Source organism: Electrophorus electricus, chromosome 14, assembly GCF_041902795.1.
Source record: "Electrophorus electricus isolate QZ-2024a chromosome 14, ASM4190279v1, whole genome shotgun sequence".
Lineage (NCBI taxonomy): Eukaryota > Metazoa > Chordata > Actinopteri > Gymnotiformes > Gymnotidae > Electrophorus > Electrophorus electricus.
Genome location: NC_137510.1, coordinates 19,106,126 through 19,168,277, shown reverse-complemented (window position 1 = coordinate 19,168,277; position 62,152 = coordinate 19,106,126). Strand labels below are relative to the sequence as shown.

At 40.1% G+C, this 62,152-nt stretch overlaps 2 protein-coding genes and 1 long non-coding RNA gene across 10 annotated transcripts; 2 read left to right on the top strand and 1 right to left on the bottom strand.

Moving 5' to 3' along the window:
• Positions 1-1,756: 1,756 nt before the first annotated feature.
• Positions 1,757-38,336, top strand: trak1a (trafficking protein, kinesin binding 1a). 7 transcript variants are annotated; one of them, XM_081695967.1, is made up of 19 exons: positions 10,727-10,891; positions 11,480-11,592; positions 12,710-12,760; positions 14,173-14,367; positions 22,692-22,768; positions 23,448-23,564; positions 24,073-24,173; positions 24,819-24,927; positions 25,682-25,760; positions 25,960-26,090; positions 26,198-26,272; positions 28,484-28,621; positions 28,971-29,047; positions 29,268-29,501; positions 29,997-30,292; positions 31,970-32,317; positions 34,650-34,752; positions 35,082-35,212; positions 35,741-35,880. In XM_081695967.1, the coding sequence occupies exons 2-18, from the start codon at positions 11,556-11,558 to the stop codon at positions 35,194-35,196; spliced, it is 2,283 nt and encodes a 760-aa protein (XP_081552093.1). In that variant the 5' UTR covers positions 10,727-10,891; positions 11,480-11,555; the 3' UTR covers positions 35,197-35,212; positions 35,741-35,880. The 7 variants fall into 7 exon arrangements, with proteins under 7 accessions (XP_081552092.1, XP_081552093.1, XP_081552089.1 ...); XM_081695963.1 differs by lacking the exon at positions 35,082-35,212 and having other exon boundaries at positions 10,729-10,891; positions 35,741-38,336; XM_027023215.3 differs by lacking the exons at positions 12,710-12,760; positions 35,082-35,212 and having other exon boundaries at positions 10,729-10,891; positions 35,741-38,336.
• A 747-nt stretch (positions 38,337-39,083) lies between these two features.
• Positions 39,084-51,183, top strand: LOC145651232 (uncharacterized). Its single transcript, XR_014117053.1, has 4 exons — positions 39,084-39,329; positions 48,564-48,677; positions 49,057-49,100; positions 50,251-51,183. It is a non-coding gene; the product is annotated as an uncharacterized LOC145651232 (long non-coding RNA).
• Positions 40,009-45,361, bottom strand: ccka (cholecystokinin a). 2 transcript variants are annotated; one of them, XR_014117052.1, is made up of 4 exons: positions 45,047-45,361; positions 44,064-44,315; positions 43,683-43,863; positions 40,009-43,574 (listed from the first exon to the last, which is right to left on the bottom strand). XR_014117052.1 is itself a non-coding variant. In XM_027023238.2 (3 exons), the coding sequence occupies exons 2-3, from the start codon at positions 44,311-44,313 to the stop codon at positions 43,736-43,738; spliced, it is 378 nt and encodes a 125-aa protein (XP_026879039.1). In that variant the 5' UTR covers positions 44,314-44,315; positions 45,047-45,358; the 3' UTR covers positions 43,580-43,735. The 2 variants fall into 2 exon arrangements, 1 of the variants encoding a protein (XP_026879039.1); XM_027023238.2 differs by lacking the exon at positions 40,009-43,574 and having other exon boundaries at positions 43,580-43,863; positions 45,047-45,358.
• Positions 51,184-62,152: the final 10,969 nt, after the last annotated feature.

Below are 62,152 nucleotides of genomic sequence, written 5' to 3'. Positions count from 1 at the left end.
GAGCCTAAGCTTTGAGTTTCACCTGCACTCACATGTTCTAAGTGCTTGTGGATTTCACAATAAAAAGTCTTTCAAGATTCCTCTTTGATTATTATTTTTTTGTTGCAAGTAGAACATAAACATACACAATGCATGAATATACAATGACTGTTTTGCTCTAATGTGTTTTTTATGATGACACAAATGTATAAAAATCTACTTTTTTTTTAATATGCATGCATTCATTCATTCATTTATTGTGACCAAACTAGCAAACAAATGCACAGACAGAATTGGGTAATAGCATCAGGCAGACAGGTATGCCTCACTGGGAGAGGCTACTTGTGGTTCAGGATTGAGAAAGTCTAAACGCCCATGGCCAGGGTCACAGCCCATGTAAGTTCAGATTACACGTTAACGTGTTACTGACAAGAAAGAATAGGAGTGTGAATCCGCCGCTATCCTCTCTCTCGTCTCCCCATGACAGCGGGAGGAGGAGCGCCTGCTAGGAAAGGAGGGGGTTTGAGGGAGCAATGTGGTATGAGTCATGTGAAGTGTCTGTCCATGTCTGTGAAACTGTTCCAAAAAACAGACTGGGAAGAAATACACTGCACTGCACCACAGTGCACACATGTACACTTGATAATGGTTTAAAATTGGACTACAAAAACTGTGATTAGTTTGAGTGATTACTTACATATCATGTTTTTATCATTACATTTTTAGCATTTTATCATTACTGTGATCATTATTAAACCATTTCTCTTTGTTGGATTTCAGGAGCCAAAGAAAAGGTGCTCCTGAATTCTCCAATCTACTTAATAAATTCTCATACAGCTTTAGTATACATGACACAGGGCATGTTGTTTTTGAATATGACTAGCATTCCAGCATTGCTTCAGCTACCCATTGTAAAGAGACATGTTTATCCAGTTGTCTACACATCAAAAACCCTCCTTTCTCCATTGTCTATAGCTTCCACCATTTAATAGCTGTTTTTAGTTACATTAAATTTCATTTTTTGGATACCCCTGTAAACATTCAGTGCTGGTGTATCAAACGGGGTTACATGCTTTGACTGTAGCTGGATGTAACAGCAGCAGCTTCAGTGGCCTAGTGTGACCAAGGTAGTATCCAGCACGCGATCAGAAGACTGTGATAGCAGTGAATGCAGCTTTAATGGGTGCTGCCTGGCACGCCAACAGACAGGTGAAACGCTTGTAGTCCCAACTGTAGATCATCAATGTCCATGCCTGGTTTCAGCGCCTGAGTTTAGTCTTGAATTGATTAGGTGTTAAATGATTCTACAGGGCCAGTCTTGTCCTAAGATGGTCCTAATTTGCCCATGGGGCTTTTTTACTTTTCCTTATTTGGGCTTAAAGGGTAATGCAATTAACTACAAATGGAATTTAGTGTAACTGAAAGAGGGTGGGCAGGACTATGCCCTGTTTGTTGATGGGTGAGTTAATAGTGAAAACATCTGAGATGGCACCCAGCTTCATATGTTCTTTAGCCACTCTATTCTGTTTAATGAAAATGCTGTGTGCGTTTGTTTGCCTTAAAATGGCCTTAGTGTCTCACCCTCCTGACTAACTGTCCTCACCAACTCTTTCTCTTTCCTGTGCATGTCCACCCTTCCAGACATGCCCAATGCTGACTGAATGACTGGCTGACCAGCTGAGTGGTGTGGTTCATTCCGGGACTCTTGGTGCCTGCCTGTTTTGGTCGGCTGTGTCTGGACACTGTCCTATGGCTTGTGCAGCAGCTGTGTAAAAATCAGCCAAGCTGGACCCTGCAGCTTTGCTCCCCACCACTGCCTCTGCCTCAGCCCTGCCCCGCTCAGCCAGCCCCTCCAGCCTGCAAACTCAGAGACAGCAACCCCCGGCAACCATCACCCCTGGCGACCACGAGGAACAGTATGTAAGCGAAGAAGTACCCAACCAGGTCAATGATTTCTACAAAGATGCAGGAACCCTCACAGGTAAGGTTCAAAGGTCAATGTCATCCACAGAGTTCACCTACATGAGTGTCTTGCTGATGGTTGTTATTGCCATTTGTGTGATTCAGAGATGTTTCTGTTCCTGCTGTTAGTGGAACCATATCTCGTGTATATTCTAGTGTGACAAACAGATTTTTGCTTGTCTCTTCATTTTCCCCATTTCTTGCATATATCTGGAATTTTGTTTTGTAGACACAAAGTTTCAGTTACCTGTACCCTAACAAAAAAACAAAAGGTTTCTTACAGCTTCTAACTATAGAAACTCATCATTTAGTCTCAAAACAACCAATCACAAGCCACCCATTTTGCCATGACATACAGAAGAAGGCAATCTTGAAAACGGTCACAACAAAACCAGACCCTTGGGAAACACAGATTGCCAGTCCAATAAGGCCTTCACAGTAAACAGCAGCCTATAGCACTTTTCTCCACTGTTTAGTGCCCACAAGTAATTCAGTAGTTCCAAATACAATGTTAAAGTGCCCAGATGAAAAACTTCAGTCTCTTCATTTTCCCCATGTAAGGCTCAGGTATGACTTTGTCTGTTATGTATTTAACTTGATCTTCCATAATTGACAGACAGGAGTCACAAAAATTCCAAAATTGGATGACTCTGAAATCCTGGTCACTGTTCACAGGGAGTTGGCCACTCTTATGTCATTCTTCTTACTAACTGCTTTAAGCAAAACTCTTGAATTACTTTTACGCATGTGATACTATGGACTTCTCTCTCGCTCTCTCTCTCATATTTATATATATAAATATATATATATTTATTTTTTATATATTTTATTTAACCTCACTAGGTGCAGCTGTTCTCTAAGGCTGAAATTAGTTGGAACAACAAAACTCTGAAGTTGGACCACTGCAAAATGATGCATGGAAATATATATATATGGTATATGTGGAATTGTGGAGAGCCAGTTTAGCATGCCACTGGTAGAATCCTGACTGTCTGTCCAGGTTAACACTATACATATCAGACTTTCCATCTACATATGGCAGAGCATCTGTGGCTGAGACAGCCCATTATTTACCCTTACGTGTGGGCAAATTCAATTAATTCTCTTAACATGTGTTTAGAAAATGTTACACTTGTGTTCAAAATAATAGCAGTCCATCATGACTAACCAGATCAATCCGTTTTTGGTAGAAATTGTTACTACATGGCAAATAACTTGCCAGTAGGTGTAGTAGAATCATAGAAAACCATCAAACCCAACATTCATGATATGCATGCTCCTGAGTTTGTGTAATTAATTAAAACAGGTGTGTTCAAAATAATAGCAGTTTGGAGTTCAATTAGTGAGGTCATTCATTTTGTGAAAAAACAGATGTCAATCAGGTAGCCCTTATTTAAGGATGAAGCCAGCACATGTTGTACATGCATTTCTCTCTGAAAACCTGAGAAAAATGGGTCGTTCCCGACATTGTTCAGAAGAACAGCGTACTTTGATTAAAACGTTGATTTGAGAGGGGAAAACGTATAAAGAAGTGCAAAAAAATGATAGGCTGCTTGGCTAAAATGATCTCCAATGCTTTAAAATGGAACACGAAACCAGAGAAACATGGAGGAAAGCAGAAGACTACAGAAGACATTCAAATGGATCGAAGAATAGCCAGAATGGCAAAGACTCAGCCAATGATCAGCTCCAGGGTGATCAAAGACAGTTTGAAGTTACCTGTGAGTACTGTGACAATTAGAAGGCACCTATGTGAAGCTAATCTATCGGCAAGAAGCCCCTGCAAACTCCATTGTTTAAAAAAAAAAACCGTGCTGAAGAGGTTACAGTTTCCCAAAGAACACATGGACTGGCCTAAAGAGAAATGAAGAAACATTTTGTGGACTGATGAAAGTAACATTGTTCTTTTTGGATCCAAGGGCCGCAGACAGTTTGTCAGACAACCCCCAAACACTGAATTCAAGCCACAGTACACTCTGAAGACAGGGATTATGGATCAATTTGCATATATCAAACTACTTGAAGAGGTCATGTTGCCTTAAGCTGAAGAGGAAATACCCTTGAAATGGGTGTTTCAACAAGACAACGACCCCAAACACACCAGTAAGCGAGCAGCATTTTGGTTCCATACCAACAAAATTAAAGTTATGGAGTGGCCAGCCCAATCCCCAGACTTTAATCAGATAGAAAACCTGTGGGGGGACATCAAAAATGCTGTTTCTGAGGCAAAAACCAAGAAATGCAGAGGAATTGTGGAAAATTGTAAAATCATCCTGGGCTGGAATACCTGTTCACAGGTGCCAGAAGTTGGTTGACTGCATGCGACACAGATGTAAAGCGGTTCTCAGAAACATTGGTTATACAAATAAATATTAGTTTAGTGATTCACAGCAATGCTAAATCCTAAAGATTTTTCAGGTATACAGTAAATATTTGAGTTTGTGAAGAAAAATGCAGACACTGCTATTTTTTTAACAGCCAAATATTCACTTGTCTTCATTTTCTGTAAAGTAATTTTAAAAATGTATACATTTTTCTTCATGTTTTTATTTGAAATATAATGTGCAGTGTACGCAATGCATGGAAATAAAAACTATTATAAGGATTCTGAGCTCTACTCACATTTTTAAACACACTGCTATTATTTTGAACACAACTGTATATGCAATTAGAGCCCCAACAGTAAGCAGGTAATCTTTTTGTAGGACCATCTGTGCAGCAAATAAAATTACCACAAGCAAGAGATAAACATGGCATGTCAAACCAGTTTAGACTCCAGTTTGCATTTTTCTTTATTAATGTGGTCACATTCTATAGGCCTCTTATTTTTACTTTATTTAGTTACAGCGAACAGGGACTCTACTAATGAACTTTGACATTGTATTATTTTACCTTATTGTCATTTACTTGGGTTTAGATTAATAATTATATCTTCAATGTATTAAAAAAGGGAATAGTGCATAGTGATCTATGATATGATATTTATTTTCAAACATGTGTTGAGGATATACTGTAACACTGCATGTGCAGTACTGGAATTCTCACCTCTGGGGTAAGAATGAAACACTGCTTTAACATTGTACTCAGTGGCTCAGCCAGGGGAGTGCTGGGAGATCTGCACTACTGCATGCACACATGGCAAAGTGGGCTCCTTTTGCACTTGCATAAGGTCAGCACTTGATTTCCTGCACTGTACCAGCCATAAACTGAACATGAGCTCAGGGTCTTGCAGGACATTGTTTTTTGCTGGCACTGTTCTGAAGAGCTGTGCTCATTATCTTGATCTTCGCTTGCATGATCAGTTGTTTCCAGTTAGCTGGTTAGTAGTGTGTGAAGTTTTTTAACTGATGAGATTTATATGTAGTGAGTCTTTTTGTATGTGAAGTGGCATACAGTATATTGCAAAATGTAAGGTTTTGTTGTTAATATCTTGTCCAGGTAAGCATGTTGGACAACATGAATGCCAAACAGATAAGAAAAAAATAACTCTCTCCAATGTAATCTAAATACCCAGTGTCACTACAGTGACGTCTTGAAATACCTTCTACAGTGATGTCTTGAAATGCAGTCTACAGTGATGTCTTGCAATATTACAGCATCAGTTTAACATTTGTCTGAGCTGAGTTGTTGTGCATCTGAATCTTAATAGACTAAACAATGTTGCTTATCTTACTGTTATAACCACTAGTGGACATTTAGAGAGCATTTACTTTGAGATGGTATGACCAAAATAAAGGCTGTAATGTGATTCATCGAACCCTCATCACTTTCACAAATGCCTGTATTGTAGCTTTTGTAATTCTGACGTGTGCAAAAGATTTGTGCTTTTAATCTGAGCACATGGACCTTTTAGTGTTTCTTATAAGCATTCTCATGATGCCACAAGCTTTTAGGATAATGGCTTTACATCTACATTAAAGTAATACTGATTGTTTGACACTGGCTATGCTGCAAGTTTATGGCATTACAGTAGGGATTTCTCTTACTGCTGAAGAGTGTGCTGATCTGGTTGGATTGTCTCTGCTTGTCTTCTGGGGTGCCTGGACTATGCAATGCTGTTGTGGAACTTTGCGTGTGCAAGATGTGCAGCATACAAACACAGGGCTCTGTGATGTTCTGGGTCACTTCCGTTCTATCAGAGATTCCTTGAAAAAGAGAGAAATTAAGAGAATAAGAACATTTTTCATTAGTAACTCACTCGGCTGTTAAGACCTAGAACTCAGTCCTTTGTTCTGCTTATGCCCAGTACAAACGGTCATTCTCACCACCCGGCTTTCGTTGTAGCATCATTGCTCACCTCCAGACCCATGGGCAGCCCTATAGTCCTTGTGCTCCTCCTTTGGAGAAAGCGTCACCGAGGCATGAGGAGGAAGCTCCGTCGTGTCAGTGTTGACTCACTGGCACAACTAGAGCCGCAGAATGGCTCTGGGGATTAAACTTTTTTTTTTTTTACCTGGAAATTGTTTTAATGACTTGTCTTATCTTGCATAATCAGCAATATTGTGTTGTAGTTGACCACAATAGTTTGTCTGCCAATCAAGTGTCAATGGAAAGCGCATCTACAAAATAACAACGCTTTAGATGTCCTCCAAATAAGGCTTTATAGAGCAAAGCTTCTGTTTTTCAGAGTTAACATATGCCTGTCATGAATCATCCAGGTTGTCTTGCCATTAGATTTGGAAGTATCTCAGCTCTAGACCTTCTGTGAGCTCTACTGTGCATGAGCTAGTGATGCAACAACAAACAGCGGGCCATGAAATAACTCAGCAGCTATCTATTCTGCAGTCACCTCAAGCCTGTTTCAGGTGGGATTAACCTCAACTTGCTTTATTGTTTTCTAATGCAACTAGTTGATGTAAGGAATTAATTTAGCAATTTCTTGACCCTAATGAAACAGGCTCAGTAGGTAGCACACACAGATTAAAAAAACACAAAAAAAAAACCTTGGTCAACATAGTACAAATATCTATTAAATAAAACCATTAAAAATATAAAAAAAATGTAATAATTTTTCAAAGGTTTGTACATAAAGTGGTGTAGTGTGTAAAGCCCACATGGACCTGTTGTGACTGAGCACACATTAGGGTTGCCAGTATGGCTAGGAACAGCCTTATTCACCAGGGATGCCAGTGTAGGTCTATGTTTACAGAGATTTGATAAGTGATGGGTTTGTGAACTTGGTGGTGGGTCTGGGATGTGACACTTGTGATTTTCTAGAGGTGTTTTGGACTTAATTAGCTGAAACACTGACAAAGAGGGATACCTCCTTGATGGCCCATGTGAAGAGCTTATGATGTAGGGTTCTTAGAGGTTTACTATGAGTGACATGAGGGGGCTGGGCCTTATGTGAAACCCTCTTGGTTCAGCACAGGATATTTGACATCTCATCCTGTGTATAATTACATTGGTGGGTCTTTAGTCTTGACAGGACCCATCTTTCAGCAACGACATCTAGAAACAGTACCGTTTTACTGTGGAGAGCCAAATGGTGATTAATCCTTTTGTGAAGGAAGCAGGCAGTAGATGCCACCCCATTGTGTCTCTGTGGTTTGATTCATTGCAGTTTCACACAGTGGAGTTTGACTAAATCTTTGTGACTTGCTTTTACTTTCTGGACAGACACCACACAGTCCACCAGGTTTAGTTTGTGCCCATATGAATCTGACAATATATTACTGTTATTGATCATTGAATTGCATGTGAATACACTGAAGTTATGCAACATAGATTAGATTCCTTACATGGATTACTTGTGAATTCTGCCATCTTGTGGATATTTAGGGAAATGTGTGGTGCTTCAGAAAGACATTAATGTTGTAATATGTAACTGATCATAGTTGTTACATACCTTCAGTAAAATACAGTTTGGTCTGAAAGATTTCGAAAATACCGTTTCTCGTAATACTGCTATAGTTAATATTCTGCCACTGATGCTTCTTTAAGTTTGTCTCAGACACAAGGCTCTCGCTACATTCTCTGAAAGTGTATCCTTGTTTGCTGCCTGCCCATTATGTGATACAACTTTGCATGAGTGCAGCTTATTGTTAACTTTGGCTTTTTCTCTCTCTGTGTGTGTGTGTGTGTGTGTGTGTGTGTGTGTGTGTGTGTGTGTGTGTGTGTGTGTGTGTGTGTGTGTGTGTGTGTGTGTGTGCACGCGCATGTAAAGCTGAATTACTGCCTTGGCACTGCTCTTGTTCAAAAGAATCTGAAGCCATTAACAGCAGCAGTGCTTAGCTCTACATTCAGCTTGTTCTGACTCGCTTGGAGGAAATAGCTTGTGCTGTGTTTCCAGGGCAGAGCTCCTATTTAGCCATCATTACCATAGTGATGGAAAACTGTTATTTGGCCTGAAGAGTAACAATGAGTAAAAACCACAGTTCTAACATTTCACCAATTCTGAACACAACAACCAGAGTCCTATGAGTTTTATACTGACCACCACTGCTGGTTCTACATAAGCCTTTAGCTAGCACAGTTGTAGCTCTTTTAATGTACTTTATTATGGTCTGGATTCTAACTATCCTGAGGTCCTGGATACAGTATCTGGATCCATTGCAATTTTTGTGTGGAGATGAATGAAATGGTGCTGTGTTCTGTGCTTGTTAATCAAGCTAGAGAGACTCTTGTATTTGAAAAATGCTTCCCCCACAGAAAATAGAGGACTGCTCTAATGCTAGTAAATTGGCTGCTTTAATTCTACTAGTGTTTGTAATATTGCTGCTTTAATGCTACTATTAGTAGTACTGCTGTTTTAATACTACTACTATTAGTAATACTGCTGTTTTATTAACACTACTGTTAGTAATACTGCTGCTTTAATACTACTGCTCATATCACTCATATGCCCTGGTTTATCAGTCTATAGGTGGTATTGGGACACATGGTGTCACAAGTGCTCCCAGTGGTCATTTTGTATGTTCTCCATATGATCAGCTCATTACCCCGGTTGTTTGTGTGTCTGCATATGCTCTCTGATAGGTGGAAATACATATTTACACATGCTATTATGTGAACCATAGACACATCTGTCAGTCCTTTTCAGGGTAACTACTGGGACTGCCAATTTGCTGGGTGATCTTGGGGTGGGTATGTATGTGGAATGCATGTGATACAGTGCCCAATTATTAGACAAGAGAGTATTTTGACCATATCATAATTTTTATGCATATTTTCCAACTCCAAGCTTTATAAACTTGAATAGATATTGGATTCGACACATAAGGTGAAACGTTAAAACTGGGCCAAGTAATATCTGAATGCAGATTTTTTCAAAGGTTTTATTCACTGATGAGACGAGAGTGACTCTTAATGGATCAGATGGACGGGCCCGTGTCTGGATCAGTCACGGGCACAGAGCTCCACTTTAACTCAGGCGCCAGCAAGGTGGAGGTGGGGTACTGCTATGGGCTGGTATTATTGAAGATGAGCTAGTTGGACCTTTTCAGGTTGAAGATGGACTCAATCAACTCCCAAACCTACTGTCTAGTTTTTCTTCAAGCAGTGGTACAGGAAAAAGTCTGCATCTTTCAAGAAGACCATGATTTTTATGCAGGACAATGCTCCATCGCATTCATCAAAGCACTCAACTGCGTGGCTTGCCAGCAAAGGCCAAAAAGACGGAAGAATAATGACACAGTCCCCTTCCTCACCTGAGCAAAATGCTATTGAGAATGTGTGGGCCCTTCTTAAATGGGAGATTGATGGTGAAGGAAAATAGTGCAGCTCTCTGAGCAGTGTATGGGAGGCTGTATTTGCTGCTGCACAAAAGGTTGATCTTCAACAGGTGAAGAAACTGTCAGACCCCATGAATGAAAGGCTTACGACTAATATTGTTATTGAGTTGTTTATTTATTATTCTCACGTTAACAGATGAAAATAATCAAGTGAAAAGGGAAATTTTCCCTTTCCCATTTTTCATTTAGTTGCATAATAATTCTGCACACTAATAGTTGCCCAATAATTATGCACATATAGAATGCACACACACATTATGCACTCCTAAGAAAGCCAAAACCTCACTTTTTCTTTCTTAAATATTCAGGTTTGAGGTTCATTAACATTTTGGATTTCCCGGTAAGCACTGTAGTTGTTCAATAATTAAATGAATCCTCAAAAATACAACTTGCCTAATAATTGTGCACACAGTGTAATTGTGATGTTCCCTTGGCTTTCCCATAGATGTTCATACAAAGCAAAATTTAATCCCTCATGTCAGATTATAGTAGGTAATTTAGTAGCTATTTAGCTGCTTTCTAGTTCTGTTCTAAATGAGCTGTGTGGACAGAATGGGATGGGGTAGGGTGAAGGTATGTTTACCTGTTCTGGTGTTTGCTCACCAGGATATGGGGCTATATCACAATTATATGGTAGGCTATTAGGTGTATGTATATTCACAAATTTCTAACTCATTCTCTAAAAGTGCCTCACATGTATAATGATCTATGAATAAGAACTGGAATGAGTGTTTTCAACAAACTCTGGTGAACTACTTTTTATTTTTTACACTCCGTTTTTCTCTCAGCAGCTGCTGTCGGACTCCACTGGCTTTTGTCTTGACTGATCCTCTAGGCTTTAGCAACTTCCCGCCTTTAATATGTTTGGACACTTCACAGTGATCCAAACCCCCACCCCTGGCTCACACCATTGCCACCAGTGACAGGGAAGGGACAAGGAGTACAGCAGGACCCTGCTCATGGAGCAATCCAGTCTATGTTTAGTGAGGTGCATGTGACTGGTGTCATCAGAATACCAGACATGGCTGAGCACTCCGTCTTCCTCTCGCTCCCTCCCTCTCTCCCTCCCTTCCGCATTCCCTCTCCCTCCCTCCCTGATCTCACCCATTCCCTCGCTCCCTCCCGGACTTGTTCTCTCCATGTCCTGCTCTATCCTTAAGGACTGGAAAATGTAAGCTGGGCAAGAGGAGTCTGAGCTTGGGGCTGCAGAACCATGAGTAAGTACTGAGAGCAGACACTTCAACTTTGAGGTTTAACACCGCACCCTTTGGCTTTGAGCCCGAATGAGGGTTTCAGGGGACATGGCCCCGGGCTACGTGGGACCACAGACTTCGCTTTTAGCCGCTTTTTAGCCGATCTATGGCCATGTGACTCTTGAGGTTAAGGTCAAACTGTAATGGCATGTGACCCTCTTCACTCTGACAAGCAGTGAAAATTGTAACAAGTAGAGTATAGTTTTCACTCTAAGTTGTACAGAGTGTGACATTTTTCTTTGTAGCTAAACTTGATACAAACTTTCTGCAACTTTCTGTAAAAATCTAACTTGTTTGAAATTGATTGCTGTCTGGCTAGAGAAATATTAACTTTTTCTTCTATAGCATAGAGAACAGAGAAACACATGAATAAACAAATAAACATAGACTTGTATGTTTGGCAAATGGCTCTAATGCATTTACTTATTAAATAGGCTGGCTAGATTTTGCTGGACCATTTCACATATGAACTGAGGTTTACTAGGCAGGCTTTGTTTTAAAACAAAGTGTGTCCATGCTACCTGATGGTGAGCAGCTGTTTTTTTTTATCAGAGCTCCCTCCCCACTTCTGTTCATCTACTTGGAGCCATGTGGACCGCTGGGCTTTAAGGGAGATGTCTGATCTGGGATGCCATGTAGTACAGGTCGAGGGGACTCGAAGGACAGTAAGCTTTGCCAGTTGACCAGTTCCACTTACACATGAAGTACAGCCCTAAAATAATCACAGGTCGGACGGCACATTTGCACTTTCTAACTCTCACTCTCTCCGGGTCTCTCCATAACCTTTGGTCAACATGGATCCGGTCAGCTGACAAAAGGAGACACTAATTTTGGAAATACTTCTCAGAACTGTAGTTATAGATTATGGTGTTGTAGATCAGTATGTTTGACGGGATAAGAACCCACGCTTTCCATGTGCAAAATTGCTTCAGTGTATTTTGTTGTTATATATTTTAGTTTTGCTATTGGAACAAACCTGGCTATATTGATTTAAATGATTATTTGAGTAGGTGCTAACAAACGTGTTACCTGTCCTGTTCTGTCTAGAAATTGGTCCTGCAGGTTGACTCCCAACAAATCAAATGACTAGTCTGTTTTCTTCTTGAGGAACACACTCCTGCCCTATGTAACCTACTGCTTCTAAACCTACATTCACTTGGGCATAATCTAATCAAGTTCCAGTCTGTCCGTGTCACGCTGTTGGTTAACTCTGAATAGCATTTGCGTCTTTGCAAGTTTTTGTTTTGACAGTTTTTGTTGATTAAAGCTGTTCCAGCTAGATTAGAGGCAGTAGGAGTTCCATGAGACAGTAACACTTGCATCTAGATGTCTTTGCACAGTGTGACGTTTATATATTGTATTTCCAGCATTTTATTTTTAAAACACTCACAGATGTATGCGTATATCGTCCCTTACAAAAGAATTACTACATTACAGGCTTGTCAATCTGAATAACTGAATATGAAATATTGTTTCTGTAGATTCACATTCCTGAAGCACGATGTAGGCTGGAAAGTTTAGAAAGTTGCCACATTCCCTTGCTCCCGCCTCCTAGAACTGTTTTTGTACACATGCCTTAGAACGACCCTAGAGGCCAGGACCCTGCAGACAGTGCTGGATGCTCCTCATCAGCACTGTTTAGCAGTTTGCGCTTTCAAGCAAAACCGAGGCAGTAGAGTTTGGCAGATGTTTTTGCCTGGCCGTTGTTATTTCCATTCTACTGAGAAGTGACCTATGGTTTATTTGTCTCTCAAATTGCATTAAATATGTGTCTATCAACAGTTGCACACCATGATTTGTACCTTCATGAAAACATCAGACTACAGACCCACGGTAAATAATGTTCTGTCTATAGAGCAACATGGGTGAGTTTCTTCCCAAAGGTCATATGAGCCCCCCTTTGACCCTTTTATGTCATGACTCAAGTGCGTTCTGCGAGGTGGGCCCAGTGATTTGACTTGTGCAGCCTGTGTGTTTCACTGTGACAGAGGTCCTGTAAGAGAGAGACCTCTACATCATGTCATCAACCTAACTGGGACAAAGAGGTGTGAAAAAGCTTTATAACAGTTCATGCTAATAGGCAATACCTTGAACTCATAAAATTTGTGTGTTTAATTATTGGACAGCAAATATTTGTTGTTTTTGGTACAGCAAACAGCACATTGGATCTAAAACAAGACAATGACTGTGAGGTTAAAGTGCAGAAAGCTAGCTTTAGTTAAAAGAGATCTATTTTGGGGTTGCCATAATTACAGCCTTTTTATATGCTGTATAGGCAATTACCCCCCTGCTGGATGTCATTAGGTATGTTCTGCTCTGGAAGTTCTCTCACGCCCCTCTCCGTCTTCCTCTGTTTCTGGCCAGGTTATTTGTTAGTAGTGGCTCATTCTTTGTGGTATGAAGGCTGTACTGGCCCAGTATCTCACTCTTCTAATGTGTGTATGCTTGGGTGTATAAAATGCTTTAAAACACTTTTAAAACATGAAGTAGGTCAGCTGTAGTTCATGTCTTGTCTTGTTCTTGCCAAGGGATTGTTGTTTAAAATGGGAGTATGAGGAGGAGGAGGAATGGAATGAAAATCCAGCTCTCACAGAGCTCTTGTTGACCATTTGGAAGGTTTCACCAATGTAGTTGTATAATGTACTAATCTGAACATTAAAGTGAGCAGTGTAACTGATGAGAGCTGTAGAAACCTTGGGCGTTCCATGTTCTTCAAAAGCGACGACATACTTTTCCAACAGGCCACTAGAGGTCACTAGAATAATATATATTGTCAGTTCAGGCATTTCATTGCTGTACAGTATACTGTTTTCTTGGTTTCATAATTTTTATACCATAATAGTATGTTAGAGGTAGTAACAATATTTGTTTAATTTTCTTCCATTGTTTTTACACAATAATGAATTATTTATTGGTTTAGATTTGCAATCAGACATTTGTTTTATTCTAATATCTGTTGTGTTTATTTAAAATGATTGGCATGTTGGTATGGTATTGAATCATGAAGTCCATTTTCTGGTGTACACTGTATTTTCTTATACAAGTTGATGCCCATCTGTTTGTTCTTGTTCTGAACTAGTTTGTCTGTCTGCATGTGATTACATGTTGCCTTAAGCTTTTACAGTTTGAACCTCTGCCGCCCCCCATATTATCATGTTGGTGTGAAACAATTCACTTTGCTACTGATATTTCTGAATGTCTCTTCCCCTCTTCCCCTCTCATATCTCTGTCCTCTCTTGTCCCAGATGTGTGTAACAGCACTGATCTTCCAGAGGTTGAAATCATCAGTCTGCTGGAAGAGCAGCTGCCACACTATCAGTTGAGAGCCGACACCATCTACGGCTATGAGCACGACGACTGGCTACACACACCTCTCGTCTCCCCCGACGCCAGCCTTGACCTGACCAATGAGCAGATAGAGGAGACCCTCAAGTACTTCCGTAAGGCTTTCACTCTTGAACCCTCTCCCACCCCTCCACCCATCTTGTTACCTGCATCTCAATTTCTGTCCGTAGTAAAGCGAAAGTGTCATGTTAGCTTGTCATGACCCCATACTTCAATGTTTATTACATGCAGAATATTCACACACAGGGATGAGGGGATGGATTGTTGCCAGTACCTTGGTATTTTGAGAGTTATTAAAAGTACATTAGTAAGTCTATTTTTTAGTTATTTGAATTTTCTTTCCCAGAGTTGTTCGTTTGAATTCTGCTGTAGAGGCTCAAAAGTCAGTGTGTTGGAATTGCTGCAAAATTAACATCCTTAAATCCTTAGACTCCTTAAAATCACCATGATTGAATTATTCTCTCTAATCCTTAATAATAGGGGTTAGATTAAAAACCTTTGCCTGTTTAGAGAAATTAAGTCCTTCCTGAGTAATTGTAGTAATACTGGGACATGGAGTAGGACCAGGGGAGTTAATAGTTACTTTATCACAGAAAAGTTTGTGTGATTGAGTAGTACTTTCAGTTTCTTCAGAATCAAACCAAAGAGTTTGTGGTTGTTGGCTCAGATGGCTCAATTTGTTTGGAACTAGTAACAACTACATTTGCTACAGCAAACAGTACCCCATAAAACTGGGTACCAAAACTAGGTACCAACATCTATACTGATCTAATTGGATGGCATTTCTATCTGTCAGAGGGTTAATAAGTAGTAGTAGTAGTAGTAGTAGTAGCAGTAATAGTAGTAGTAGCAGTAGTAGTAGCAGTAGTAATAGTAGTAGTAGTAGTAGTAGTAGTAGATAATTGGTCTGTCTTGTCTTTGTATGTCCTTGGGTTTCCTTGACCGGTCCTTGGGTTTGAGATCTGATTGTAGGGTTAGGCCTTTGCATTTTCACCATGTGCTCATGCTCTCTTTTTCAACAATAGATAGGAAAAATTCTGTCAGAAATTTTGTCAGTTGTTTAGTTTTATAACCGTTGAGTCCATGCCCATATCTTTTTACCAAAAGCAAAGAGATTTATTAAAATGATTTGCTCTCTCTCTCTCTGTCTTGCTTTTTTCCCTCTTTCTTTCTTTTTTACTTTCTTTCTCTGGATGGGACTGATTCTATTTAATCTTATCGTAAAATAGTTCACACTCAAACAGGCCCCTGCTTATTTATTTATTTTATTGCATAATACTGAGTCAAATCTCTCCAAATTTTAACTGCACTGCATCTTAATCATATATAGGGTTTGCTTAACCACCTACTTTTAAGCATATTTGTGAGAAATCAGTCTGTTCACAGTTTTGATGATTTATTGACGTGCTTGGCTGTCTGTACCATTCAGTACTACAGCAGGACTTCTGGATAAAATATTGTGGGCCTCATCGCCGCCCCCCACCACCTCCACCAGTCATTCCCCAGCCCCCATGATGTCATCAGCACAAGCCAAACAGCAGTCACCTGGTGAGGTGGCAGGAGGCGAGGCATCTCGCCAGCCACTTCCGGCTCCAGAAAACCACATGGCAGCCAAGCTGTCTGAACAGGGGCAGTATTGGGGTTTAGGTGATTGATTCATTTTCCACGGGGAATTTAGAACAGCCCTGTGGCAGAACAGAATGTATTAACCTAGTTTTCTGGATGCAATGGTTTGAGCTTTGCACTGCTAAAAGAAGAAATTGCTTCTCATGTAAAAATGGAAGAAAAGTTCAATAGGGCAATCTGCCATTCATGCTTTGAGGAATGAATGACCTCTCTGCTGCCTGGCCTCTTTGGCAGACTATAACACGGTCTCTGTATTTCTGATCTCTTTCTGTCCTGCATCCCTGCTGCTCTATTTGGCAGTGAAGATTAGAAATTGTGAACTGCATCTTTTGGCAAGGATCCAGCTGGATCCAGTTCTTTTCTTGATGAGCCTTATAGATTCCATTCATATAGCATTGTTCAGCATCAAACAAAACTCACTGACCTGGAGTAGAATAGGTCAACGAAAAGAGAGGGAGAGGACAGAGAGCTGCAGAGCAAACAAAAAAAGCCAAAGGAAGCCAAAGGATACACATGCAGACACTACCTAAGGCTGGAGACAGAGCCAGTTGCTATAGCAACTACTTTAGAAGTATGAGCCATTGCAATGGGGAGAGCTGTTGGGGGAGGGAGGCACTCTATTGACGCCTGCCAAAAAAGGAGGAACTTGCCCATGACGCAGCGCCATCTGATTGGTTGCTCATCTAGGAAGTTATCTGCCTCGTTGTTCACGATACAACCTTGACTATGCAGTGCTATGTGAGCAGCCTTCCTGCGCACTGCTGCTGATTCTCACCCCTACCATGTCCTCCCCAGCCTGCACGCTTTCCTCTCTCTGCCCCTCTGTGGACGGATACACCACATAGCTACGCCTGCTTGCTGGGAAGAGAAAATGATCAGCTGGGAAGACATGTGTGTGCGTGTGTGTGCGTATGTTACCTCGGGCACCGGACAGCAGATGCTGCGTCGCACGGCTCAAGGAGACTGAGCATGCAGCGATCTGTGGATGCTGACTACTATGAGCTTGACTGGTATTATGAAGAATGCGCTGATGGTAAGATTGCAGGTGCTGTCTGATTTGACAGCTATAGAAGCGGAGGGGACCAAGCATGAATGGAGAGTTCAAGAAAATGAAAAATAGTAATAACAATTAGAGTGGGAGAGTAAATAAGTTAGCGCAAAAAAAGTGTGAGTATGTGCGTGAGTGTGAGTTAATGATTGGAGGTTGGGTGATTCAGACTGATTGTCAAAGACTAAGATTGTGAAGCAAATCTAGAATTATGTAGAATACCTAGCAAGCTAAAAGCATAAATCAAACTATAAGAGTGAAAAAGCAAGCCAAGGAAGCAAGCAGAGGATGCTCACGCAGGTATCTCACATAGGTATCTCACGCAGGTGTCTCTGCAGCCGTAATGAACTTCTTCTCACATGGCCTTGTGTTGCATCAGACAGTGAAGCCTGTGTGCGCTTTGATTTATTGCAGTTGCTAGCACACAGTAAGTCTGTGAGGTCATTTATACTAAATAAAGCCTCCTTTGTACGGGCACTGATCTGGTAATGTTGACAGTAACTACGGTGAAATCCGGGCAACAGTGGAATCAAATAATGCTTTAACAAAGCCACAATATATGGAAACAGTTGTGTTAACATGGCCACAGATATTAATCCTTTATGTGATGATAACCTTTTTATTCATTCATGTGTTCATTCATTTTTGGCTTGGTTAGCTGACAATGGGCATGATTTCATACCCTTGTTAAAATGTGACTGTGAGCATGGCCCCGGTCAGCTGAGCCGATCACTGTGACGCTTGTGTTGTGGTTTGTGACACTGCTGCTCAAGTGCTTTCACCAGGAACAGGTTTCACGCCACGCCTTTTACTGTTTGATTTATTACTGCTGGTTGATTATATGAGCTCAACATGGCACCTTGAAATAGCCTATTGTACTTTAACAGGAGCCTTATATAACACTCATCAGGCCTCAGATAATGAGTTCATACTCAGGAGGATTATGCAGGTTCACTGGTATACATTGTATTACTAAATTGAACTTTTGTTCATTGCTTGTGAAAATATACTGTTCGGAACTGTGTAGCCTAATTTAACAATTCATTTTAAGCAATAATTCCCAGCTATCCATCTGTTACCGCTGAGCAAATTAGCCTCCTTCCCCTCAGCTGGTTCCTTTGGTTATTTATGTGGAAATTTCAGTCCAGTTGTTATTGTACTCAAGCTTGTCTTTCCTAGCACCGTAAATGGCTTGTGCAGTGTCAGTCTGGTAAAAAAACAACAACTCTGTGTTAGTGGTCTGCTAAGAACTCAATACAGAGGGTCTGAAGTGTGGTTTAATTTAGTCCATGTTTTTTGATAGCCATTTTTGGCATAAAATGAACTGAAAAGATCTGATGATGATGATAATTAAAAAAGACAAACCTTATCAAACCATTCCGCTTCTAAAAGCAAGAGCTAATGCAAAGTTTGTTTGAGATCACTGAGGCTGTTCTGTGAGTGTATGTAGTGTAGTTCTGTAAGTGTATGTGGTGTAGTCCTGTGGGTTTATGTGTCATTGGTCTACAAGTATATGTGGTGGAGTTTTGTGGGTGTACATGGTATAGGTTTGTGTTTGTGGTATTTCTTTGTGTGTAGTATAGCTCTGTGTCTTGTGGTCTAGTGTGGGACTGTGTTCTTCCACTCTGGTACCCTGGAGCTGCTGACCCACATATTGATTTGCAGAGCATCTATGGCTCTCATGCTCTCGCATTCCCTACTGCAGACTGTGGTTCCACATACTGATCACCTGAGTATGGAGAGGATGGTATTGACCAGCCTCCACACCCACCCTCTCACAACCACACTCTCTCACGTACACATACACACCCTCTCACAGTTTTACTTTGGGGTTTTTTTTTGGGGGGGGGGGGGTGGAGAGGAGTAAAATAGCTCACACAAAAGACAGCCACCACCACAGCCACTGGGCTTCCTTCTTTTGTGAGTGGCTGTTATTATGTTTCCATAGGAATGTGAGGCCTGCAGCAGGTGAATGCAGACTAACAGGCCAAGTCCTGCAGAACAATTCTAACTGTGGCACAATAACAAGCCTGATGCAGTGCACTGTAGTGATTATAAATAGTTTGGATGTTTAGAGTGTGACGCATCATTCCACATAAAGTACAAGGAAGAAATGCAAGAGGTTAGATTTACCAGAATTCATGTTTCACATTTACATTTAGTAAGACAGAGCCATTTCTGATGTCACTTAAATATGTACCATGTAACCCTCATGTTGTTTTGCTTATTTTTTAAATGTCTACTTGAAGCTCATGGTCAGGCTCTATTATACAAACCCTATAAGGCTTATGCCAGTTTATATTCTGATACTTATATGCCTGATGATAACTACTGCTAGTGCGTGGTACATAAAGTCAGTGAGGTGGATTGTATTTGTACAGATAATGAATGTTTACATTTGTGTATCTTTTTTTTCTTTCATTTGTTTAGTGGTTTAAAAGTTATTATTTTAAGGATTTTAGAAACAACTTTAACTGCACTACAATTTATATTTAAAAAAAAAAAACAACTTATCAGCAGCTATAGTTTCAGTTTGTCATATTAAGTCCAGCTGACTATGCCAGAGTTCCAGTGGTGATTGTTTACCATGACTATAGGTAAACAGACTCACCTGGAGATATTGCATGGCCACACCTACTCAACAGGTGTAGCCTAACACAACTCTGCTACGCCTTGACCCGTTGCTATGGTGCATGAGAGGAAGAAACCATTCCAGTTTCACAAGAGAGGGGTGCTGAGTTTCCTGTTTTGACTAAGAAATGCTATCCTGATAATAAAAGGAGAATGCAATGCTAGTGTCTCATTCAGAAATACTCATTTAAATCATACAGTTTTACCCAGTCATTTTCAGCTATTGATCTTATCAAAATTAGTTTATTTGTTTGTGATACGCTCCTTTTCATTTGTAATTAAGTAAGTGGTAGTGGCAGGGCTCTTAGTCACAGACTGCAGGCAGGTGTGCACACTGGGCAGTGTTCTCTCTCTCTCTCTCTCTCTCTCTCTCTCTCTCTCTCTCTCTCTCTCTGTGTGTTTTCTCCTCTGAGAGCCTTGGACATGGTTTTGTGGTCTAAAAAGCCCTTTTGAATGAGTATTGCTGTTTTGGAAATGGCAGAAAGCTGGCGGCACACTTGCCTTCCTTGGCGTCACTAGCCCTCAGACACCATGGAGTCACGCCGTCCTTCTGCTACGGAAAGCCTTGAGTGTGACTCTTCCTCAGAACTCTTGGATTATGCTGCTCTGTCTAGCTTCATCAGTTCCAATGATGGTGATGAACAGGATGACGAGGAGTCTTGCACACTAGCTGAAGGTAGCTTCTTCACCTCTCAGGATAGCGGGTATACCTCACTCTGTCCTGCTGCTCTCTTTGAGTAGGCTTGGTGTTGCAGCACCCTTGCTGAACTTTGGTGTTTACATTTCTGATAACACCCTGTAAAAAGGTTTGGCCTCCACTTGTAATATTAAGGTTATTTGAGAAAGAAGAACTAAGTTCGTACTTCAGGATTTATGTTTGTCAGCTTTGTATGATTGCCTCCCTCCCACATAACTAGTTTTTTGATTTAACTCCAGATAAAACCACACTACCACATTTGTGATGCAGAATATGTTTGCGCAGTGTGAACATGCCCATTTAGGATCCCATTCTAAGTAGAGGACTCTGTGTTTAGTTTACATTTAAATGCTTGTGATAGAATGACAACACTGTATGCAAGCTGCCAGGAGGATAAACATGGAGGACTGCATGAAGCAGCTCCTATCACCCACACAGAGAGACGTGCCTTCTCATGCCTCGCCCTGCTAGCAACCAAGGCTATCACCCTTTCAGCCAGAATAGCATACAACTGAGCCCAAACAGTCAAGCATTGGGTTTGTACATAACCCCATGCACAAGCTCATTTGATTTCATTTTCACTTTTTTCAATTGACCAGTGTCATTAGATATTGGCCAAAATTGTGCATCATCAGCAGCTTCTATCTAACATTTTATTTGTAGATGCAATATACTTCAGAATACACTCCAAATGATGCCTGTTGTCAGCTCATGTTTTATATTGTGGACCATAGCATGCATAAGTCTATTACAGGTCACATGCCTGTGGGTGTCTGCTGTTGTTAAATTTACTAAGGGAAGTTCATCTCAGGTTTCCACAGTCTTTACTGTATTTTGCAGGTGTGCTCTCCTGCTAAGGCTTGTGTTATCTATTGATGAGTTTGGACTCAGTTTCACTAGGCTACTGATCTAGTCACATCGTCTATGCTGCTGCTAAGACAGATGAAGAGCTAGTCAGTATGCAGGGAGTTTCTGTCTGTTTTTCTGGGTGTGCTAGGTGAAAGTCTGAGGTTTGCTTAGGCATTGTGATGCAGTACCGTATCACTTGATGTTGTACTTTCTGTACCTAAGGTTCATAGTGAGTCACTGTTCTGATGTAACTTTGGATTACTTTATTTCAAGAAACAGTAGTTAATCGTTGTTGTTGGTTATGTTGTCTTTAGTTTAGCAGTTCCGGATAAAACTTAGTGTGTGTGTGTGTGTGTGTGTGTGTGCGCCTGTGCCTGTGTCTGTGTTGTGACAGCATCCTCACATTAGTGAGAGATTTGACAGGCTGTCTGTGGGCCCTTTGGTGTGTGACGTAAATGGCAGTACCTGCTTTGCATTTTCAGCCTGTGCTGGACTACTGGCAGAGAGCAGATGAAGAGCGCACCTGCACTTACCACCACAACTACTGTAGTACTTAATGTGTGTTGGGTGTTCCAGCTATTATCAACAGTCCAGTGTTTAATGCTGATAGACTTTCCTTATTGCTGGTGGATACATAAATATTTTGACTATAAAAATACCTTAACTGTTAATGACAGTGCTACGTTTGGAAGGTATATGGCTGTTCGCAGTGGTCTGTGCCATGTCTTTAATCTCTTATGGAAAAAACTGCATTTGAGACCCGATAACTCTTGTTTTTACCTTTTTAGTGTTGCACAATGAAATGAATTTATGCATTGCCTTTAGAAGAACCTGCTTCATAAAGTCAAGTATTTATTATTCAGTAGAACTTATTTACAAATGAATTTAGTGATTCAGAACTGTTTGTTGGCTGGCATTGCCTTTTTCATTGTGATGGGATAGTTGGTCATTTCAGTATGAATAGCCTGTTTTAATATGAAATGTAACAATCATTTTTAGCCTTTGAAGGTATGACAGGATGGCACCTGACCCAGGGAAGGTCATAGGATTGTGTGAGCTGTCACTCTATCAAATTCAGTTGAAGTGTATGAGAGGCTTTTATACACAATGGCATAATGCAATTGCACAGGTTTGGTTTCTGTGCGTAAAATACTCTATATACAAGTACGTTCAATACATGTTCCTAGACTGGTTATGTAATATGAGGAGGACACCCCAGCTTGTATGCGTTGTATACTTGGTGGTCATTATACTCTAAACACAGCCATGTTTCCCAGAGGGACAGAACAGCAGCTTGGTCTATTGTGATAAATACAGCATGTTTAAGATGGGAAGCCTGGAGAGGTTGGTGTGACTCCGTTAACGATGCCTGGCTCTTCAATACAGATCCTTTCACTCTCCTCATCTTCCATCATTTATTAGCCTGCTATGCATTTCATTTAAGTGACGGGCTCCATTTTCATCTGAAGGGCTACACTTTATTAGCTTTCCATGGTAAGTTTTAATATAGTGAAGTAATAATAAGTCTATGCTAAGACTGAGTCTGTCTTTTTTTGTTTTCCATGCAGTTCTGTGTGCTGACAGAGTGGGCCAGATGACTAAGACATACAATGACATAGATGCTGTTACACGTTTGCTTGAAGAGGTAAGTCAGTCGTGTTGGGGGGGGGGGGGGGATTACTCAGGGACATGATGGTTGAGCATAGAGGGCAGCCCAGTGCTCCGTGCACAGTGTTCACCAGCTTCTGCAGTACATGGGACTTATTTTCGTATGAGCACTCATTTTGACCACTATATCCTGCCAACGTATGTGTGATGTTTAGAAAGTTAACGTCAACCATCCTTGCCATGTTGTATTTGCAACTCTAAGCCTGATGCCAGCAGCAAACACACCGTGATGTATTCATGAGTATTGCAGGCTCAAGAAGGCATGTATTCATGCATGACACGTACATATGGGGTTACTAGCACATTGTTTTTCCTGCTCTACCAGGTGAGCTACATGAGCACATATGATAGCCCAGGCAAATGGATCTCCAGAATAAAGAACTGTTGTTGTTGTTTTCTAGATGGCGCTTGGGTTTGTGGTCGTCTTGTTTACTTAGTCAAATGAGCTTAGTTTATCCTCTTCTTTGGATCTTTTCATCCTCCCTTTTACTAAAGGACAAACTTTTTCAAACTTTGTGGTGGCCTGTATGGCCCAAGAGCTGACACATCAGAACTTTTCAGACCTAGTTCTTGTTTTCATAAGAAGTTCTATATTCTAGTCAGTCAGTACACTTTAATATTGGTACTCTTCTCTATCTCACTGTTTCTGTCTACAGAAAGAGCGGGACTTGGAGTTGGCGGCCCATATCGGTCAGTCCCTGCTGAAGAAAAACAAAACCCTGAGTGAGAGAAATGATCTCCTGGAGGTACAGGTGGAGCACATGCGGGAGGAGGTGCGAGACCCGTTACACTGCGGAAGTGTGGCAGGAATAAAGGGCAAAAGTCATAGGGAATGAGCCCGTTTGCTTAGAACCTGTAATTTTTACTGAGACTGTTCTACACTCTCAGTACTAATAAAGACACTGCCTCTTCACTTACACTAATCCATTTCTTATTTAAATCAGTTTAACTGAACACATTCAAGAAATATCCCCCCCCCCCCCCCACTTCTGAACTGGTCAGAACTGTACCATGGCCAGCCCACCAGTTTGGTGCATTTTGAACATTCATATACACTTACTAAATGTTGTCCAGGACTTTCATTTGATGCAGGACCATTAGTTAACCTGCCAGTGATGGAGCATTTAATCATCAATAAGCTCCAGTAACACACAGAGTGTGTTGTTCTCAGGCAGGCCCTAAGTGTTTGGCTGTTCCACTGTGCTGTAGTGCCTGAGTGCCCTGCTGTTTCACTGAGCAGTATGTCCTGAGAGTCCTGCTATTGTGTTGTGTGTCCTGCAGGTTGCTCAACTGCGTCATGACCTCTCTATGAAGGATGACTTGCTTCAGTTCTATACCAGTGCTGCTGAGGAGAGTGAGGGAGAGTCTGTAACCTCTACCCCGTGAGTTCTTATTTCTCTTGTGCTTGTGCTCCCTCCATCCTGCTGTGGTACTGTGCTCCCTCTGTTTGTACTCCATGTCCTGTTCCTCCTTCCTTCCTACATTAAGGAACGACTTCATTTTTATAATTCTCCTGTGATCTCTACAATTATATGGACTTCTCATTGCTGAATCACTCTGAGCAAATACTTTTATGATGTGAATTTGTTTTTAGATTTAGTTGTAAGGGAGACCTCTATCTGAAACATTGTGCTGCTTCTGTCGACATGGCTAGCTGGTTGGGTATGAAGTATAAGGCCAAACATTTGTCTCCATCAGACCTTTCTGCTGCCCATGGTGACCACCTCTCCTGACCTCTCAGAAACCATTTAGTGGCATGGACTTGTTCAGGGCTTGGACTCATCTATCTGATATTGACCTTTCATTGTAGGCTGGAGTTACATTACAGTGAAGCAATTTGATTATTGACTGCTGCTGCTAATTATAGTTGGAAGCCTATGACTAGTCCTCCAGTGCTAGTAAAACATTGATTAATGAAATAAGATCAAGCTGACTTCAGTACATTAATTATACAGTTCTACCTAGAGTCTCAGCTAGAGGGCTTCCATTGTTTTTAATAACTCACTGACCATCATTCTGTGTCTCAGTGTCCGGCGGAATGACTCATCTGTGTCAGGGACAAATATCTTCCCTCTGGACTCGCTGCAGAAGAAACTCCAAGACCTAGAGGAGGAGAATGTTGTGTTGCGCTCTAAGGTGAAAAGGGGACTGCCAATTCATTTCACAGGGAAGTTAAATGGTAGAAAAATGTACCCAGGCCTGATATTTTCTTCCTGTATATTTGCACATGCTGCATACCACAGCAATAATGGTAAAAATACTTTGGTTGCCTTATGCAAATTACTTGAAATTAGGCAAGGAGTGTTTGCATAGTTCAGAGTTTTTGGTCGTTATCTAGATTTAATCTTTGGTTCATAGAAAGTTGGTCTATTTTGTCTGAGCATAGTCTTTCAACTGTAACTCTACTCCAGCGATCCCACCATCTGATCTCTGAAAGGGGATGGAATTCCATGCCTTATTGACTCAATACACACAAGAATAGACACAATGAAGCTATTTGTCTGAGTTGTCTAGAAGTAGTAAGAAAAGGTGTCTGTACATTGTCACCTTAGTGGGTAGTACAGGCCTGTAGAAGAATAGTTTGAAACCATTTTATGGACTTAATCGATTCATCTGAGTGCTGGGAAATTCCCTGGTATTTTAAACCTTGTGGGATTTCTAGCAGGAAAAACTGGTTAAACTCATGAACCATTCAGCATTAGGACACTAGTAGAAAAGTACAGCCCAGACAACCTTATTATACAATTCACCATGAACTGCAACATCACAATGAAAGCAAGACAGTATCGTGATGTCTGTATTGTCTGCAACACCTGGTCGTCTTTTCTTAATGTGTGTGTGTGTGTGTGTGTGTGTGTGTGTGTGTGTGTGTGTGTGTGTGTGTGCGTAGGCCTGCCACTTGGAGACAGAGACCATCTCCTATGAAGAGAAAGAACAGCAGCTTGTTAATGACTGTGTGAAAGAGCTGAGTGAGTAGCTCGTAATAGATTAAGCTTGAACAGGTTATGCACATTATCTGTGTCCAATCTTTTGTGCTTTTCCTATTTTGTGATGTATGAAAATGCACCATTCAGTTTTCAATCAAACTTTAAAAAGGGAAAACATTTAGCTTTGTATTGGTGGAGAATGAGTAGCTTTGGCTGTGCCATTTTCCTCATTCCTTCATAGGAGATGCAAACCTGCAGATCTCGTCGCTCGCTGAGGAACTGGCAAGAAAAACAGAGGATGCCTCCAGGCAGCAGGAAGAGATCACACACCTGCTCTCACAGATCGTGGACCTGCAGAAAAAAGTCAAATTTGTGAGTACTCCCCTTTTAGGGCAGCCCCAGCCTGTCTTCATACTGGCGCTCTAAACAGGCACGGGCCTTGAGCTGATATAACTGCTGTGTGGATGTGGGTTTTGCAGTATGCAGTGGAGAATGAGGAGCTCACCCAGCATCTGGGAGCTGCTAAAGATGCCCAGAGACAGCTCACTGCTGAGGTAATGCCATTCTGCACTCCACCTCCAGGCTCATAGCACTACAATATAATACATTATCTAATAATAAAATATAAGATGAGATTTGTTAGTTTTGGTCCTGAATGAGCATGCATCATCAGCTTGGTTCTTTCACTCTCCACCCTTTTATAGAATAAAGGAAAATCTTTTTTTTTTTTTATTCTAAAATTGACTAGTTTGATTTGGAAATTGGAGAAAATGTCAGTCATTTATTTGCAAAAAATGAAAACTGGTCAAAATGACAGATGCATTCTTTTCAGACTCCATGGGGGGGCATTTGTAAACAACCCAATATGACTGTGAACTTGGGGATAGTTCAGTAATCAATATTTAGTACAATAGCCCTGATTTTCTATCACAGGATGTTTCCTGGCATGATCTCCTCCAGTGTTTTACATTGCTGGAGCAAACTCATGCAGCTCAGCTTTGTTTGATGGACTGTCATCATCCATCTTCCTCTTGATCACATTCCAGAGGTTTTCAGTGGGTTTCAGGCCTGAAGCTTGTGGTGGTCTTCCAGTCACACCTTGATTGTCCTGGTTTGTGTGGCATGGAGTATTGTCCTGCTGGGGAAAAACAGTCCTCAGATTTGGGGAACATTGGTCAGAACAGAAAGAAGCAAGTTTTCTTTAACCTTGTATGTGTCGATTCATGTTCACAAAAACACATCTGCCCAATTCTAGCCTTGCTGAAGTACCCTCAGATCCTCACTGATCCTCTACCAAACTTCACAGTGGGTGTGAGACATTATGGTTTGTAGGTCTCCTGAGCTATTCGTCAAACCATTAGACCGCCAGGTGTTTTGCCAAGCTGAAAACTGGACTCTTCATAGAACATGATCTTATTCCAGTCCTCTATGGTCCAATCCTTATGGCTTTTTGCAAACCTCAGTCTGGCTCTTCTTTGCTTCTCATTGATGAAAGCCTTTTTTCTAGGTTTGCACAACTTAAGTCCTGCTCCTAGGTTCAAAATAAGCTAATTTCTTGCTGTGCGCTTCACCCCGGCTGCACTTTGCCATTCTTTCTGTAGGTCACTTGGTCATCCTGTAGCTATTGAGTGACATTTGAATGAGTTGGCATCATCCCGATCAGTGGAGAATTTTCATCCTCTGCCGGTCTATAGCTTTGTTGTCCCCAATGTTTACTGTTTAACCTTGTTCTTAGAACTGTCTCTTTGAAATTTATGAATGGAAGTAAATTGATACTGACTGTGTTCCTCTCCTAGTAAAGTCAGGATTGAGCCCTTCTTTTCTGCACTGAAAATATTTATTTTCCACTCTTTTGGCATGGTCATTTTTTCCAATTATACTACTAGCGCTGTTTTTACCCTCTACCTGGTCCTATCACAAGAGAATAGTGATGTCCACAGCAGTGTTTTTTCTATGCTTCCATGTTAAACAAGATGTGGTTCAGATGATCACCTAATCGGTACCTCATTTAGTATAATGAGGTGTGCCTGTGTTGGAATTCAGTAGACGCTGTAATGGAATGGCTGCCATACAGGTAGAGGTGGAGATTTAAGAAACATTTGGAGCAGTCACTTAATTTTGTCTAGAGCTGTATATTAGGGGTGTAACGGTATATGTACTCATCCTGAATTGTCACATTGCAGATGTTAATTTTGGTGCATGCAGTCATACTTGGAATGCATGGCAGCCGATGCATCTAGATTAAGGAACATCATGCAGGATCGAATTTTACTCAAAACCTTAAGCTTCAAGCCATTAACAAGTTAGCAGCATGCATGCTAAGCTTTACACAAGCTCTGTGGTATCTGATGGTCACACTATTGTTGAATGCAGTTGATGGGCAGGTCTTTTAGCTCCTGTGTGCTTCCAAAAATTTGGGGTTCCTAGTAACCTGCGACAGCTCAGACGAGAACATGGAGTGTGTGTGGAAGTACATGAACATGCTAACACATTTCAATGGAATCACCCAGATGTGCTAATCATTTACAATTCTGCATTTGGTATATGCTGTTATCTATTTCCCCCCCCCCCCCCCCCCCAAAAAAAAAAAAAAAAACAGTCCCCAACAAGTTATGGGTAGCACAAAAAAAGCAAACAGGAGCAAAAATCTTAACACTTAATTTAATAAGGTTGGGCTTAAGTTTTAAATATTGACACAGCCTAAGTGGAACAAATTAAATCTATTTTGTACTTTCATGACGAGATTCTTTTTCTTCTGGGTGTAGCTGCAGGATTTGGAGGATAAGTATGCAGAGTGCATGGAAATGCTACATGAGGCTCAGGAGGAGCTGAAGAACTTCAGGAACAAAACGATGCCTCTGAGCACGCCGCGGCGCTTCCACTCCCTCGGCCTCTTCCCCATGGTGAGGTTGGCAGAGCAACACAACGTAGAGCAGCACGAAGGGAGCTGCGTCCTCATCGACCCCATCACTGCAACTCCCTTCAGCCCGATTCTTCCCTCCACTCCACTGTACTCGTCCCTGTCCCACCCATTTGCACTTTTGTTAAACTTGGTCCCTGCCCTGGATTGTGTGCATGCCCCCCAAGTTTACGCTGCTGTTAACTAAATGTATCGTTTACTGAAAGCTGGATAGGACCTGATCTCTGTAGGTTGCGCTTAATCAGCCTAGCAATGTAAAATCACCCTTACATGAGCCCAGAAACAGCATTATCTGTTATTGGTGTCTATCGTTCTATATGCTGTTGTAACAGGATTCCTTAGCTGCTGAAATCGAAGGGACCATGCGGAAAGAGATTCAGATGGCTGACCCAGAAGTAGAAGAACAGAGGTATGCATCACAGACATACTACTGTATCAATGAAGTTTGAAGTTTCATTTAAATGCAAGTCTGATTAAGAATAAAATGAGACTGAATAAAATAACATTAAAATAACGTGGTTTAATACATCTAAAGTTTTTGTAGACACAATTTCTTGGTTCTCTTTTTACCTCAAATACTTCCGTGTGTGTGTGTGTGTGTGTGTGTGCGTGCGCGCGCGTTCCTTCAGGTTGCACCCAAAGCGCGTCTTCCAGACAGTGCGCAACATTAACCAGTCAGTTCGCCTGCGCTCCCTGGGCCCCTCCCCCATGAACATCCCAGGGTCCAATCAGACATCGACTATGAATTCTAGGCAGTCCAGTTGTCTGAGCACACCCAGGTCCAGTGTGTATGGGGGAGAGGGGAGTGTCATGGACAACCGCACCAACAGCATGTTTGTGGAGGGTCACTCTCCACAGGATGGGTGAGTGAGAGCATATAAATTTTTGGTTTATATTCCATTCTGTTATAAAATACATAAAAATATATTTAAGCAATATCACGAGAGGGAGTAATGAATATCAGCATTGTTGTATTCAATAATAAGTTAGACAAGCTCAGTTTGTTAGTAGTAAGTGACACATTATGATTTGTTTTAATTTAATGTGACAAATTTTAATAATTTGCTTGGCTCCGCCATCACACACAACTGGACTGGGACTGTATTCTAACATGATACTTTCCTGTATGCTAGTTTGTATAATATACATTTCTGTCTGTTTCCATTGCGCAACCCATGAAATAAGAGTGGGTTGCTTTGGTGGCATGTGATTCGAAAGAGTTAACAGCAAAGTTTGTAATTGGCTCTGATGATGATGATTAATGTAATTAAGAGTTAATTGAACAAACCTTTAAAGCAGAGTGAAGCATATATACATGGTGAAGTACTTTCTCTTACTTTTCTCATTTGTTCTTTCAGCTCAGATGACACAAACAAGAAGGCAGGCACACCGGGCGCACCAGGCTCCTGTGACCTGGAGGCGGCACTGCGGCGCCTCTCCCTCCGCCGCGACAACTACCTGAGCGAGCGGCGCTTCTTTGAGGAGGAGCGGGAGCGCAAGCTGAACGCACTGGCCAAAGAGAAGGGCGAGGAGGCACCCCAGGGCAGCGGCTCACTCACCCCCGCCGACAGCATAATCTCCTTGCGCTCAGTCTGCTCCATCTACAGCCGCTCCTACCTGCCCGAGAAACTGCAGATCGTCAAGCCCCTGGAAGGTGACCGGTCCGAGGGCAGGCCTCTGGTCCTGCTGCTCTTAGACGCACTCTGGGCCATCATGCACCAGCACGCTGGTGACCTGTCCACGCACCACTCCTTCTACTTCAGACACACACAACCACGCTGCTGGTTCCAGATTTAGACGCACACACCCACGCAAGAATTCACACGGATGCACCTGAATATGCACGCAAGCATACCCACACACGCGCATACTCATGCAAGTGCACAAACATGCACAATTGCATACACTCTTTCAGCCCTCTTTGACAAATGTGCATTACTACACTTTAGAGCTTCAGTGCAATTTTTCTTAGCATAGAGAGCAAACATTTACATTACATTTACCCGACGCTTTTATCCAAAGCGACTTACAATTGACTGAGTACAACTGAGGGTTAAGGGCCTTGCCCAATAGTGGAAACCTGGCAGTGGTGGGGCTTGAACTAGCAACCATCTGATTACAAGTCAAGTACCTTAGCCACTGAGCTACCACTGCAAACGTATTCTATAGTTAACTATGTGTAGTGCTGACAGCATATGGTGTATGTTTCAAATACATTCGCTTGTATTCATGCCTTAATATTTCCACAGTGAGTCTAGAGGAAATAACACACAATTCTGGTCTCTGTGGCCCTGCTAATACTTTATCCTGTCAGTGTTTCTTGAAATAAAGTGAGAAGTTATGAATCAAAAGCTTATACAGTACAATTGGTTTGGAAGGACATTTTTGCTTTGGTATATTATAATTTAGCTACAGTAGAAATGTCTGTGGTTGCCAGCATGGTTTTGCTCTCGGGTTGGTTAGGTCCAGCACTTTCTTGATTTTCTTTAGCACTTTGGCACTTTTCTTTTGCTCTGTTCTGTATTAATCTTAGTCTTTCCTGATACTTTTCAATTTATGTTTTGAATCTTGTTTTTCAATTTCAATAAATTCCTTGTTGGTTTTTCTCACATCCCCCTTCTTTCTCTCTTTCTTTCTACAGTTTGTCTGCTCCTAACCCTTAGAGCAATACATGCACAAGCAAAACAGAATCAGCTAGAATTCTGCACAGTTCCTCCAAATTCTGCTTGGAAGTTTGAGAAAGGTCTCCACAGATTTAATGATCTCTTCAGATAGTGTCCCCCTCTTACCCCCTCTGTGGGATGTAATTGACAGCAACTACATTAACTACCTTCACCTTCTTAGTCATTGCAAATTAGACATTTATTGCAGTGTTTAATTTAATTTTTTTGCCTAAAAATAAAGTAAGCCTTTGCTGATTTAGGTCTGACATTATCTTCCTGCTAAGACTGACATACTCTTTCTGCAAACAAGAGGTCCCTCTGCTGTCCGTTTTAAACATTTGTGGTGTGGCTGTATACGGCACATAGAACTCTGTGAGATTTAGATGTATTTGTATCAGAAATCTAGGATAGTTCTGAAGACTGATGGGGCTTAATGACCTCTGTTAGTCAGTTGCCTATACACATCACTGCTTTTCACATTCAAATTTTGTTGCAGGAATTGCTTTCAAGAAAAAAATATAATTAATTATGGTATATAGTATTTCTTTGAAGTACCTTGGAGTAACGACTTTTTTTTTCTTTTTCTTTTTTTTTTTTAAATTTCATTTCATACTATTACAGGGCCTTTTCAGGTCACCTATATCTATCTAATCTCTGCTTTCACTCAGGGTCAGCCACCCTGCACGCATGGCAGCAGCTTGCCCAGCCTAACCTGGGTGGCATTCTGGATGCCCGGCCAGGCGTGGTGACCAAGGGCTTTCGCCCACTGCAGTTAGACGTCGAGGAGGTGTACCAGTTCGCGGACTTGGAGGAGGATGAGCCAGGCGATCGCCAGCGCCTTCACACCACTCGCTCTGCCTCAGGCCTGGACTCAGTTCCATGTTTGCCGGGTCCCTGCCACCAACGTACCACCAACTTCCACAGCCTGGAGGAGCAGAGTGGGGAGACCGGAGGAGACATGGGGGCCTCCACACACCCAGAGCTGCCCTCTGAGGAGGATGAGGAGGTGGCATCTGGTGAGAGAACATCTTAACACTGGTCTAAGGGAGGGTGTCCACATACCCCTCACCCACATAGTCAAGCTCTAGTAGAACTCAGCATGCTGGGAAGATTTGCCTGTTTATCATATTTATCGCATGCAGCAGCGCCTGGTGGCCTGGGATAGGCTGATGCACATCCAGGACACGCCCACCACTACCTCATCCCTCCTTGACATGTGCTACCATGATTGTTTTGAGTATAGTGACTTTTTTTTTTTCTATTTTTATATATGTACTTTCTCCTCTACCTCTTTTGTCTGTGGGGGTATTATGGCAGGCAGAGATATGAAAATACAGTCTCTGAAAACGTACAGCCCCATGTCCTCTGTATTTATATATTGAGCTATTCTTTAATTCTCAGCCACTTTCAGGCTTGGAAGCTTTATCGAGTTATAGTCTACTTTTGCACAGATGTGCAGTGAAGAATGATGAATTTGAAGGAGTAGTAAGCTCCAGTGTAGAAAAATTTCAGACCATGTAAATTCACTTTCTCCCATGGTTTTATGACGGTAATATGAGAATTATTGTATCTAGGGATGGGCAACAATTACAGTGGACTGTGTTCTCATTTCTGGCGCCTATCAGATTCTTTCCTGACTGATTTGCCATTTATTCTAAATTGCCCTTCATTCGGTTCAATGCTCCACTTTGACCAGAGTAATCTTGCTTTAGATATCTTTCCACCTGCTTGACAAAGTCCTGACAGCTTCCAACAGTGCTGTTTTATACAAAAAAATTCATGTTTCATAGCTGAATTTGATTCACCTATTGACTTCTGTGAAAAGAGCACTGATGCATCACTGAGATGTTTGAGATTAATCATCTGTTTAAGGACATAGTATGGTGAAAGGATAAGGTGTGTGGACATGTATTACATACACACTCCCCTAAGGGGGCCCCAGCACATTGCTAGTATGCAGTACAAGGTCATGGAGTAAAAAGGGGTGTGTGCGTTAGTTCTAATAAAAACAGTCTGAGCATACTCACACACAACTGAGAGAGAGAGAGGGCAACCTTAGTCCATCAGCAAAGGACAGGTCACATACTTAGCTACCCACACGCACACCAATACATATGGTTTGGGCAGGTCCTGTTGTGTGCTCACACTCGTTTATCCTTTTCCTAGTGCCTATGCAGTAAGTCAGTCACTGATTGCAGTGCATTTTGCATAAAAAAATATTACTTGCAGATTATTGCCTGGATTCCAAAATGCAGGTCAACAGTCCCTGGAATGCAACTATAATCAACAAAACAACTGTGTATGCTGCAGGCTAGTTGGTAGCCAGTGCTCTCATAATTTGCCTTGTGGAAACTTGCATAACTTTTGCTTTCTGATTTATAGATGGAGTTGGCCAACCTTGCTGAATTATTATTGTGATTATTTTCATTGAAGGGCAGCCTTAAAAAAGGCTTTTCAGTCAAGTGTGCCATAATGTCTGTCTCACTTGTCACCATTCAAAATTAGCTGGCTGCAGTAGTAAGTACCTAGACATTGTACATACAGGTACATGGACAGTTAAGTTTTAATATTGCCACAGCCCTTTCTTTAGAATGCTGAGAAGGGCCTGGCTCCTATAGGCCTGCCCAGAAGAGAAAATGATAAATTGCACTGGTCAGATTTTACCAGTAGACTTGCATTACTTGAAAACGTGTAGAAAGACTTGAAAATATCACAGGAAGTGGCACGTGGACGCAGCAGCAAGTACCTGCAGGAATACTAATGAGCAGTTTTGATTGGTTACACTCTCTGATTGAAATGCATCCTATAGTAGCCAAGACCATGTAGCCTTCATGAATAGGTTGATATTTCAAAAATAAAAAGTAAAATAAAAAATATATTTTTCCGTCCACTTTTGTTACTCCTCCTCTGAAGGACTGCATGCCACTGTTCCACACAGACACACAATTGTCTTTTTAGAGTGTTATTGTTCAAAGCATTTTTACTGTTTTACTTTGAACTGGAATGGCTGTCTAATGATGTGATCAAATGTCTCGCTTATTGTTCCGTTCTGCTGTGTCCGTCTCTTTAAAACTGCATCAGGATAAATACGAGCCATGACATTTTCTGCTCATAAAAATTGAATTAATACAACTGTAAACACCACAGTAATTCACTGCATCTATATGGCAGCAGGAACAGGGAGTCTAGGTTTTATCTTTCTTCACTCACTTAAACAGGTTGAATTAAAACTGAGTTGTGCTCTGTCTTGTTTCGTGATGCAGTTTTAACCTGGTCTTTGGTCTGCTGGGGTATATGTCTGCTTCTCTGTGCATTCATATGTTTTGTCTCCTCTTTTGCTGTTCACAGTGCATTTCCCTGGTAAATGTATGTCTCACACTAGCTCTACCTACACCTTCACTACCTGCCGAATACTACACCCTTCAGATGACCTGACCAGAGTGACGCCCAGGTAAGAGCCATGCACTGCCTTTTCCTGAACACCAGAGGGTGCTATATATTGCACACACGCTTGTTCGTTCCTTAAAATGTGTGGTTATAGTAGGACCCTTTTAGTGATATTTTGTAGCGCTTATTTGAGCTGTTCGTTATTATTGTACTTGTATAAGTAAATAGAACCTAAATATTGAGTTGTTTATGGTTTATTGTAGTTTTTTCCCCCATTATGTGTACAAAACAAGCACAGTATGCCTTTATAGTGTAGGCACAGAGAATTGGTTCCCTGGATTGGACACTGGTGTGTGCAGCAAACATGCAAGATATTTGATTGGTTTCCTGCAGATCAGGTGGTGATGATGATGATGATGATGATAGTGGGGAGGATGAGGATGGAGAGGAGGGGGAGGCAGCACTGTACCATGTTGTTTTGAGGCCGGGCTTAGAGCAGGCTCTCTGAGCCATGCCCACTCAGGGTGAGAATTGGTCACATGACCCCAGCATGTGTGCACATGCTGGGGTCATGCGCATGCCTGTTTTAACCAAAGCTGCACTGTTCTAACCCTCTAATGGTCCTGAAGGGGTGCCTATGGCTTAACACAAGTATTTTTGACAAAGTCTGAGGGATAACTGTTAGTCATAGTAGATACAGCGGATGTAACCACCGGCCTAATTGTGCTGTATGGGATCTTAAGTAATGATGAATGCATTTGGGGTTATTATAAGCACTAAAGGGCAGTAAATAGACATGCATGTGAAAACAGAGATGCTCCTTTTGTGAGAACATTTCTTTCCACATAATCACTGAGAATGTTCTGGAAGTGATGTGCAAATAATACATTTCTGTATTAAGAAAGTAAAGGCAGTTTACATCAGCCTACTGCAGAATGCAAGTTTTAGAGGATCACAGAGCTCAAGTTCTAGCTCTGAGAGTATCTGCTTATCTCACATATGCTGGATTGGTAATGTAATTGTTGCTTGGTTTGTTTTGTGCTGTGTGCCAGCGTGATGGCAGCAGCTCCGTCACTGGCCTCCAGTGTAATGCCCAGCTGCAGTCTCCTCTCCACCCCAGTCTCCACCCCCTGCACACCACGCCGCCTCAGCCTTGCTGAGAGCTTTACCAACCTGCGTGACCACACAAAGACCACGAGCACCTCTCTGGGCCTGGTGCGTCTCCTACAGGAGCGAGGCATCTACGCGGCCGTCTACATCCCGTGCAGCTGGGACCGGGCCGAGAGAAACCCTGTACCCAAGCCCTCTTCCTCAGGTACAAACACCCCTGAGGCTGCAGGCCCGGGCATGCTGCCATCGACCCCGCCCAACTCACCCATCAAGTCCAAAGCGACCTGCCCTGTGCTGCCTGTAGACTTCAGCCCCTCTGACCCACCCTATGAGAACTTCCTGGCCTCGCGGCCAGCCAGCTCCATTCTGAAAGAGATACGGGGGGCAGATGCCAAGACCCGTTCAGACTCCCAGTGCCAGACAGAGGTGAGTGTGCAGAATCTCTGCCTGGTGGACAAGGTGAAGCATTTCAGTTTTGGGCTGAGAGCCACAACACCAGAGCCTGTGCTGGGCCTAGCTGGGCCTCCGTTTGGAGCTCATACTGGCGTTACCAGCTCAATAGGAGGTCTGCCAGGGATTCGAAGAAACCGAAGCTACCCGGTCATGGTAGGGGCCAGCATGGCGATGAAGGGTCCAGGGCCAACCAGTGATGACTTAATCCTGGCCCCAAAGTTATCCACACAGACAAGCCTCAGTGAGGAATGAATGTTGCCTTTTGTTCAGTCCCTTTTCTTTTCCTTGCTGTCTTGCAAACTTTTTTCTGTAAAAATATTAATAAAGAACATTACTCTTATGACAGATTGACAGTGCCTGTAAATAATCTATACAAAGTAATTTGTGTGGATTATTTTGTATAGCAGCTGTGACTGTAATAGCATCAATGTCTCTTGTTTTCTACAGTACAGTTCATTCAGAGGTCAGTGTGTCATTTCTGATTTTGTGCTACTGGATTTCCCTACTTTATCAAATGTGGAATTTTTGTGGACTGTAAGAAAATGTAGCATATTTAACTATGAGGGAATCTTATGGTCCCTTTCCCTGGTTAAAACACCTTTTTAAGCACTTTTTTGATTTTGGAAACATTGGAATGACTGTAAAATAAGACGATATCTTTGTATTCTCATGTTCAGCTCATCATTGTCTTCCTGAGTTTGAGTACTATGCGTTTCAGAGTTTGGATGCCTTTTTCAGTTTGGCTAACTGAGTAACAGCTTAGCTATTCGTGGTCAGAATGATGGACAGTGCAGCTATGCCAATTCAAGCCATCCAATTTCAACCCTCACCCATTTCTCTCAAATGAATGTCATTATATTATTACCCTTATAAGCATTTTAAAAAGCTGTTTCAACAGCCCCACTAATATACCTAACTATGTATTTACAGCATATGCATTTCTTTGAATGGGTTGGTGTAAGTGTTTATTACAATGTAATAAACATTTGAATGGCCCTTAATAGAGGGTGATGTTAGGAAATGTATACAAGTTAGCACTGCAAATGGAGATCCCTATACTGTAGCGCTTCTCTCAGTCCAAAGTTCTGATAAATAACTAATGAACTGTAGTGTGCGAAAGAGGCTGGTGCGTGAATGATCACATTAGTAGGTTGCTTTAATCTCACTTTATAGACTTGATGTACTAATTTTGCTGACAGACCAATATTATTATTTCTATGTGTATGCACAAATGCAGTGGATCAAGTAATCCATGCAGTCGAGGTATGAGGCACTTGAGGAAGGCAGACATCTCATACCCAGATGGTTTGAAGACGGTGTCCAACTCTTCTGACAGACACTGTAACTACAGAATCTTGGGCCTGTATTATGACGTGTCAAAGTTGCAGAGTTTGTTTTTGTTTTTTTTGTGTGTGTGTGTGTGTGAGGTTATTTTAAGCTCTCTGAAGAATGAATTGTAAACTTTAAATGCATTATAGTAGTTGAGTGTCTGCGGTGTGACTGAGTTCATTGTGCCTGATGAATAGTGAATTATTTAATCTTATTTTGACTGATGTCCATCTGCCTCATTACACACTGGCATTTATACTGTAACTATAGGGTTAGGGTGACTGCAAAGAAGGTTTTTAACTAGCTGGCAATGCTGATGTCTGACATAATAGCCGAAGGATATTTGATAGTAAACATGATGGAAGGCATGTGTCATAACTGTTGTCAAGTGTCCATATTCATAATCCAGTTCTTTTAAATTGCAGAAAAAGGTCGTCTAATATGTGTACAATTAACTTGAATGTGTCATTTTTGAATGTATTGCTGAACCACAGAGGTGTCCCACATGATGACTGTATCTTCATTTCAGTTATGGGCTTCATTTCCTCAGATCACAAAAAGGGACATTTTGCCGCTTGTTCATTGTAAATGGTAAATATGTGAGGACTGCTAACTTTTTATATAAAAAGTCACAAAAGTCACTTAAAAATGAAGGGAACTAAAATTATGGCAAAAGATGAGTTAAACAGTGGGTTTTTGTATCCAGGAACTTCAGCTTATATGCTGAAAGTCTATCAATAAACCACTTGGTACAAACTCATGTCTTCCTCTTTTTTTTTACACGAGCACCTTTTATCAAGCTCATGATATAGCTATCCAGTTTTAAAACAAACAATTACAAAACATTTATGGTTTGTTCAGTGTGATATGCTATCACAATGGGTTTTTTTTTTCTTTTGTCCGAGAATGCACCTTGTTTCAACTTTTCAGTTAAGACACAATACTTACCAATCTGCAGGAATAAGATGCTATACAATACCTTGATACTATACTTCATTTGTCTTTACTCTGCAGCTTGGGCGTTGTTGTCGTTGAAGTGCTAACTGGCTAAGAGAATGTAGTGCTTTTAACATGTTAATAAATTGTCAATCACAGTTGATAAGGTTTACTTGGAGAACCAATCTAACAGGGAGAATTAATTTTTACTAAGATATTATTAATTTATAAACTAAGTCAATTTATGAAAGACGTCAGCTTGATGACGACTATTTCCCGTCTACCAAATATGGAATATAAATCACTCTGTAGCTCTCAGACGTAATAACTAAGGCATGTATTTATTGAGTAAATAGAGTTAGGTAAACATGCATTAAAATCATTGACTACGATTCTACTAATGACCAGAGGTAATGAGTTCACTAGAATCGCTATAGTAAAACAAATATTTTACATTTGTGGTGGACTAAAGTAGTTAACTAGGCTAATGAGAGAGAGAAAAAAAATGTTTTAAATGACCAAACGGGCAGCCTACATTTCAACCTAATAAAGACCAACAAAGGAAACTTAACCCATCGATTCGTGGTGTATAACGGGTATAACAGAAAGACTTGAGAGAAGAGGAAATTTTTGAAATAGCCGGAGGAAAAACTAATTATAGGACTGAGACGTCTGCATTGCAGAGGAGGGGAAAGAGTTAGGGGTCTAATTGTGATATATAGACTGTAGGCATTAAGTGTCCGTTTTACGCCGAAACCGTCTGGATGGCGCTGAGAGTGTCCGTTCTCCATTAAACCGTCTGGAAGGCACTGAGTGAGTGTCCGTCTTACATCACGTTGCTAGCTCGAACTTGCTCGACCGACATATGCTGATAATGAGACGACTAGGCTTCTTGATCCACGGATTGGATTTTTTTTATTTTTATATATATATATATATATCTACTGGGCCTTTCAGAAGTAGGAGTTTTGGGTATCAGTGGCCAAGTGTTTCGTCCTTGCTTTTGATGGCTATTCTGGAATTAATTTATTGCCAGCCATAGGATGAAACCTTAGTCACAATCGACACAGCAAGGTGAGCTAGCTTGATATCAGCTGTGGTTAGTAAATTCCAACAAACGCAAACTAAAATATAAGAAATTCCTGTCGGACATTCTAGTAGGATCCACCACAAATCAATTAAACAAAGAAAATCACATATTTACTACCAATTTCTACCTTTCTAGTTTGTAAAAGATTAGATATCATACTTTTTGATCCAGAAAGAAACTGCAGCGTCACAGTAGTGTTCAAATGGCACATGAAAAGACTTGAATTTAGAATAAATAGTGCAGGGTTGTAGAAGTGAGCATCAGACCCTAGGATGGGAAAAGCAATTGCATAATAAATTTAATTTCTTTCCTGTTGTCTAGAAATTACAAACTAGATTTTAAAGGCTAAGCACCATCTAATGGACCACCCTGAAGATTTCCCATTATCTTAGCTACTGAAAAAAAAATGTATATGTGAATTAAGTTGAAAATAAAGTGTTCATTTTTTTAAAAATGACGAATTCAAGTAAATTGACGGGAAAAATCCGGAAGTCGAAATTCCAGAAAGTTAAATTGACGTCACTGGTGGACAACAGTGAACAACGACGTTGTTATCAAACATTATGACTGACGGACTGGGAATTTACCAGTAATGGTTCTTCAGATTCCGAAGATATTTTTGAATTTGATGAATCAGCAGTGAAAGTGTCGGTGACTGTATATCATAAAAGTGAAATTCTATCATTTATATTTGAGCCAAAGATAGAAGAAGCTGCAGCAGAGAGCAACGAACAACCTAAGCCAGTAGTCAGAATTGGGAATTCCGACTGGTAAAAACCTATGTTAGCGGTTATACTCAAAACTGAACCTAAAAGTAAAAATATTACTAAAAGTAATCTTGACAATTACAGTTATATATAGCATGGGCATTTGATTATCTAGCTGGTTATATTTCTCATTTTATTAGCTTGTCATGTATCCAAGTATGTATATAGCTAGCTAACCCAGCTAATGCATTTGCTTTAGTGGTCTAACATGCATTTTTTGTAAGTTAATCATATCTGTCTAGGTTATATGCGTCCAAGCCTTAAAATGTATGCATCATCAACACCTAATCTTCTGCGTGGCTGACTTCAGTGAAGGTCTAGTGCTAATTTCATACGTTGAAAAAAGTGAAATAAACTGACAGTACTCAAGTGTTTGGAAATTTGCTGGATCATTATGGGAAGCGTAGCGGCTATCTAACCTAGGTTAGCTAGCTAAATAACGAACAGAAACTTTGCGCTGAGCCATTAATGACAGTAACTATATTAGCTAACCTAGCTAAAGGCAAATGTTGAGGTATCGTTGTTTCGGTAAAAGCGATCTACGTCGATTTAACATTCATAAAATCCAATATAAATCTTCGTAATGCAACCACGTTTTAGCCTAGTATTGTTTGAGCCACCAAGCTGAGCAAGTCAGTCAGTTGGCTACTAACCTAGCTAATGTTAGCTAATGTCAACTAAAATGGGCGAAGTAATTTCACTTACCCTGTTTACCGTATTTCTTGAGTTTGTAAAAACGTTTTCTAACTATCGATCATCACAAGCTAGAAACTCGCTGTGTGTATGTGTTTGACACAGTCATATTAGGTGGTGCTTAGCCTTTAATTTATTTTTGTCTAATTGGTTCATCTAAAGTTCTAGTAAACACAATTAGGAGTGGTTAACAATTTGTTAACAATTTATTACCAATTTATTTATAATGAACATGAGGTAAACAATAGACAAGTGCATTGATTTGTATGAATAATGCAAATTAATAAGGAACTAATAATGAAAAAATAATAATCTGTGGGACATGTATTTGTGGACTTATCTGTATGAGATGAGGTTAAGGTACTTGACTAGTAATCAGAAGGTTGCCAATTCAAGCCCCACCACTTCCAAGTTGCCACTGTTGGCCCCTGGGCAAGGCCCTTAACCCTCAATTGCTCAAGTTGTGTTAAGTCATAATTGTAATTTGCATTAAAAAAAAATGAGGAAAATTTGGTTGTCTTGGTAAGGGTTTGAGTCTGATGGAATTTATGGTCACAGTTCCTTGAAGTATAACCAAGCTGTTAAGAGTTATGACACCTAAGAAAAGGGGAAGGGTCAGAAAGCCTGATAAAATAGGCCGTTTTATGGCTTTATCACTCAACATCATGGTGCCAGAGGGGTCCTGGTTCCTATCTGTGGCCCAGGGGTGAGAGAAAACCCAGATCAAAGTTTCATCAGATGGATAATTTATAGTCTATCTTCACTACAAGAGCTACCCCATTGGGGTTACCCTGCCCAGGGGCTGGATTCACATGTCTGAGGTGAGATGTGTTTACTAGATTGACACTGTGGAAATACTGGGACAAAACTACAAAATAAATGTATTGGTCAGTTCCCCTCATGTAGCATTTAATAAAAGGCTTTTATTTTGATGTAATATGATATTATGTATTTCAGTTTGGCATTTCTAGTTCACATTTACAGGCAGTTGCTTACCTTTTTGACCACAAGAGGGCATATTTTAATGGACACTGCAGCCACCTTTCCATGTATGATTTTGCTACACCACTATTCCCGTTTTAATTGTTTGCAAGATAAATGTATCCATATTCAAACTCATCACTGGTGTTGCTCAATTTTAAAATTGATTGAACCCCAGGTCATGGCTGTTGGTGAATGTGTATGATAAAGATTACTAGAAGACTCAGTGACTGAGTCCTCCAACCTCAGAGGATTAATCCCAGAGCTCAGGAAAAAAATGGTGAAAAACATTTCATGTTTCATCTTAAGGGCTATAAGCAAACTTGCTGAAAGCTTCAATATACAGTTCTAATTTAGCAATTAAAGTCTGTACAATTCAGATTCTGTAAAGCTAATATCTTTTTGCTAGGTCTTCAAAGTGTGTCGGGAAATCAGGGGAAAGGTTAAATTACAAAAATGATTGGGTGTCAAATTTAGACTTGTTTTGATGCCTTAATTAATTCACCAAATGATTGATTGCTAAGTGAAGTCCTTTGGGTCTACTTATTTTCCTACTTCTGTGTGGGAAATATTCCTGGTCTATTGATGTGCCTGTGGTCATTTCTGCAGCAACTTAAATAATCTGTTTGTGAGAGTCGCAGACTGTGTTTGAATTGGTGTGACAGCTAATTGCACCGGTAGCTTTTCATGTGACTGAGCCTTATGTGCATGTGTGTGACTGCACATGTGGGTGTGTAAGCGTTCGTCTGCATTTATTGGTTCAGAATCAGAATCAACCCTCTCTCATTGAGGCACACCTGGGGCATAATGGTGCTTTTTGTTCACTATAAACCACTGCGCTCTCATTTGCCATTCTTCAGTTCATCCATTATGTGCTAACTCAAGTGGTTTACACAATATATGCAGCAGGAGCTTGGGGCCCAGCCATTTTCTCTGCTGCTTGTACATTGTACACGGTAAGAACTAACCTTTTATTGCCTGCAGAGTGATCTGTCCCCAAGGCTGTTGGGGGAGAAATAGGATTTGATCCGGCCCCTTACACTCACTAGCTGTGCTGCTTTAGGGGCTCAATAACAGTCTTCATAATATAAGGACATTAGTTGTAAGCTCTCTTCCCAAATCCTCAACAAATGGCTGCTCTGGGCTTTATAACATTAAGGGAGGAAGCTTTGTGTCTGTGCTGTCAGTTTGCTGTTGTTGTTTTTTTTTTCCCCATATCACTGTGTAGTGGAATGCCTAAGATGTTATATTTTGAAGTAGTAATTAAGATGTCTGAAGTGACTGGGCCTTATCTTTAATCCTGTCCCTCTCTCAAGCCCTGTAGCTGCTAGCAGTTCCACTACAGTGCCCATGCTAACACAAACTAATCTAATGAGTGTTTCCATGGCATCATGCTTGCTTGTGAATAAGTGAATAGGTTTGTGCTGCACCCCCCGTTTCATCTGATTCATTATATTTGAAATTTGATTGAGTTTTACTTGAGTATAATAGCATCACGGCCATCAGACCATTGCTGGACACTGAACTCTGGGTGAATGAGTTAAGGCAATTATTTATTCTGGAATACTCAATATATTTCTAATGAGATGACAAATCATATATACACAAGTATGTGAGAAAATAAATAAAAGATACCACTCTGTACAGATGTTTGGCTGGTAGATAGAAAATTCTTTGTAGGTGCGATATTATGAAGAGTACTCATACTCTTCTGCACTCCGCCGGCCAAAATCCATCCAGCCCAGGTAGTCTCTGTCCTTTATTCTGTGGTTGGGGCTAGGAGACCTGCTGTTTATAGGACTCCTGCGATATGATCCTAAGAGGCAGATGAAACATTTTCAGTTCGAAACAGTACAGCAGGAGAAAGTGCTATAAAATGGCAATAGAGCTCGTAAATGTAGCCCATAGGGAGACTCATGGGAAAGTAAGCTTGTAGGAGAAGAGAGGTGAGCTGGAACATTTTCTATCAGTATACTGATAATGAATGTGATTGCTGGGTGGAAAGAAGGCACCTACCTTTCCTGGAAATGAGTCTGACCAGCAGTTCATTCAGTCTCCGGGCAGGGTCTTCCTCCACCTCCTCTTCCTGTGTTTTAGACAACAGATTGAGCTGTCCACTACGGGGTACTGCTCGGGTGTGGCGTGTGCGTGCAGCTACTGCCCCACTGTCCGACTGCCCCTCAACGAATGAGTGTGTAGGGAGAGCAAGGCACCCACTGCTGGAGAGTGCCGCCAGCAACATGCACACACAGATTCCAGTGTTCATGGCTGAAGCACACACACATACAGATGTTATAAATCCATATATTAATAAGTGAGAAATACTTTAGGGTGCATAATAATGGCAGTATGTTTACAGGTTTGTAGGAAATACTTATTTGTCAGGGAGAGCATAAATGGTAAAACAACCAAGAAGAAAACAGCCGTTTATGAGGTAATAGTAATTTGTTTAAATTAACCAAACAAATAACAGCTATAACAATTATGTTCATTCAATACAAACATAATCACAGTAATTTTCTTAAAAAATAATTTGCATTACACTTTAATGCACACTCAGTCAATGTACTTAAAGCTCTTCTTTCAGAATCCCATTTGCCTTCTTAGATGTTTTGATATTATTATTATTATTATTATTATTATTATTGCTACTACTACTACTATTACTAGACAGTTGCATAGAACTAGCAAAAAAAAATTAAATAAAGAGCAAAACAGAGGCATGTGAATAGCTGTAAAAATTTGTATATTAAAGATCTACATTATTTATCTGACCTCATAATAATCCAATAATATCTAATTATGGATTCTGTTTGTGCTCCCTACTCTATCGCATGCATGCTAATGTATATACTACATTAAATAGAGATGACTGACCTAATTCAGCCAGATTTTTAAAAATCTTTAATTAAGAAACATCCCCAGAAAAGCACAATTACTGCTCACATATACCACTCTACACCTGGTTCAAAAGCAGTAAAGAAAAGTGAAAGCAGTACCTTCAGCTGAGCTTGAGGATGAGAATAGCAGTGTTGAGGAGGAGACAGAGGGAGAGCCCTGCTCTGGGTTGCACCAGTGTGGAGGAGAAACTTCAACTTGCTGTGCTGGAGCAGCTCTTAAATACCCTTGTGTAGTGGGCTGTCTTTGGCTGGCCCACAGAGCAGCCGGCGCACTGCTGCCTCGATCGTGTGTGTATCTGCATGCGTGTGTGCATGCGTGTATTTGCGCAAGCCTGACGCAGAGCGGAATATTTTATTTTCACAGGATACACACTCTGACATTGTCATTTAGGGGAACAGGGGCCACCAGAGGCCAGCAACATCCCAAACACACGCACACACAAACACACATTCTTATCAGTAATCCTCTAAATAATCCTGCGTCCAGCTCATTATTTCAGGCAGACAACAGTGAAAATATTTTTGATAGATAAGTGAAACAAGTGAAACAGGATTAACAATAAGACAAGTAAATTTGAACCAAAAAGAATAATTTTCTTTGACATAAGACCAAACCCTGCAGTAAAAGTTGTACACAACATGACTTTTTAATCATTTTCAGTATGAAGATGCAGCACAGTACAGCTATTGTGCTTGTCTTTCATACACAATCCAAACATAATTTTTCTCTACAGTAATCAAGTGGACACAGTCTTAAGAATGTGGAAGACAACAGGTTGAATGGCTAAAGCACTCCCTTTAAAACCCGTATCTGGCCCTGAGTATACGAGCTCTGTGGTGCAGCGGTAAGGGATAGGAGAGGAAATGGAAACATTCTTATGAATGTTAACCAGTTGGAGGCGCCCATCTGTGTATGCAGAACAGGCCACATCAGGATGAAGAGAGTTGGAAAGGAAAAGGGAGATCAGAAGGGAAGAGAGCTGAAATGAAGGTCAATTGGGAGTGGAGTGGATAAAGGGTTTCCACAGGCCTCTTTTATATCTCATTATATTCCTCACACTCCCTGCCATGCTTTGAGAGTGTGTAGTGCACAGCCTCTGTAGGAAAAGACGCTACACTCTTGGGATGGTCAGGTGAATGTTCTTCCTGTACAGCCACTTTTGTACATGCCATGCTTTTACAGTCTGATTCTCTGATTGACTTAGTTTATGTTTAGCTTACATTTATACATTTTTGAGGGGCGTGCAAATAGCAACTGCTATTCTACATGTTATGCAGCCCTCCAGAACCACCAACTAAAGTTTCTAGAAGCCTCTGAGCAGATCATCATCCCCGGTTTACTAATCCAGCATACCTGTGCATCATTACAATCACCGTTATATATGCTGCTCACATGCTTCCTCATTGCAAAGTATTACCGCTAGTTACCTGAGCATACTGAGCATTGTACATTGACGTACTGTTTATTTGTGTATTGATCTATTTACGTTTCTAGTCTGTTTACAAGTTTTGCCTTGCCTGTGTTACTCCTGTTTGCCCCTGTCTTACTGCCTTGCTTTGTTCTACTCTGATTCTTGATTTGCCCTTTGGATGTGACTCTCTGCATTTTTACCTGAACTGTTTGTGAAGTTAATAAATTGTCTTTTGTCATCCTCGAGCATCTGACCTGTCTTGCTACGTGCCACTACACAGTCTTAATCTACTGAAGAATTGTCGAACTACTGTGTAAATATAGGTATATTTAGTTCACGAGATCTGAATATTCTTTCCTGGACATTTTACTATTTGATGATTTGTATTTTTTTTTCCAGAACCTGCTCAATGCATAAAATTATACATATGTCTCACGTTCAAAGCATAAAATTGTACAATGTATTACAGGAAACTTTAACTAATTTTAAACTTTATTCTTATTATTTTATCACATACTGGTAGTTTATAATCGATACATGCATGGATCCATGCATGCATGGATTACCAGTTGAAAACAAAGCTTCCAAAAGTGTATTATTTAAATTTACTTCAATAGAGCTTCATTCAGTTCAGAATAAAACCAGGCTCCCACTGGTTGTTTTAAGATGCCATGTACTCTACTACAAGAGCTTGCTCTTCATAATGGATTTCCTTTCTGTTTGAAACAAACCCAGTGGCTGACCAACACCTCTTGAAGATGAGTGTACAGATATGCCCTCATGTTTGAGGGTCTCTGCTCTTCATAAACAAAACTAACTATTATCTCTGCATTACATCACCACATATGTAGTCCACTGACTCTCAAAAAAACAGCACAGTGTGACAATGGTAATTAGTTATAAAATGTTCCATTATTAAGTGTAATGATTATAGTAAGGGTTATTCAACAGCTTTTTAATTTTAGATTTAATGTGGCCACTTCAGTGTGACCCATAAAGAAAGGTAGCTGGTACGTATTCGATGAAGAACAACCTCAGAACTGTGACATCATTAAAAGTATTTCCTGACGTTGAGTTGCCATCAAGAGAATTCTGTTACCACAAGTGATAAGTAAGATCCTATGACAATTCAGAATAGCATAAAATATTTGTCATTAATATTCAGAAGGTTTGGACTAAGGAGCCACAGTTTAATACTTGTGTTACTCATAAAGAAAAGATTCAAAGTCATTGATTGAGCATGCTTGGGGTGATCTGCATTAGACCTGCATCAGATACAGCTATGAGTATTAACACATGTATTAAACTGTAGCTCCATAGTCCAAACCATCTGAATTACAGTAACCTGTATAATGCTGGCAGTCCTGTCTGGTCAGCTGTGTTTCCCTTCTCCACACCACTTATCAATGTGAAAATCCTCATTACACAATGCAAATAAGTGGGCTCCAGTTAGCTAGTACCAATAATTATACCATTTTTGGATTTTCAGATTATTTCTCTGTCTTCATAAGATCAAAAGCCTTACTGGGGCAATTAAACTTGTGGATAAGGATATAGCCTTCCAAAGCAGCTCCCAAGCCAGGCAAAATCTCTTCTCATCGGAACAATAGGAAGATTATGAATACCAATGAGTCTAAACCCAACAGAGAGAAGCCATCCTTCCACACTCCACACGGTCTCCATGAGCGAGAAAAAGACAACATGATTCATTAAATAACGCCAATTGCAGAACCCATCGTTTGGAGTGGGTACAGAACACTGGCACATGAGAGTAGCAATTACTTAGAGTGTGTGAGTCAGAGGACAGACAGCCTTTTTACCAGCACTCTCTCCTACCACCACATGGATACTTCTGGCCTTCTTGATGCAGTCCATCGTCAGGGCAATTTGGGAGACCAAATCTCACTGTGTTTTCAAAAGGACAGATAGAAAAGAACAATGCCAAAGTAGGAAGGCATTCTCTTCAAACACCTTGAGTATGATGACCCACTATGAACTAATATTAACAAAAAGGTGAGTCAAGGTGGACATTTGTAAGACTCTAGCATCCAGTTTGTGCTATGTATATACAGGCTGTAAAACAGTTTTAATAGATTATAACCTGATTTGTTAGTAGTAGATATTTTCTACTACTCACAGAAAATAACAAACACAGTGATGTTGGAAGCTTTAAAAATACTAATTTCTGGCTTTCTGGCCCGCAGGCTAATTTCTGGCACTTTGCAGTATTATGGAGTACTTTGGAAGACACTGGAGACAATCTTGACAGTGGCCTGGAAAAACAACAGAGTTGCTTCACAACTTCAGGACTTCACAGAGTAAGTGGGAAGGTGCCTGATTATAGTCCTGAGTAATTAGCTTGAAACAGCTGTGACTAATTTTACAGAGGCAAAACGGGGACGTGCCAGTCCAGGTGTGAAGCTGCGACAGTTGGGCTTTTCTCATCCACTACATCAACCGGTTCTGTAATGTCTATAACTACTTGCAATAAGGAAGGTTAAAACTGATAAATGAATTGTCCCTTAATTATAACAGAAATAAGACAAAAATGCTACAACCATACAGCCATTTCATAGAACAGCCTTTAGAGCTATCATCATCTTAGAGGCTTTAGTAACACCCTTTACCTGAAAAATCATCTGAAGTCTGGCATTCTGTTTTATTGACGTCCAACTGTTTTCCCATGTTTGATCGCAGGCAGTCTTTCTTCAGTTCCTCATCAGCTCTGGCATTCTGGAGAGGTAAAGGCGAATGCACTCCTCCTCCCAGTTTAATGTGACCTGGACTGCATCTTTTACATCTACTAAACCTTAACTGTTGAGCATCTCAAACATTTGCTTCTAGTGTGCAGCCATGTAGATCCTTGACTGGTATGTTGCATAGCAACAGTTTGAGCAAGTGACTCTGTCGTTCTTCCTTGCTGGCAGGTAGCACAGCTGGGAATCAAACATGTTTCTCTATCCTGCTAAGTAGTGTTTTACTGGAGCACAATTTCAGGGCCTAGAAAATGAGTCTTAAGTAAATTTGTCTAAAACAGACACACAAATGCTGTAATTGGTGGACAGAAATGGTCGGCATTATTGCTGGGTTGCTACTGCAGTGCTTCTAGAAGTGGAAGGAATGAATTCCCTAACAATATTAAGTCATTTAAGACATCAACATTTCATAGCTGAGATGGGAAACAGATGCCATGCACTGCAACAACTAAACTCATAATGGCAGAAGAGAACAATAGTGATATTAATATCGGGTTTCTAAAGAAGTGCAACCAAGTAGTCATTATCCCAAGTTTATACACTAGGGTAGATTGTGTAATTATGTATTTTACATAATGTCTTGTTAGAGATTGTTTCTATTATAGAGAATTATTTATTTCCTTTTGCTACCCAGTTACACTGTTCCTTGTGAAAGACAACATTATCTGTGCCATTTCCACCCACTGTTCATGGTTCACCAGTTTTGCTGGACACACAGCATTGTCCTACAGCTGTGTTTACAACTGCATAACATAACTACACTAAAGCCACTTCTATGATCACTGACATAACACATCATTGACATAATGATATTAGAGAGTCTATGGCAAAGGTCTGTCTGCTTAAAGTAATTATGCCACTCAATCTTCCGAGAGAATTAGATTTACATGGTCAGCTAAAAAGCTTAAACAGCTAAAAGTAATTTCTTTGGATCTACATGTTTATATCTTAATATTTGCTTAAGCAAATAAAGAATTGATGCTCATACATGTTAATTTTAATTCAAATCCTGTTGCAGAATATATTTTGTCTATGTCTCTTTCAAAACACACACACACATTGTAGTCTTCAGTATTTTTTAAAAACTTATTTTAACAGCTTATTCCTATTTCAAATTCAAATCTAATATTCTTAGGCTCTCTCAGGACAGTCCTGGCTATTTCAACCCAGTAAGCCTGAGGGCCTCCTCTTAATCCAGCAGAGGACTGTCAACCTGTTTCTGCACATCATGGCCTCCCTCCTCTTTGCCTGATTCACCACTTCAGTCTGTCAGGCACTTCTCACAGAGACCTCCCCGGAGACGTCACTGCCTTCATACAGTGCTCTCTCTCTCCATCCCCCGCACTCAGAGCACACACACAAACTCAGTGCCACATTTCCTGCCCTTCAAAACAACAAGAAGGCAACACTCAACAACACCACATGGTCACTGAAATTTTGGGAATAACTTGCACATTGAAGGACAAAAAGACAGGAAACAGTAGAGTGTTACAGAATGCTTACATTTGGACTTTAAGGGTTTATGGGTCCTTAAGGGTTAATATTAATGAATTGTATGTCATCATTTAGTTCAAAGGTAAATCAATGAAATAAGAATATGAAAAAGAGTGTTATCGTATTCAAGGAGTTGAAGGAGCATGAGACTACATTCATCAAATACAATGTAAGTGTGACGCTGGCAGGGAGGGCGCCATACTCAAATGTGGGGAAGGATTTTGGAATAGTGAAACAAACTGAAGAGCACATTGGTGAGCAACTAAAACAGTAAACAGCGATAGAACTCAGGACACTGAGACGCAGTAGAATAGCAGCAATCCTCGAGACGCCTTGTAGAGTGTGATAGGTGAAATCACAGGTGCACAGGTAATCAAGCAATTGAGAGCAGGGCAAGTGCAATGGGTCTTTGTGTGCATGTCTGCGTGTGTGTGTGTGTGTGTGTGTGTGTGTGTGTGTGTGTCAGTGGGAATGTCCCTCAATCTGAGTGCCTGGCACACCAGGGCAGTAAGATATAAAATCAGTTTATATCCCTATCTTCCTACATTTGTCTGTTCTGTAGCAATAAACTCTAAGAATATAATATATATTCATATGACTGCTTTTGATTTTGGCAGATGCAGAAAGAAGGATTAACAATGATTCTACAATGATTCCCTTGCAGTACTTCAGCAAAAATCTACTAAGAATTAAAAGTACTAATTTAGTAAACTACTTGACAAAGAGAGAAAAAAAGAAATCCTGAAGGATAAAAGAGAAGAAAAAGAACTCCCTGAGGAAACAATGACAAAAGTATAATGATTGAAATGAGGTGATATGGAGCAATGTTCATTCTGCTTCGAACTGCAGGAGTGCAGTGCTCGTCACTGGCCTTGTCCATAGCAGGAAGCAGAATGATTCTTTGTTGAGGATGAATGTTTGTTTGGAATAGGACCAACCACAGAAGGCCAATAAAAAGTTAATGTCTGAGCAAAATCTCTAAAGTGAATGGTTTGCCTCGGGCCCCTGTGTTCCCTGTGCTGGAGCATGCTGTATTTCACCGAAACTCTTGTGTACCACAGTGCTATCATTTTAACATGCCTGTTATATAATCTGGCAGGTAATTATTAATTTCACATTTCATGCAAAATTTTAATATTGTAACACTCTGATCAATGGACTTTCATTGCATTTCTACTTCCATTGGCTTGCGGTTTACAATATTTTTCCTTTTGTTTAACTGGCCGCTAGCAAAACCTCACAGTTGTAAAGTTACCAGAAAATTATCTGCCTCTGAGCCTCGGGCACAGACAAACTAATCGTTTGCTGTAACACTTTTAATGGCTTCTGCCCTGTCTGAGAGGAGAAGTGTGACCTCTGTAACTGATCTGAGACCTGTGCTCTGCTCTTGCATTTAATGTTTGACGTGAAAAAAGCGAGAACTGCTAACTGGAAATGTACTGTCTAAGAGACTGAAGAAAGTTTTTAGTTATCCAGTGAGAAAACATGAACATGCCATGAAACACATTTCACCGTAATTGTAGTATATTAGGTTATATTTTAAAATAATACATTAATAATTTAGAAAGGAAGGAACTAAACTGTGCAACTTGCGTCACATTCAGCCAACACTGAAAATGCATTTCAAGCACTTTTTTGTTGTTTTTTTCTTGCATTTTCAACATATTTTCAGTTTGATCTCATCTTTGATAACTCCATTTTTAACACTGCACACAATAACATTGATCCTCTAGTACATTATGAGAGCCCTAAATAAACTCTAATATCTAAAACCTTTAGGCACGGAAATTAACTACGCATCACCTGCTCAAGAGCCATGCTGAAGGGTGCCACAGCATTATTATGTGGGCAAACCCTTGTTTGTAATCCTGTCATCTATCATTTATAGGCAAGTGTTCATTATATAGTGCTGAGTGGTTATGCACCATGTGTATGAGTTGGAGCAGGAGCAAAGCCCTCCAGGGTCCACTACTCATGGGCACAATGTTCCAAGACCAGCTTTTGGAGAGATGAAAGAGAAAGCCAAAGTGACATTGTCAATGAGAAAGCACTGCAGAATATATATATATATATATATATATATATATATATATATATATATATATATATATATATATATATATATATATATATATATATATATATATACATACACACACACACAGCAGCAAAAGCACAAAATGGCTAAATGCTGAATGGCTAAAATTAAATCAAAAATATAAAGTGATCTGGTATTGCCTTATGTTTTGTAAGTTTGTTTCAGCAGTTAACTGCTGATCTATCATCTCCTAGCTAATGGGAGCACACCCACAGAAAGAGAAGAAGAGGGAACCTGAGAGAGAGCAAGAGAGCGAGAGTGAGAGAGAGGGGACGATTGAGTGAACAATCCGGATGCTATGAGGTCTAATAGAGAATGGACTATAGTTCAATCACTCACCCATGCTGCTCTCTGCCCTGCAGTGCTCGATAAGGCTAGTCACAGGTACACAGAGCAGAAAGTGTGTAATGACCAACCGGACACCAAAGAGACAGAAAGCAAATTGGCTCCCAAGGGCAGCAGAGTGCTGTCTGGAGCCCGTGCAGATCATTGATTTGGCAATGTAGGGCAAGAGCTTTGACAGAGGATAGAAGTGTAATTGTGGACAGGGGAATAAGGTTTCATACAAAAATATGGAGTCTTTCAGGGTCTTTTTTAGGGTATTCTCAACAAGCAATATATTGTGGTTTTTTTATTGTATTTTTTTCTTTGGGCATTAGAATCAGTAACAAAACATTACACGTTAGCATTAACAAACTGATATTCAGAAGAGGTATTACAATTAACTTTTGTGATACCTGCTCTGTGTATTGCCTTTCAATATAGAGGGTGTCATGTACTGCCATGTATTAATTATATTGAGTAAGTATTTGAGAGCTTGATGTCCACATGATATAATTTCTTGTGTGTGGCCAGATAAAGACAAGTAGGGAGTGGAGATGAAGCCTGTGAAAAGCACTTGAAGGATCCCCACAGACGTGGGAATAACAATAGACCATGAATGGAGGGTGTGAGAAAGGCCAGTGTGATAAAAAATCAAGAATGCAGGTCTGGCAGACCAATTGTACATGCACAAAATAAGGCTGGAAGGTGCACATTTAATCTGATCTATGTAGGAACCCCCCTCCTTTCCTCCTTTCATCCTCCCTCTTCCGATTCTCTTGGTTTTATATGGATGTATGCTATGAGGGATCAGCTGGTGGTATTCACCACACCATGTAAGCAGAAGGCTATTTACAACATTCTCCATAGAGTATATGCTACCACAGTCAGGTTGTATGAGTATATATGCACATGTCTCTTCCTGATTTAAATTTTGTCTCAAAGCCAGCCACTGCTCTGAAATATGTGCTCAGACAATATTATTAACAATAACATTTATCTGAGCCATAATTAAATAGGACACTCTCATATAAAGGACAATTACTATTGTACTTGTAATAATGTTCAGAGCATGCAGAGGTTTGTCATAAAGAAGTCCTGGAATGGAGCAGAGCCTTCTTAAATGATTCATTACATGATATCAGTGATTTGAAGCAATTGATACAGAGTGATGTCAGAAGTGCTTATTGGCCTACTTCTGAGCTGTTTGATGTATTAAACATCTCTACCTGTGAGAATATTCTGTTAAGCTTAAGGAATTATTATTGAAATTTGCAACACAGTTTCTCAAAACACAATCTTTATTCCACAAATGTTTTAAACAGTCACTGATGCAAAATGCAAAAAGCATATGAGCTTCTAGAATTATTACCTAAATATATAAATACACGTTTTTTCTTCCTTGTTCTTTATTATGGCAATATGGTCAAAACCATTTTTATTACAGTTTTAATTAATGTTTTATTCACTAAGACTTGAGAATCAGTTGACACACTGTTGCTCCTCTCCCTAAGGTTAGATGTCCTACAAAGATCAGTTGTGCACTGTGTGCATAATTATTAGTGAGTATTTTGACCATATCATCATTTTTATGCATATTTTCCAAATCCAAGCTGTATGAACTTGAAAGCTTATTGGATTTAAGTGCAACAGCCCGAGTGCTGCAGAGCAAGGAGCAGGACGTAGACTCCTTCAGCGTGAACAGACATTTATTGACGACACATGATACGAACGAGAAACACAATGGCACTCGTGCAGAACATGCAAGGTGAAACGCAAGTAACATCTGACACCAACACAACAAACAGAACCAAAACCAGAGACAAAGACAGACAAAGACGAACATACCAACAGGGATTTAAATACATACAAACATAACAACAATAAACCTTGTGCAGGTGTGTGCCAACAACAGGGTTGTGCTTACAAACAAGATAGTGTATGAACTCCCACTGCACGCGGCGGTCCGTACCACATGAACAGTGGGAAGGGGAGCGTTCCATGACATAAAGCATATCAAGTGATGTGCATTTTTGTAATGAGGGAGGGTGTGGCCTAAGGAGATCAACACCCTATATCAAGATGTGCATAATTATTAGGCAGCTTCTTTTCCTCAGGCAAAATGGGCCAAAAAAGATTTAACTGACTCTGAAAAGTCAAAAATTGTAAAATGTCCTTCAGAGGGATGAAGCACTCTTAAAATTGCTAAGATATTGGGGTGTGATCACAAAACTATCAAACATATTGTTGCAAAAAGTCAACAGGGTCGCAAGAAACATGTTGAGAAAAAAAGATGCAAATTAACTGCCAAAGACTTTAGAAGAATCAAATGTGATGCCACCAGAAACCCATTATCCTCCAGTGCTGTCATATTCCAGAACTGCAACCTACCTGGAGTGCCCAGAAGTACAAGATGTTCAGAACTCAGAGACATGGCCAAGGTAAGGAAGGCTGAAACCCAACCACCACTGAACAAGACACATAAGGTGAAATGTCAAGACTGGGCCAAGAAATATCAAGACAGATTTTTCAAAGGTTCTATGGACTGATGAGACGAGAGGGACTCTTGACGGACCAGATGCATAGACCCGTGGCTGGATCAGTCGAGCTCCACTTCGACTCAGATGCCAGCAAGGTGGAGGTGAGGTACTGCTATGGGTTGGTATTATTAAAGGGGAGCTAGTTGGACCTTTTCGAGATGAAGATGGACTCAAATTCAACTCCCAAACCTACTGCCAGTTTTTTGAAAAGTCTGCATCTTTCAAGATGACCATGATTTTTATGTAATGCTCCATCGCAGGCATTGAAGTATTCAATTGCATGGCTAGCCAGTAAAGGTCTTAAATATGAACTAATAATGACATGGCCCCCTTCCTCAACCTGACCTATTGTTATTGAAAAGAAGGGTGGCTATACTGGTCACAGAAATTTTTTTTTTAAAATGTCAGAAATGTTTATTTGTAAACTTGGGCATTATTTGTTGTTTTATTATTCTCATGTTAACAGAAATTTAAATAAATTTGTTTTTCATTTAGTTGCATAATTATGCACAATAATAATTGCTCAATAATTATTATAATTAAAGGTGTAACGGTCAGCAGTAAGGAGGCGGACGCATGTGCGGAGAAGTGCGAGATTTAAGGGCAAATACAGAGTCGTAGTCGTAAGGGTAGTCCAAGGTCATTGAGCCAATACGGAGATTACGGGGATACATGATCAAACAAACAAAACACACGAAGGCAAACAGGGGAAGCAGGCTATAACAAAGGCTAGGAAACACGAAGGCACGGAGTACAAACTTAAAAAAATCTTTGAAAGTCTTTGGTGTGGGGATCTTTGTGGGGATCTTTGAAAAAATTCACTAAACATATAAACGCAATGAACAGCAAAAACACAAGGAATCAGACATGGCTTAACTACACGAATTTAACAAGGTAGAAACCGGGACTGGTATGAGCAATCAAACGAGGGGCGGTGAAAACGAAACTACGGCATGGAATTTAAATATACAAGACTAGGAAAACATGGAACACGAAGATGGGAGGGACTAACCGTGACAGACGGCAAGAAGACCTGGGGGGCCACTAGAGATATGCATGCATCGCTTTGCTTGTTCTTGATAATGTGTCTGCCATTATAAAATCAGTAAACAAATGTGGTCTCCATGGGAAGTTACCAAGGAGGAGACTGTTGCTGTCGATGACAAATCAGACAAAAGGTGAACTTCTTGGTCAATGTGCAGTGTTGTGCTTGGAGAAAATAGAACACTGCATAGCACCACCCAAACCTTATCCCAATGTGAAGCAGGGTGGAGAAGTGTAATGGTGTGGGGATCTTTTCCTGGCCCAAGGCCTGGATGGCTTGCAGTCACTGGAGGAAAAAAAAAAAAAAGTATAGTACCAGAGAATTCCACAACAGAAGGTCAGGGCGTCTGTCTGTAATCTAAAATTAAAGAGGTTGAACCAACAAACATGGCAATGATGCAGGAAAAATCTAACAATAAAAACTCTCAAACAAAAGAAATTTAATATTTCAGAAAATATTATATATTTATTTTAATATGCTACATGGTGGTGTAACTGAGAGGCTAGCTTGTCACCAGGGAGATTTGGCCAACATAAGCACCACTGTGAGAGTGTGTGCATTGGCATACAGATGTCAAAATGTCAGCAGTAATAAGAGTCCTGCATGCAACTGAACAGTGATCTCTGGTAGTACAAGTTGATGTGTGTCACTTGGTTTTAATCAGGCCTCTTCAAGAATAAAATGGGAACAAATTGGTTTTGTTCCCAGGTCATGCAGTGGGTGTACTTTAGCACAAGCAGCTGCTGGTGCGAGGAGACAAAATCAGGCTACAAAACCCATGCAAACACAGCTCTCATACTGTAATGTTCATCATTGACATCGTGCCCTTGCCCTAATACACTTTAATTTAATACACTTAAATTGTTCTTGTTTGTTTACATGTTTTGGCTGCTTTTGATACTATGTTTATGTTGATTTCTGAACATATTTATTCTTTTTATATTTATAATTTTTCTTAATATATGTTTTAATAATATATATATATATATATATATATATATATATATATATATATATATATATATATATATAATTATCTGCCTTAGTGAGTTTACTTTTATTGTATTTTTATTATAAGCTTTAAATGTTCAGTGATATCTGTTACTTACAGAGGCTGAGAAGACAAAATATGAAAAATATGGCAATTTGAATTCAACCCTTCTCTTTAAACTAAGGAAGATCACATTCTCTGTCAAGCATGTGATTTATTACAGACCCCTCAGGCTGATTCCAAATCAGATTCAGGAAGCCATTGGAAAGATAGTAATACAAAAGCTGCAGTAAAAGCCTCTTTCTATAATCAATAGAACACAAAGCATTATTAAGGAGCATGAGTATAATTCTTAATTCACTGACGACTTTGATAAGGAGCATCTGTCATGGGGTAAAAGTGTGGGGTTACATGTGTTTACCCAGAGCTCTAAAATGTCAAGTCTTTATTGGGCAATCATACAGTAACAGTCACACTGGCCACACACACTGTTATTGTGAAATTAAAGAAACTATGCTATATAGCAGGTGTGTGTGCTTTTCACTAAATGATCTTGCACAAGCTCCACACAGCTATCTGAATACTACCAAAAATGTTACCACTATCAATCTTTTCATTTAGTTACCAACAAAAATATTGATAAACCTACTTATCTAACATTATAGATTTATAAAACAGAGAACTTTCATATACAGCACATAACTAACAGCAACAGAACAGAATTCACTAAAAAAAAACAAAAAACATACAGTGTATCGTGTAAATGGAAGGTATACTAAGGGTATGTGGTACATAAGAGCCAATTCCAGGGCTCCATGCACCTAATGCCTTCCCTCACTCATGCTTATGTGTTACATGAACACAGCAGCACTGACATGTAGCATTTATGTAACAGGGAGCTCAGAATAGAGCCCTGCTTCAAAGCAGCTTCTACACCACATCTGTAGGAGTTATGTTACTGTAGTCAAATCTGTTGTGAGACAGTAGGCAATGAAAAGAATGAGATTAATATTCCTATTATATTTTGTCCGTTTCCTCACACTGTATGCTGCTAGGTCATATATCAGAAACAATGACACAAAGGCAACAACCATTTCATAGATTCACTTAGCTTTATGGCATTGCATTTTACACTTACTTTGTACAGCTGTGTTCACGGAAGTATCTTTAACATGAAAATGCTTCATAATATTTTCCAAGTCTATTGTGTTTTGTATTTAAATGTTCGTTTGGTAATAAAGTATGTATTAGAGTTAATTCTAATTTCACTTTTTCTTTCCTTGATGTAGACACAATATCAGGTGGTTTACAGCAGTGGATGTGTGTGAGTATTGACAGAGAATTAGATGTATTGAATTTTAACCAACATAAGGATGGATAATGAGAAATCAATCAAAAAATCCCTGTGGACCAGGACAGAGGGCCATAACTGAAGTTCTGCACCTGGATATGTTATTATTTGACCAATAAATCATAAGTGCGAACTATGAGGGAGAGGTAGTGACAGGAAAGTGGTGTAAAATATTAAAAATGCTACTAAAAACAGGGACTACATGATTCGTGCACTGTTGGCCACACCATATATGAACATGCATATACACTCCAAAAGGTAAAATCACTTTGGGGAACCATTTCTAAAGCCCATTTAAATAGGTTCAATGTGGGGTCACTGAAGCATCTCTCTGATGACCAAGTATTCCATTAGGAGTTCAAATACTACTACTAATACTAAAAATAAATAAACATGTATGCTGTGGCTCTAACTTCTGCATAGGACAGCATCACCAGTATTACTCCTTCTTTGAGAATTCTAGCTTTCATACGTCTGGCCTGAGATATTTATAAGAGATCAAATGATTCTGTATTATATGTTATTACCATCAGCTCAGTACTGTTATTGTTTCATTTATGTGAACATATCTCCCCTGCTACCTTTGAGCTAAGCATTTGCAGTACAAATGCAGGGAAAATGTTCAGTCATTGCTTAAACAATTAATGTAGACCCTTCTCTCTATGTTATCTGACAGATCTTGCATGGCAGCTGTTTAGCTGAGTTCTTTGTAAATAAATTGTGATAATTTATGGACATGTACATTGTCATTCTTAGCAATTACTTCATATTCTGTGATATGTGGATGAAAACTTACATACAGTTTACATACCATAAACAATTTAAACATGAATTCAGAAAACCATTAAGAATTAATTCACTAGCCATGTCATTTTCTTCACTTCAGTACATCGTGATTTCTTGGTTTGTCATCATATTCAAGCATTTGCAGTCTGAATTTAAGGTTAATCACATATATTGTAAAAACAGGTTATATAGCATATGCTTATTTATTTTATTCTGGGTGTAAAAGGTTCATGTCATTTATTTTAAGGTTTGTTTCAAGCAGGAAATAAAGGAATTGCATAAATTGGGCAAATTGGGCTAAAAGCTTCACTGGTTCTGGCTGTTAAATCTGGTTATGAGAACAGGGAATTAGGATGACAGGTGTCTGCCTGATTGTCTGTGAAGGGAAATGAACTGTATACGTCCCCTTAGCGTAACACTCTTTTGTTACCAAGAAGCTCAGTTGGGTGGATGAAAGCAGAGTTTAATTAGGGTTGAGACAGAGAAATACAACTTCACACTCCCCATTTCAAAATACACTGTGAACGCATTAGGTTAAAACACAAATGCAGAATCCAGGCAGCCAAATCCGAATACATAATTAATTACAGCAAAATCCATAAACAATGTAAAAACCAGGCAATCAAATGCATTACCAAAATATATCCTCAAAAACCAAGTCACAGGTGTATGTGGATGGTAGCAGTGGTCTGAAAGAGAGGGAAACCGAACCTAGAGAGGTTTTTAGGGGGGATAGAGAGATATTTTCCAAAGAATAGGTTTTACATAGTACTGTTTGCATATTTCTGTCTGCTTCTCATAATCTGTCAGATTTGAATAGTAAACAGCCATTTAGAATCAGATTTTTTGATTTCAGAAAAAAAAAACTTTCTCCTTGTAATAGAATAAAAGACAAGCATTTTTACTAGTACTAGTAATAGCTTTCAACAATAATTCTTCCAAATTCTCAGGTGAATAAATACAAATTATACCTGTTAATCAGGTTTTCTTAACTGGGATTCATATTAAAGCAATTGTCTTTGGATTTAGTATCCACCCATGGTCTTTAAGGCTAAAGTGCTTTTTTGATCTTATCACTTGCATTTGAAAACGTGTAATTTTGTTAACAGAGTTTTAAAGCATAATATGGATGTGCATTGGAAAGAAGCAGTCCAGGTTCAGTTCAATCACTCATCTGATGTGGGATCCAGGGACTTATATTCATAATCCTGAATATCAACATTGACACACACACCTCCTTCTTCTTAGTCAGACACCATGGGCATTTTAATCGGTGTGCAGTCCAGATGGATTTTTTTTTTTTTTTCCATTGACCAGACACAGGAAAAAGACTTTGAACTTTAAGGCTTCTCCCTGACTTAAATGCTGGTATGTGATATAAAACCTACATTTCTAATGTTCCTTTTGATACTTTTCTTAGGTCTAGTTCACCTGAAATATTTTTAAATTATATTGATTGTAGAGAGTTTTATGTGTGAAAATCTTCTAGTTTTTAAAAATATTTTTACCCTTGGCAATGCACATTATCCCTTTTTACCCTTATAAATGTTAAATTAGGTGTACACTGAGTTTTCAGATGGCACATCATTCCATTCAAAGATTTGGTTAAAAAAAAGAGTTTTGTGGTGGAAAGAGAAGTATTAGACTTATTTTTCTGTGTTACCAAGAGTTAAACACAGTTTGCAGCGTGTAGGTGGGCATGCTACAGCTGCTGTGTATATGAATATGGACAAACTTATAGTTTGTAGCCAAAGTTTCCAAGCCATAAAGAAATGTGAAACTGACCTGTGGGATTTGTTCTAAACAGCAGACAAATTGGGTATACCACAGTACCTTTAGGCAATGGTCATGCACCATATATAGGGGTACTTGAGTTTTGGTTGATCAAATGATCAGAGAGACCTCTTTCCCTCTCCGCCTCAGAACCTCAGTTTTATAAAAAGAGCCCCTCTTCATGATCTCTCACTGTTTGTGGATGTGTAGTATACTGAGATCCCACATCAGCTGAGTGATTGAACTGAATCTGGACTGCTTCTTTCCAATGACCAGCACGGATATAAAATGATGTAGCTAGGCCACATGATGGTTTTAGTCCATATTCAAGGGCAGGGGCCAAAATATCATGTCATGTTTTGAACTATATAGAGTGTGAGTTTTAGTTATGGTCTAGACTGAGTCTTGCACCTTTTCCTTCCCAACAACCATAATGATTAAATTTCCTTTTCTTTTCAATTTTTGGACTACCTCCTTTAACAATATGTGTTTCATGAAAATGTTAACATATTGAAATATAGAAAATGCTACATTTTCATTGCGTAATATATAGATAATATTATCAAAATGAATGGTATTACAGAATGTTATAATACTCAACAGTATTATAATTTTTTTCAAAGGTGCAATAAATGAGT

Coding starts and splice junctions, on each gene's coding strand:
- trak1a (XM_081695963.1), top strand. CDS start 11,556: ATGCCATGTAGTACAGGTCGAGGGGACTCGAAGGACA. Junction 32,318..34,649: donor GGATGAGGAGGTGGCATCTG/GTGAGAGAACAT, acceptor TGCTGTTCACAG/TGCATTTCCCTGGTAAATGT. Junction 34,753..35,740: donor CTGACCAGAGTGACGCCCAG/GTAAGAGCCATG, acceptor GCTGTGTGCCAG/CGTGATGGCAGCAGCTCCGT.
- ccka (XM_027023238.2), bottom strand. CDS start 44,313: ATGAACACTGGAATCTGTGTGTGCATGTTGCTGGCGGCACTCTCCAGC. Junction 43,864..44,063: donor CAGACTCATTTCCAGGAAAG/GTAGGTGCCTTC, acceptor TCTGCCTCTTAG/GATCATATCGCAGGAGTCCT.